Raw genomic sequence first — 60948 nt, forward strand, 5'->3', positions numbered from 1 at the left:
TATTTTTGAATGCATTTGGTTTTTGAATTTGAAATTTTTCATATCTTTATGTTGGCATTATTCTTGCACTGTATTTCTATTGCGTTGCCAGCAAACCTGATGTAGAGCTTTTATATTACATGGAGTGGTTTTGGTTTTAAACCAAATTTATGTTTTGTATTGTAGTAATATCTCAGGTTCAGTGTATTTTATGATAAATTCTCAGGTTCAGTGATTTATCAAAGTTATTGGTTCTTAATTCTGAATTCATATGAAGAAATTTTATTTGGCAGTTTATTATTGTCTTAGTCTATCTTTATGCATTTTTTCTAAATTGAATGGTTCTTCTTGATATTGTGAATCTAATTGAAATTAATTGTGTGTAATACAGTAATGGATGAATTATATTTTGTTTGTTTGTTTGTACCATAGTTTTTATTTAAATTAGTCGGACTCAGTTTTGAAAGTATTTCGTATTTGCAGTACAAATTATGAAAGTATACTCGGTTTATAGTTTGAAAGCTATAGGTAATACATGTAACATGTTTCCTTTAGGGTTTATTAATGAATATGTTACTTATGTCCTTGTGTTCTTGAAGGCCTTGTATGCCACTGTAAACTTATTTTGCTTAGTGATAATAAATAGCTTCTGGAGGCAGGGGCTTTAATCCGTGTAAGGCAGACAGCATGTCAGCTAGGTAATGGAGCCCGTGTTCTCTGGTTAACAGTCTTGTCTAATGTTACTGGAGTGATAGCCGCCAGTATGCTTTTCACAGATGCTGGTGGATGTTGTATGAAGAGTTCCAACATAATTCTTTTGGAACTTTGCAGGATTCTGCACGTCATCGCATGACACAAAGAAGCTCGTTCGTTCGTCAGTCTCTATGTCGCTCCCCCACTGGAAGTTTCTTAATTTCTTGGTGTGATGATTCGCCTCTCCGTTTGATCTTTACTTGAAGATATGGATCCATAGTATCCGTATTAGCAATAATATCCCGAACAATTGTAACTTCAGGTGAAAGATGCGAAACAAAATGTAGTTGAATTTAATCATGCTTTCGGTAATAGCTTTGAGGATACCTAATTCAAAAGTTGATTCACATATTGTAAATCATAATGCAGGGTCAAGAAAATTGTAGGGCTGGAATTTTCATTGCTCCGACTTCAACCATCCTAAAGACACCACGTGCACTTCAAGAAATAGTGTTCGATTATTTTACGGGATTAATCACATATTTATGTAACCTGATTCCGTAATAAGCAACGGGTCAGTATTGTTGGAGCTGATAGTGAATGTAGCATAAAGAGATGTTAAAGGATTCTACAATGAAATGTACAACTCAATTTTATTTACACTGAGAAGACAACAATTATCCCGTGCGCGTCCACATTGTACTCTTAGATATTCTTCTTTCTGTCGCTGCAGCGCTACCTATCAGCATGTAATTTACACTCATGTCCATAAATTAAGGATAATTCGGAGTCACGCGGAAATCGAACTCTAAAATAAATATATCACCTGTAAAATAACTAAACACATCTTCAAGAATCACATGCAAATTTCAGGAACCAGATGACACCGATGGTATGTCACAATGACGAGAGTGTAAGAGAGTGATATATAAGGAATGCAGGCAAAGAAGTAAAATTGTTCGCAGGCGCTTTATAAGCATTTCAGTGCAATAACCGAATAGTTATGACACAAAGGACGCATTTGGATGACTTTTTACTCGGTAGAATTATCGGCCGTCTGGAATGTGGGCGTACCCAAATGGAAGTATCAGACGAACTTGGAATTGCCCAGAGTGTCATCTCCAGGCTTTGGCAACGATTCCAGATAGTAATGTGAGTAGGCGTTACAGCACAGGTCGCCCCAGAGTTACAACGCCAAATGAGGACCAGTATTTGGCAGTTACTGCCAAAAGAAACAGGCGGAGCACAGCCTCAGACCTGTCTCGTCAGCTCTCTTCAGCCACTAGTATGACAATTTCAAGGCAGACCATGTACAGACGCTTAGGGCAGATTGGTGTATATGCTCGTAGACCTATCAGATGCGTTCCACTTACTGCAACTCACTGTCGCCAGCGGTTAGCCTGGTAGAGAACATGCATTGTGAACACCGCAACAGTGGGCTTGTGTGATGTTTTCCGACGAGTCCAGGTTTAGCTTGCAGTCTGATTCTCGCCGTACTTTCATATGGAGAGCTCCAGGTACCTGGTACCACCAAGAAAACATCATTGAACGATACCGTTACGGTGGTGCAGGAGTGCTCGTTTGGAGTGGAATTATTCTGGGTTCCAGAACTGACCTGCATGTTCAAATTGGAACCATGACAAGCCAAATCTATCGGGATGTCATTCTGGAACAACATGTACGTTTGTTTCGGGGCACCATGGGCGCGCAATTTGTGTTTATGGATGATAACGCCCGTTCTCACCGTGCAAACATCGTAAGCGAATGCCTTCAATCGGAGGATATCACCCGTATGGACTGGCCAGCATTCTCACCGGACTTGAATCCAGTAGAGCACGTGTGGGACATGCTTGGCCGACGAGTTGCAGCCCGTTAATCTCCTCCTACATGTCTACCGGAACTTTGGAGAGCATTGCTTTTTGAGTGGTGTAATATGCCCCAAGATTAGATCGATAATTTGACACTCAGCATGCCTAGGCGTTGTACGGACTGTATTGCATCGTCTGGGAGACATACAATGTATCAACAGTCATACCAACCATGTAATATTGTTTTTTTTTTTTTTTTTTTTTTTTTGTAATTTGCTCCAGGGAGAAAAAAACCCTAATTTTTTTAATAATATCAAACACATAGCATTTTTGTTTCCTCTTTACCTTTTGTTTAATAAATAAGCTTTACAAATAAGTCAAATTTGTTTTGCTTCTAACTCTTCCTTTGCCTGATTTTGGATTATCCTTAATTTATGGTGGTGTGGTGTATTTAATTATGGCAAAGCACACGAGGGCTATCTGCCTAAGGGGAGGGATGCCTTCGTGGAGGACTTTCTAAGGGAAACTGGATCGTATACACGTTACACATGGGGAAAACCACGAAAATACCCATGCAGCCAGCCCGTTCGCGGGATTCGAACCTCGGACCGAACTACCAGTGTTCAGCGTCTTTACCGCTCGGCCGCTGGTGGGCCCCTTAATTTATGGACATGAGTGTACTTACTGGATAGTAGTGCCATCTCATGATCAAAATATGACCTACTACAGCCTCTTTATCGAACAATTTTTTCTCAAACCTGCTCATTGATAATTTTCTCAATTTTATCTTAGAAATATATGTGGTTTAAGACAAACTATTAGTGGGACAAAAACGATGGCCTGCAATCTAATTTCACAGAGATTAATATATTAACAATCTTTGCTGCCAAGCGAATAATACACTTGTTATCATTAATTAAATAAAAGTCACAAAAATGACAATTACTCAAAAAGCTACATGTAGACATTAATGAAACTGACTCAGAGTATACAACAGATAGTAAGGTATAAAATAACATGAAAAGAAATTACCAGACAATTATGGCGTTACAGAAATTAGAACATGTATAAAATGAACAAATCGGATGCGTCAGTTTGACATAGGATATATATATGGAGTATGAGCTCCATTAGTAGCAATGCAACACATACAATGTGCGATGCTGTCAGTTATGCAGTCTAACAGTTCCGTACGAAGTGAGAGCCATTGCTCTTCCAAAACATTTGCAAGCGTGGCAAGGGTCTGAAGAGGAAGCATACGTCTTTCTAACAGCATCTCACATATGCTCGATATGACTCAGTTCCGGTGATCGAGCTGGCCACTCTTTTCGCTGATTTGTTTGCTGCTGAAGGTAATCATCCACGTTGCGAGCCTTGTGCTGTTTAGCGTTGCCGTCCTGTAGCAGGAAATCACCACCTATTGCCCCGGCATAAGGGCGCACTTAAGTATCAATGATTTAATCTTTATAGGCCTGAGCATTCACGGTTCCACGTGGAAAGGTATGGAGGTCTGTGTGTCCATCCAAATACATACCACCCCAAATACAGACACCGTTTCCTCGCTATGCATCTCTTTCACGGATGTTTGATGGATGTTAACGGGTTCCAGGTTCTCTCCCAATCAAATAACGCCTACTATCGCTTTGGAGGCTAAACTTAGACTCATCCATAAAGAGAACAGCCTTCCATTGATCAGCTATCCATCGGGCATGTTGACGTGCCCACCTCAAACGTTCCCTTCAGTGACGTGACGTGAGCGGCACGCAAATGACTGGTTGCCTCGTGTAAAGATCTCCTTCCTGAAGCCTATTACGCACGTTTAACGTTGACACCAACCTTCCAGTGGCTACTCTAAAGGAAGATCTGAGTCGAGTCGAATTTGAGGCTCTACTCCTTCATGCGCATAACAACAAATATCGTTCATCAGTACTCCTGGTAGCGAGTGGCCGTCCTCGTCTGAACATCTTGGATGCCGAATCTGTGGTTAGAAATTGCTGCCGGAGTCTATGAACAACCGAAACTCACGCATTTAGCTATCTAAGCTACTTCTGTCTTTGTCCGCCTCTAGTCTCCCAATAGCTCTCCACCGCAGTTCTTCGGGCAAATTGTCTGGAGGTTAATGTTACAAATTGGCTATCTCAGATTTCTTATTTCAGTATCACAGCGAAATTTGCAGGCTTGCTCTGAAACATACAGTTTTATGCTGCTCGTAGATGACTTATTTCAATTGCAGAGCCACTAATTTTCATACTGCAGTTTTACTCAGCAATTCATATTTAACAGCATATTCAAATTTCTTTTGGGACTGGCTTATATTTGAACATGTTATCGCTATTTTTGTGAAACCGCTGTATTTTTCTTTTAAAGACGTACGATCAGTTTTGGCATTTGTGATAAAACAATGATAACATTTAAAAATGTAGTAAGAAAGAGAATTTTAAACTAACTGCTTAATTTAATTTTTATTTCTCAGCAGACAGTAATGGCCGCTCAGTATTACTTCTGTTAGCACATTCAGATTTAGGAATTTAATCCCCGGTAAATATATCACGATCAAATCAAAATTCGATAAATTTTACATTTAGTGAGAAAGCAAATTCATCACAACGATATTTTTCGATGTGTAAATAATTCAACGGACTTTCAGCATTGCGGTCACATTTTATTACTGTACGCAAGAACAACTCACAACACATATTATTCAATCATATTTATTAAAAGCTTAGAGCAAAAATTCGGCTTTCACTTTGCTTGTAAGTCAAACCTTCAGCATTAATTTTCTTGCTGCCATCCCCAACCAACATTATTTAACTATTTTTTTTAAAAGGAAAAGGTAATGTATATTTTTCAATAATTTATCTAAATAATGTTGATTGTTAAGTCAAACAGTTTTCATTCCAACTCTGTGACTTTTATCTGACTACTTCGCTGTGCTTCCTTCCAACTGTAATTAAAAGTAAAGTTTTTGACACATCGCCCAGTCACTGAATGCATATCTAATAGTTAGACACCAAATTTGAATGTATTCTTACCTTATCAATATATCATAAATTAAAGCAACACAGTTAGTGTTGTAATTCCTCTTAAATATGTGGCTAAATATACGAATTTAAAGTTGCACTTAAACTGATTATCATTAAGTAATTTTTAGAGCTTTCTTCTCGAGTTCTTTTTCAGATTATCCCAATTCATTTTTAGAACATCTGCTGCACTGATGGTATGTCGATTAGAAGGCCGACTGCCATAGACTTTCTTCAGGGTTCAAGTCTCGGAGAAAGCATGAATGTTTGTAAGAGTATAGTGTCTTTGCGGGATAGAGGTACCCAAAATACTGTCCAGCCGAAAGTCTGCTTCGAGAAGTTGCTGGCAGAGGAAGAAGGTGAGAAAGCCTCGAATCCATCCAAGACGAAGTATGGAGTGATTCAAAAGGATGGAGTGATTACCTATACACTGGGCTACTCACCGATTATTTGACAGAATGCAATAACTGTACGCAACTTGATGCAGAATATGATCAAATGATATAAATAATTATGGAAGTATCCAGAAAGGCTTATCTAGTGAAAAGATAGAAGGTGCTAAACAGTGTCATGTGGTAGAACAAAGAACGGCGGCATTAATGATCCAAAAGACGCAGATTTAGTCCCTAATAGAAAATTGCATGCGACAGGAACTTTTGACCCATGCAATTCACTGATCTTGCAAACTTTTCAAATATACAGTTAGTACACACGATTCACGACTCTATTTTTCCAGAAGATTATAATCAACAACAAAGAACTTTAAGAATGTTTGGAAATGGTTGTGGAAATCTAATTAAGACAACAGATTCCTTCCTAAACAAAGCTGGCGCCCAACAACGATCAAGTTGTAAGGTCACTGAACACTGTTAGTTCAGTCCGGGGCTCGTACTTCGGTGTATGGGATGGTCCCGCATGGACGTTTTCGTAGTTCTTCCCATGCGTTACGCGTACACAAGCCAGTATTCCCTAGAAATTCCTTCACCTTATGCAGATAGGCCTTGAGTATTTGCTGTAATCAAATAAACCAAACCAGCCAAACCAAACCCAAACAAAGCTAAAGTAAAAGTGAAGACTGGCTGCAGGGGCTTTGTCTTGGTTTTCATGAAGTGTAGCGTAATTACGAGTCAGTTTCCCTTAGAAAGTCCTCAACCAAAAGCATCCCTCCGATTACTTAATCGATAATAATCGAGATAGACCTCGAATGTTTTCTGTAATTTACTGTAAAAAAACCTTCCACTTTTGTATTTTTCTATCAAGTGTGACCGCGTTTTATGCAAATTTAGTTGTTCTGTTATTTTTTCTTCCACCTATGTAAATTTCATTATCTTTCGTTGTAAGTCCTATCCTACACATCCTATCCTATCACGGTCAGTTTGTGCAAGCCTTGTTTAGCTTCTCCATGAATTATAAGTATGTTATTATTTTTAACCGTACATACACTGGTGGGCAAAAATTAAGGACGAAGTCGGAAAATTAGCATATCAGCTGAACGAGGAGGCAAAGCGGACAGAAATACCAATCAGGAGATTAAGTAAGGGGATGTACGGTAGCACATGCGCATATATGCAGGTAGACGTAATGGAGGAGTGTCTGAGTAGTATAAAGCATGTTGTCGGTGTAAGATCAGTATTTCTGGCAAAGAGATTGCACGCCGTATAGCAGTTAAAATCACACCGAGTTGCTGCCTCAGCGAGAAATGGCGAATAATCAATCTGTTAGACGACATCTGAATGCTTTTACCCGAGGTCGAATCATTGGGAAGTTGGAGGAAGGCCGCAGTGTGACAAGTGTGGCTGCAGAGTTCGGAATTGCTCACAGCATCGTTTCACGACTTTGGAGACAATTTCAAACTACAGGGGGTTCAATTCAATTTAATTACCACGCAAAATCGCCTTTTTCTTAAGATGATTAAGTATAAAAACTCGGATACTTTTCATAAACAATTAGTGCTGTTTAATTAATCCGATTTAACTGGAACTGGATCTGATTATTTGTTTATAACAGTATCTCTCAAATGATATATTTTCAGTCTCATAACTTACATGTTTATATTTCTAGGGGGGAGACATTTCTATACGAAAATAATACAATAATAAAATTTTAATAAAAAGATAGATATAATCAATAAAATCGGTAATGTAATTCGCAATTATAAGTAGATATATGTAATTAATAATCTAAAAATGCATACTAATATTATTAAACTGTTTAGTAATACATAAAAGAAAAAGGGCATTTCAAAACTTCTCGCGTCTTATATAATTTGTCTCCATTCTGATACCATGTACATCCATATACATATGTTGGTAACTACTGACTTGAACTAAATAACAGGTGAGAGCTCTCTCTGTAACTCAAATCAACTTTTTTTCCTGATATATTGATACTAAACGAGACCTAAAGACATCTTTGTTTTACAATATATCTTCCCTTATGTCCTCTAAGACACCCGTGTACTTTTCCTTTCGCAATTAACGTCATTCTCCCCTTCTTGACCGCATTTGGGACGACACCATACGAGCCAGTTTCCATTAAAATGTCCTCCAGGAAGACACCTCTTTCCTTAGACAGATAGCCTTCGTCTGCTTCGCCGTAATCCAGATACAATAGCTGCCACTTAATGCTGTCTTGGTTAATATTATTATTCGGATATTGTTATCAAATTGCCGAAGCCGCTCCCATTTGTACACGAAAATATGGAATTATACATCGCTTATTGTGATCAACAGCTCGGTTCATTTTATCAAAATATTATTGAACGAAGTTTTTAAACCGACGTGATGTTACCAAATAAAAGAAAAACCACCAAAAAAGGTCGAAATAAAGATATCGCTAAATGGCAGAGCTATGCAGCCAAGTAACAGATTAAAGTCGTTAAGCATCTTCGTTTTGATTTAAGGCAATATAAAGGAACCAGGTATCAAAACAGACAATAAAAAACTCTTTTAATCATGTCTGTCTTTCAATAAAGGATAAAAATAGAAGGTGGAAGAATTAAAAAGATTTTCCAACTAACATGAATTGTGACGAAGTGAACTCTTGGGTGAATACTGATGAAAAGCTTCAACCTGCAGATTCAATGAGAGAAGATACTTGCCTGCCGCTTTTTGAAACAAATCCAAGCACATCATGTGATAAACATCCTGAAGACGAAGCTGGAGAAATCAGTGAATTTCCTACAAATGCTGAGATGAGGGATGTTCTATGATTATTATGATTAGAATAGGTCAGTTAATTTCCAGAAACATTATGAACATTTCCAAAAACGAACTTTTGTGTAATAATTCACGAGAATCAGTTAGGTATACTTTATATTACATTAGCTGATTTCCGTGGATGTTTTGAAAAATATTTTTCTCAACGCTCAATATATTAAACATCGTTTTAATATTATATCAACATATTCATCAACAAACGTGATCACATCAAATGGCGTCTATTGCAATCCATTCCTGACCCACCAGCGGCCGAGCGGTAAAGTCGCTGAACACTGGTAGTTCGGTCCGAGGTTCGAATCCCGTGAACGGGCTGGCTGCATGGGCGTTTTCGTGGTTTTTCCCATGTGTAACGTGTATACGAGCCAGTTTCCCTTAGAAAGTCCTCCACGAAGGCATCCCTCCTCTTAGGCAGATAGCCCTCGAGGCTTTGCCATAACCACATACACACACACACACAATCCATTCCTATCGTTTTAAGGTGAAGTGGCTTGTGTTCACGTTATACGAGTATATGGGTAAAACTACTTCATACTTTCTGAATATCCCGTCCCCTCACAGAAGTAGCGATTTTGTGAACTGGCGAAATAGGTCTGTAGGCTGTCTTTACGGCTCGTAGGTATTGTTCATAAATAAAAATAAAACAAATTATTTTGAAAGAAACAAGAAAAAAACAAAAACCTATAAGGTAGATGTATACATTTTTACAAGCGATGACTACTGTTCAGCAATAATGTTTAAATATAAAGCTTGTAAAATTAGATTATTTGAATATCACGAAGCACACGAAGGCTATCTGCCCATGGAAAGGGATGCCTTCATGGGGGGGGGGATTTTCTAAAGGAAACTGGCTCATATCTCGTTATGTATTCCTAATACCACAAAAATTGCCCAATAAAGTGTGTAAATCCACGTGTATTCAAACACGTGTTTAGTACGCTCTTGCGCAGGTAGATTATTATCGCCATATGCGCTCGGAAATACACCAAAAACATGCCAGTTATATCCAGTATTGAAACGGGGGGATGCACATAAACAGAAAATGACAACATCTAAAACAGCCATGCAGGTAGACAATCCGCTGGGATATCGAATTATTAGTGTATTTGAGTCCACTAGGCTGCTAACGTGCGACTTGACACGTATTGAATATTTTCTAGTTTTATTTCACTAAACTGTCTATATTAAGCTCAAAATACCCTTTATAAATGTTATGTGATATTACTTTGCTAGACTAGAGACTGTCATTATTTATTTATGTCTCACATTAATTGAGAAAGTAAATTTTTATCAGTCATTTGAGTTGAAATTCCAGAGTCAACAAATATGTATTTGATTTGTGTGTTTGATTCATACGTATGTTCTACTGGTAGAATTGGCTCACTTAACAAGTGATTTCTCGATTTCAGCAGATCCTGAAGAAACGGAGGGTATTTACACATTCTTAGAATGCATTCGGGACTGTCAATCTTTTTTTAAATGTTCGATCTGACAGCCTTTTATCTGGAGTATAAGTCTGCATCGTGATTTCCGTGACAGAAAGGCTTTTCGTAAAATTTCCGGAGGTATTGGTTTCCATTCCTTTTTCATTGCTTTCCAGAGTCCATCATTCGTGGTGCGTCTGGGCTTAGAAAGAGCTCTTTTCAAGAGATCAAAGGCAGTGTAGTCCATAGGTGAAATGTGTTTTTTATCACTTTACAACGCTATAGGATTAGCAACTTCAGAAATAAGATAATTAATAGTTCCTTTTTCCTTTAGAACTATGCTGGCACACAAATTTTAAACTCTTAGCAATCGTTCAAACAGATTTAACGTTTCAGACTTATAGTCACCGAAATGCTACAATTAAATCCGTATTACTTACAAGGAAGGTCTTCCAATTCTGAACTCTCAATTTTTCTAAATAAATATAAAGAACAGATAAAAAATTAGCTGCTAATATTCTGTAGGTAATCAATTAAAATTTTGTTAAAAACGAATTTTTTTTTTCTTCTAGGGCAAACTTTCTGATGAATTATTTGATCATTATCGAAGCTGATGAAAAGTTTAAATCTTGTAATTTTGAAATTAATTTTTTGTAATATTATGTACTTCTAAATAAGTGTTTTATTCCCCTCTCTCTCTGTATCGTTGTATATTCGATAATTTCAATGTTTCATCGTAGACGCTTAATCAGTTTTTAGTGAATTTGATTCAGTTTGCTAACTGCAAGTATCGTAAATAGATTACTATTATAATCATTTGTTTTAATGCAGAGTTTCTTAAACTGTGGGTCGCGACTTGCAGCAGAAGGTCGCAAAAATTTTTAGCAGTTTTTATTTTTCTTTAACTTATTATAAAAATTTTACAGTTACCAAATATTTTTACACAATGTATCTGAAAATAGATAAAGATAATCCAATACAGACAAAGAAAGAACGAAAAAATTTTGACGCATTCTTTTTATAATATAAACGTTCATTTTACTTGCTTTGCACGTGATGCTGTCATTTTGTTTGTTACTTATTTAAAATTTTCATATTCTACTATGTCTCAAAATTAGAAATTAAAGTTAATGACCTAAAACTGCAATGATATATTACAGTACAAGTGAAAAAACTGACAGTTTCACTCACGCGTGTGTCGTATTTGCGCAATGCTTTTGGGGGTCCTACAAAATTTTCGTAAATACTATGGGGGTCCTGGGGTCGCGAAAAAAATCTCAGTGATGAAAGGGATCGCGACTGAATAAAGTTTAAGAAGCCCTGTTTTAATGCACTTCAGCTGTACTATATATTCAATTTGAAATCAGCGTATTTCCGCGTAAAGTGTAACTCTTTGTATTTCACCCAAGTGATTAAAATGTGAGGCAACTTCCTACAATAAAATGATTTCCAGCGGTTCTTTTTCTTTTATAAAAATATATAATTCTGACCTTATTTTTCAAAGATTAAATTTCTTCATCTGTATTTATCACTTCAGTTACCGTTATTGTGTATTTTTAGCCAAAATACGTTTCATCACACTTTGTATCTTCATTTATTATTTTATGTTTTTTTACTTTTTCATATTTCTAGATAAGTAGCTTCATATTTATTTATTTATTTATTTATTTATTTTATTTATTTATTGTTATTTTTTTTTATATAAAGAAAAATTGAAAGTTCAAGGATAGAGAACGTTCCCTGTAAGAGACGCCAAAAGTCTTATCTTTCTTTGTTATTGTTTCTATTCCTCCTATGGCAGCTTGAACCCACTGCAAGATAAGGTCCGCAGATTTTATCGTGTCTAAGAGGCAAAACGTGAGCCTATTGTGTAGACCAACGATAATGCGAATTTGTCCAGCTTTGAAAGAGAAATCCCCAAGTGGACGTATCCGAAGCTTTCACGCCTCCTCTTCTACCATAAACCTTTTGAGAGGCCTTTCGGCTGGGCAGTTTTTTTTAAGTGTTGACATGCCTCAAAGACAACTTACAAATATCCATGCCTTCTCCTGGATACGAACTCAGGCCCAAGGTTATGGCAGCCGGCCTAGCAGCATGCTAATAGGCAGCCCTTTTTCTTTAGCACAAGCAATAGAAGAAACCTCATATAAAATTTCATATGCCCACAGAAGCAAATACGTATATTAATACGCATTTGCTTCTGTGTCGCTCAACAATATACAAAAAGGTATAAGACAACAAATTTTTACTTGAAACATAAGTGCTGAACTTGAACACGGAAAGAAAATTTGCTAATATGAATAAGCATTAAATTACACCTTAACACTCAAATATAAATCTTTATAATTTATTTTTCACCTGGATCATAAGTTCGCTTTGAAAAAGAAATGTGGTACAAAGCATTTACATTGCGGCGGATGTCGTTTTGATTTTGTTACCGCTCATTGATTTTTGACTTCTCCGGTTTGGTGGCGCCATCTGTAATGGGTATTGTGAACTAACCGCTTCCTTGGTCCGGTTTAGTTATTTTAATGGCGATGTTTGCAAATAAAGGGCAGCTATGAAATGCGTGTTCGTCTGGCTGATACCACCTGTGAAGATCGAATCCAGGATCTTCTGGTTTTCATAATGACGCTTTACTGATCACTCCAAACATCTATAAAGCTATATAGCATCTATATAGCAGTAAATACCCATGTCTTTTATAAGCGATGCTTGTAGTATCAAAGTGGAGATCCTTTTAAGTAGTTAACATCCCTTATGAAAGCACTGACTGCTGCATTATGCGCTCATAGTAGTGTGCAGTTTGGAAGAAAGGCATTAGTAGTAACCAGTATCACACCCGCCCACCATATTGAGAGTTCAATCGTTTGATATACCAAGAGTAATCAATCAACGTAAATTTAGACCTCTTTTTTCGGGTTGGAGGGCTACCGTGTTACAACGAATCATCGTAAATTTAGCACTTTCTAAGGGTCGGGAAAAAAACCTAGTGATATCTATTTAGTGTTTAATCTGGTCGAGGTTTAATCGAGCCTAATGGTCTTACTATATACAGGAACCAGTTTAGAGAACTAATACGGCAATTCACACTGACTGATTTAGCTGCCTTAATTTAGTCACATCTCTATGAAGTAATTAAAGTTTAGAGCAAAATCAGTAAGAATTTTTAGGCTCCTCTTTTTTTTTCTTTTAATTTCTTTCATAATTAACAATATCCTGGTTTAAAGTATGTAAATTTATATTTTAATACTAAACTGAAACCATGAAAACAGACGTAAAAAAGTAACCTTTTTGTTTAATTAATTTTGAATAAAAGTACTAATTATATGGTTATTTTATGAAATACTGTATACGAAATACTCTTTACATGAAACATCATTTTCATCACATTGTTCATTTTTATTACTATAGTTTCTACGTGTCACTTTTACGGATGTTACGGCAGATTTTAATGATACGCTATTTTGGTTCATATACATTTTACAGTACTTTTACTATTTTATGGTAAATAAAGATTTCACCTTTCTTTTTATTTCACTTTATTTATTCTTTCGTTATCTCGTAAAAGTTTTTATCTGCTTTCAGTAATGAATGCGTTACCAATTAGAAGAAAGCAAAGTGCCCATTAGAATAGAGCGGACTAACTCATATTTTAAGCTCTGCTGCTTTTTATTCATGTATGAAAGCTCGTACGGAGCAGTCGCTTTTAATACTTTTACTTTTTTCATGTGACATTATGCTGAATAACTGCTTTCGTGAAATTAGAATTATTAAAACAAAGTACTAGAAACCATTTATTGTTTTCAAATGGTTGATGTTCATGTGTCATATGCTTAGTATATTAGCGTTATATAAAAAAAGTAAATGAATATCTTCTTTATATCTAATTATTTGTGCATATTCTGTAAAAATATTTTATGCAATCTTAGTAAAAGTAATTTTTAAGTTCTTATTCATCACTAAACTTAACTGAAATTTTCGATTATAAACCTAAATTTGTGTAGTGTTCTTAGGGAGCAGGATTTATAGCTGTTTTTTCACATTAGGTAGTATAAATTTACCAGTTTTTTCCACTTATCTTTAATTCTGTAAAATTGGCGATTAAAACCGTTTTACCAATAATTTACTGATTAGATTTCATTCCGAAACATTTATTAAAAATATAAGAGTAAATTAAGCAAAAAATAGATGCTTTATTCGAGATTTATTTGGCATTACAAAGTATGTATGAAAAAAAAACTGTATTTTGAACATATAAAATGATATTACATAAACGTAAAAAGCAATCCGAAACAATTTGTAATATGTTAATAAATTATTAGAGATATGCGTAGGTCTTTACCTCGAAAACATTGAAAAAATCTTCACATACGAATATTTATTTATCAACACTACTTAAAAATTTGGCAAGCAAGATACATAGTTTGTCCACACTCTAGTCTCCTTATTGTGATTTGCTCTAGTACAAAATATGCCAGCCACGGAGACAGCTGACTCATATTCTATACGTATGTGTCTGATAGCATTAGGAGATCATTATGCTGTCTGAATATAATTTCCTTTTATTTATTTCTGTTGAAAATCTGCAAGTTTTTTTTCCCCCAACTTTTTTTTGGGAAATAGTACTGGAATCTAAAAAAGGTGCGAAAACCACTATTTTGCAACCGATAAGTAACTTTTTCCTTTTCATCTGTAAAAAACCGCCAAATTACACAAACGTGGTTGTGTTAATATTTAAGTACCATTTTTTATTGGAAATTATTTTTGTCTTTCATAAGCATTGTAATATACGTGCCCATATTGTATTTATAGAAAGAGACAGAGCGGGTAGGCATGTAATGCATCAAATCGATATTTTATAAAATGTATGAGTTGAGTTTGACTACTTTGCTACTTGAAAAAAGATTGTATTTCGTCTTTGGGATTTAAATTGTACTTTCATTATAATGGTTACTTTTTGTAACTTTAGAGTCTTTTTGTTTTCTGGACCTAACACTACTGTTTTAACACCAAACTACATTGTAGTCGTGTAACCAAGGATGCAAATACATGAAATTTTCAAGGTGAAAGTCAAAATTACTTTTATGAAAAAAATCCAGATGGAAATTAGGGCGATTATTTGAGCTCGAATACTCTAGTTCTGTGTTGCTCAAACCAAAGTAAATCAAAACTTTCATTCGAAATATATAAATAAATAACATAAAATAGATTAGAGGAAGAATATCATTTAAGAGTTACGTTAGGTAATAATATCAATGCGTTTAAACAACTATTCCTAACCACGGTGTTGTTTGTCTTTACAAATATGTAAATTTTTGCATTTAACATTGTAAGATTTTTTAACTATTCATGCTGTTTTGTATATGTGCATCTATGATGTCACTTTTTTTTCAGTTTTGATTTGATATATATATATACAGTTTATATATATACGTATATTATTTTACAAATGAAAATTAATAAATGATTTTTTTTTTGTTTCATCCATGCATCAAAATCATCAGCATGCATCAAACTCGCATTATTTGCATGTTCCATATATGATAACGCATAAAAAAAATCCATGCACGTTCTTTGACATATCTCTTAGAACAGTTCAGATGTTCTCCTCTTTTAATTCGTAAGAGATTTGTTTAAAATTTGTAAGAGAAACAGCTGCATTTTAAAATCAGGTAAAATTCGGTGTTAGTTTTAGCGTCGATTTAAAAAGAGTTTTTTACGATCTGGAGATTTAGGCTGATTTTTTTTTATTAGCTACATTACGAATTTTGTATTAATAATGTATAATTGTTATTAAAAGTAATTATATTTTGCCTTAGATTTACATCGTTTCACTTTTTTCATATTATAATATTAATAACAATTATATTGTAATATGAATTTTATATTAATAGTAATTATATTGTATATTACATTTACTCTGTTTTGCCTGCCACTGGCCATTGTCTTTATGTATTATATGCTATCTTAGTACCAAAGACATACCATACAAAAAATATACCAGAATTTTCCATTTGAAAAATTCTAAAATTACTTTTTTACATAATTTCATTTGAAATTTGAAAAATCATCATTTGAAACGCAAGTTTAATAGACTGTTTAAAGCAGTCTATTAATCCTGGTATTAAAATATCAGCATAATTCATAAGAATGTTTAAACTTGTTAAAGAAATGTACATAAAAAAATTTATTTCTGAGGTATTTATTATTTTCATGCAAATATTAAATACTGCGATGAACTATTAAAACTTCTTGTTCCTTTTTAATGTTTGCGTCATAGAATCACCTCTTTTCTGCTATGATCTGAACACGTTTTCAATAAAATACCTGCATAGCTTAATATATTTTTTATATCCGAAATGCATATTTATATAATCCTTTATATACAGAATGCATATCTGTATATAATACTTATGTACTCGAAATGCATACTATGTAATATTTCCAGATCCGATATGCAAAACTATGATAAACTATTTATAGTCGAAATACATATTTATGTAATATTTCAAAATTCAAAATACCTATTTTTATAAAATTTTAATGTAAACTTTTCTTATAAATTAACTAAATGCAACATTTTGTTATATGAACCATTGAACTTTGGCAGTGATTTAAATTAAAACTACTCTTAAATTTGTATATATGTGATAAATAAATTGTCATGTAAGTAATTATGAGCAATAATGTTTTTAATCAAAGTTAGAGCCCACTTCCATTTTAAATATACTTGCCTCGATTTTAAAAGTGTGCTGTTGTCTTTAAACCTTTTCTTTTCTTTATTTAAAAGCTATAGTTTATATGTTGAAAAACGAATCCTGCGTTTGGCGCATATGGCCTCTAGAGCTTTCCGCCATATTTCTACTACCACCACCATTTTAAATATTTTAAATGAATGAATAATTAAAAGACAAATAACCCCGAAAGTGCCATTTATTTATGAATATATTTTATTTAAAACTTCCAGCATTAAAATCGTAAACATTCAACATTTGTGTACAATAAAACTTTGTGCAACATTGAAATTATCGTGATGAAAAAAATGAATTAATTTTTTTAATTTCAAAACTTAAAGAAACGTAAACTCATAATGTCTTTACATGGAAAAGGAAAAAAATATGTTATTCTAAGATTTATCTAATAAGCATCAACTAGTAAGGCATGAGAAGAGCAAAGAAGTTCAATTTTGCTTCACTTTGTATGATTTTCTCCAAGCTTCCAGTAAAGCTACTGCGGAATGAAATCTGTAAAATATAACAAAAGGCAAAAATATTCTTGAAATTACTGGCCAAACGACATTACCGTAGAACTGCAACTGTAGCTGACTTCTTGTTTGCTTTTGAGTTGTAAATGATTCCAGAATCCAAAGTATTATGTTACAAAAAACGAGAAAAATTACTGCTTGACGACCAGGTTTTTCATCAACATTTAAAGGACTTAATCGTTTTTTCGACACTTGGTGAATGAAAAGGGACTGCAGACAAGCATGAATAACCATGAATGTCCCTTCTAAAAAGAGCAAGAAATGTTGCGGACTACTTATCATAGTACCACCAACAATCATGTTGCAAATACCATACACATATACGGCCAGCATTCCAATTCTTTGAAGCAAATCTGACAATCTCCGTTGCTTTGAGGTTTTACTTTTCATTTTTCTGATCTGCAGAAGACCAATTATAGTAGCCAAAGTTGCTAGGCCAAAAATACCGCATTCTAGCACTCCTATCATGAAAAGCACGCTGAAATCCTTATCTTGAGCCAAAACAAAGAATAGGATTATCGCAATTATACCTGCTACAAGAACTAGCAGTCCTAAAAATAAACCTCTAGTGGACCCACCGCAGTTTACTTCATCCTGACTTGTGTCTTTGCCATACACAGAAACTGCAGTCACACGCTGCAGCTTCGTTCGATGAGAGTAGAGGTTAGACCAAGTGATATAAATCACAGCTGCAGCAACTAAGCAATATTGTACAATGAATGGATACAGATAAGGCATAGCTTTCTCCCATATTGCTCCTATTGTTGAATTTTGCATACAGAGATGAAATGCAACAAGTCCTTCGGTATCTTCTTTTATTGGATCAGTATCCCAAGTACACTTACGGGGATAACTTGTAACTAAGAAAAGAGGAAAAAAAATATATTACCTTCAGGACGTTTTAAACAAGTCAAGGGATTAATTAATTAAAACTGGTTATTTTTCAAACTAAAGATAAAAATTATGTAATGTTAGAAAAAACTAAGAGCAGTTTTTAATTTCTTAAAATAGTAATACTGTATATTATATCGAGGTTTGTTACAGCGCGTGCATAACAACAAAAATTTATTGCTTTTAACATAGTAAGGTTTTCATGTCAAATCATGTAAAGTGACCTGCCGTAAGTGAAGCACTGTGAGAGAGAGGCTCGAAAGCAATATCGCATAATCTTTAAAAAAGCGCGTGGAAAATTAGAAACACCTGGCTTTAAAAGAGGTCTATTTTGCTGGTGTGTTAGTTAAATGAATCGCTGTATTTTTTTAAATCCCTCCCATGATTCATCTCTTCTCATAATTTTCTCATAACATTTATAAGAAATATTTGCAAGGATACTGAGATCACAGCCTAAAAATATCGGCAAGAACTGACCCCAGAGATTTCATGAGAGAGAATATTTCTCTCCTGAAATCCCTAATGTCAGTCAAACAGTGGCTGCATGAAAAAGCGTTAACTGAAGCATCAGTGCCATTGCTATTTGATACGCATTCACGTGAGAAAGTTTCAGAGAAATACCAACCAAATACAATAAAGAAAAAAAGAATGTGCTGTAATAAAAGATATATGAAATTTAGTGCAGTATTCAAGTATTCTTAAGACTTTTTTTAGGTATTTTAATCCTAACTTTTTAAAATTCATTTATAAAATTTAGCAGCACTGGGCGCTAATTTAAACTTGTTAGTTCTTTCGTAAATTTTGTAAAATGCACCTTTGTCTAATTTACTAATATCTCTCTCTATATATATATGATACCAGTGATTCAACTGTATGTTTAAATAAAAATAGAAAATGAACAATTCTCTTGAAGTTACTCAATTTCAGCAATGAAATCAAAACAGTTGTACTTACTAGTAAGTGACTAATCAGTATAAATATCAGTTATTTTCACTGATTTTTTAACAAAGAATGCTATACCTAGTTCAATGAGCTGTAGAAGAAGGTGCCAAATATTCCAGTTTGAATAATTAGCTCAAATATCTTGAGATATGCATTCATCTAAATAACATTTTCTTATAATGAAAACTTTTTGTAGCTGTGTGGTGTTGGGATATTTTATGGTGGACCTGAATGATGCATCATTTTCTCTGCACCAAGAGCTACGGTATTTTGGCTTCCTTATTTTCATGATTCGATTTCTAATATGCGCTGGTAATGCTTTTACTACGTGATCTGATCGAATGCGCCTTTCTTAACTGGAGCAGTGATCGTCCAGACGATAGAGGGAACGCTTATTTCTCGAAGACTTCTATTTTTAACTGTGTGCTATTATAATGGCCTGAGCTTCTACGAGTTTCGATTGGTTTGGTTTATTTGATTATAGCAAAGTCTCAAGGGCTATCTGTCTAAGAAGGGATGCCTTCGTGAAGAACTTTCTAAAGAAAACTAACTCGTATACACGTCACACATGCGGAAAACCATGAAAACGCCGGGATTTGAGCCCCGAACTATCAGTGTTCAGCGACTTTACCGCTCGGCTGCTGGTGAGACCTTCTATGAGTTTCGAATCTTTGAAGACCTTCCTTATCTTCGAACAAACGGCTGCGATGACATTAGCTGTCAGTTATGTATGATTTCTACGTAACGACGAGACTAAGTGATTTGACAGAGACTAACCTAGAATTAGACTTGATTGGTTGAAATGAGAAGATGCGCCCTTCGTAAGTGAAGTTATACTGGATAGTCAATATCTCAGCCAAATGCTACAAGTATTCTTTTCCTTTAACACATTCGCTGCCGATCAAGCGATGGCGTATAGGCGTGGTAGTAAATATTGTAAATTAGACTTTTAGTTTTACATTTTCTATGCAATTGCTTTAAAAATTTTCCCGTTATATGAGCGACGTAAATGACAGTTTACTGGGGCCTTATCGTCCTAAACGAGCAAGATGCGTGTACTAAAGGCCGTTAACAGATAGAAAATTTGAAAATATTTAGACGATGTGTGTATGAGTGAATTCAGGTCCTCCGAGGGAAAAAGAATTTATCCCTCTCACAGATGACTGTGAATGTACGAATAGTGATATATATGAAGAAAAGCAAGAATCGGTTACGCTAGGAAATGCAACTTGGGACAACGAGTCAGAATCTATGAATTTGTTTTTCTTTTTTCTTTTTCAGATACAGAGTGGCTACTGATGAAGTCTAGTATACCTACTCTGCCAGCGAACGTATTAAAAGCTGGAAAACTTTCCTCAGCTTGCATTTATAGTAAAAAAAGTAACAAGACTGCGACGAAGTAGTCATCCCACAGCAATCGTGTTGCATCACTTAAGATAGGGAATGCAGCTAAGATGCATAAAAATGTAATTTTGCTTTTGGAGTTAGATTGTTATTATGCATATCTTATGGGTGAAAAAATTATAATGATCCTGAAAAATACTTTCCGAAATCTGATAAGATGACATTCAAAAGTTAAAATAGTGGGATTAATTTGATAGAAGATAAAATTTCAAAATTTTAACTTTGTGGTAATATTGAACTGTAGAAGTAAAAAGGGGAATATCTGTACCCTCGTTCTTAATTTTCGATAAAATGCCCCGTTTTTGGCATATTTTCGAGTATAAACACGACAATAAATTATCTACGCCACGTACGTGTTTGAGTTCACGTGAATTTACATCTTTGTATGTAACGATCATTTCGATAAACAGTATCCACTGTCTGCAAAAATGCAAATATTGACTCTATAGATTTTTTTCTCATAAAATGCTTCCTTTTAGTATTATTTAGTAGCAAACCAATACCTATGAGCCGTAAAGATAGCCCAGCAGATGTTTTTTTCCAGTTCACAAAGTAGCGAATGAGTTGGTGACTTCATAGGGGTGAGCATAATCAGAAAATATCAGTAAACATTTAAATATAGAAATATTTAGATGTTAAATTCCAAAATCAAATATAAATTTAAAGTATTTCTTCCTACAGTTATTCCAGATTTTTCTATCAATGCAAATTCAATTTAAACAACAGTTGGATAACTTATTTTTTATTATCCATTCTGTTTCTTACGAATGAGATTATAATACATTGTTAAAAAAGTTACAACTAATTATAGGTTCGTAAACAAGTGGAAAAATATAACTGATGGCCTTATCAGACCTATGGACGTGAAACTCAGAAACTTCGTCGATAAATGCATTCCTCCTAGAACTAGTTTGATGGCAGATCTCTCTCTTCAGCTTAGGGAGAAATGTACTCACAAATTGTAAAAATTTCGCATATGCACTCACAATATTTTACGAAGCTGAAGAAATAATGCTGGAAGCTCTGTTTCGTATAGGTCGAAATCAGATGTAGGTTCTATTTCTCTACAGTATACGTTGTAGAGACATTAGATATTTTTTGGAAGCAGGCAAGATGAAAAATGAGCAATCGCCTTCGCCGGGAATCGAACCACGGACCTCTGGAATACCGGCCCATCGTGCAGAACTACTGCACTACGAATGCACGCTGGGAAGGCGGAAGAAATACCTTATAACTTATTGGAGGTTTTCCCTGATATATCTGGAAGAAACGTGTTTCTTGAAAAAGTTTCTTATTGCATTTCGCATCCGTGGGTCAAATAAGAGATTTTGAAATTCGTCTGAAGTGCATAATTATAAATTGTTTTATACGCACCATCCACTGCAACTTCAGTTTTATGTAGAAGATGGGATATGCGAGAAACATATATGCAGTATGGTAATATGTAAGTTTAATGGAGAAAACGTTTACTTTTGTAGGTAAAAGAGATCATTCTTCACAGAATGTATCATGGCTGCATTAATAAACAATATGGCGTCTACGGGCTGCAAAGTATGCAGCTAATCATCGTAAGAAAAATACGTACAAAATGTCAATCTGAGGAAAACGAAGCCACTTACGTGTTATGGCTCTCAGTTTGATGAAAGTGATTGCCGCTATTGGTATAAGTTCAGACACTGATTAAGTGGATAAATCGAGTCCTGCTGTCCGACTTACACGCAGTGATGTGTTTTAGAATCATGACAGATTTCGCTCTGATTATATGGTAATGACAAGGATACAACTCCATCGTCATTATTTGCATATTATGTTGTCGTAAAGGCAAAGACGCTATTAGACGCTGTTAGAGGAAGTTATTCCGAAGCTTTTTTTTCCCAAATTTTATGTTTTTTTCCCTTACCGAGCTTCCAAAGGTAACTATGCAATACGTCAACTCATTTAATGCTTCAATTTTTTATTTCAGTTATTTAGATACCTAAGTGAATATGATGCCTCATGATGTTATTCTGCATGATAATTTGCATCCGTATTCATCTCATACCTTTTGGATTGTGGCAATCTGACGTTTGACTGCGTGCGCAGCCAATCCACGTCATGTGGTTTATGTAACAACTGCTAGCGCGGAAGTGAACTCCACTCACTTCGCCCTTAGCTGGAGCATAGGATGTTTTGAATTTTAGTTTAGTGGTTTTGTTATTCTTTCTGTTATTTCAGTTGTGTTTAAAGTTATGGTGTGTGCGAATAAAGGTTATGTTTAAGGAAAAGGAGTCATGTCAATTCAAGGATATACACCAAGCACATAACCAGCACACCACTATACGGTAACATACCTTCCTTGAAGGAGAATTTATTTCTCCTGTTTACCAATCTCCTTTTAAATCCATGCACAAAAATCACTTTTTAATAGAAAATAACATTTTACCGAAACTTCCAGTCATTAATCCAACATCTGACGAGGCCTTCTAGCATGCTGACAATATAATATTTGTTTCTGTTGATCGACAGATCGACTGTTAGAATTTAGCTTGGCTCTCAATATATGTATTATTAAAATAGATCGAACCGCGGTGATTGTCAGTCAGTGCATAGACAATAGAAGCTGCATCTTTTCAGCTGAGGCTTGGGCCCTTTGTAAGCTTCTTGAGAAACTGAATCCTAACGAAAAGGTTGCTATCCTTACATATAGCAAATCTGTAGTCAGCGCGTTGAGCTGTGTTCATAGGAGATCCAACTCTTTCATCCTTTTAAGCTCTTCGAGCGGATTAAGACTTTCCATCACCTCACAGTCATCTGGGTTCCTGGCCATAAGGGTATAGGGTTCAACGAAAGAGCAGATAAAGATGCGAAAAGAAGAAATATGAATAACTCGGGGGATCTTTCAGCAGAGGATGCGTGTAGGTTCATCGAGAATACTATTAAGGAAGAGCAAGTCGACAGCTAGCGGACTTCTTACACCAGCCAGTAGTTCATTGTGAGTGGAGTAAAGGATTAAACATCGATAGGAAAATGGGAGTAGTAATCAGTAAAATAAGATTGCAAATGTTGGACACGAACCAACTGTTGCACAGGTATCACCATTTTGTGACTCATGTTATATGATTGACAGTATAGAACATGCAGTTATTCACTGCAGAAAGTACGATAGTGCCAGAAACATTAGAGAAGATGCTCAAGAAGATGAAAATTAGCAATATTGACCTCTTTGCTGATCTTTTAAATCATTGTAATAAGAAACCTTTCCTTGGAAATATTATTTCCTAGGAAAATTTGTCATCAAATACATCCTAAAGAATTCATAAGTACTATTAGCGTAAGGGTTTGGTTTTCGGACCGACGTTCTTCCCTGAATTGGAGGGAATGCGTCCTTGTGGTTTAAGATGTAAATAACATTACATTTGAGTTGAAGCATAAGGCGCCAAAGGGAAGCCAAGCTTCAAGAAGAAGAAGATTGTATTAGAATTTCAAGAAGAAGAAGTATTAATTTTTGCAAATTCTTTAAAATTTCACGCTGCCTCTAAATATGGTGAAAATGAGAACTAGGCTTTATAAAGATAAAAGTTAATTTATTATTTACATTTTTTTGAATGGATTTGTGTCTTCTTTGACAGCACACCACGGTTCAAATGGTTAATTTATTGGTTAGGTTAGGTTATTCGGTTATAGCAAGCAAGGGCTATCTGCCTAAGGAAAGGGATGCTTCCTTGGAGGAATTTTTAGGGAAACTGGCTTCTGTTCTCATATTCAGCTGCACATGGAGAAAACTACGAAAATCAACCATACAACCAGCAGTTTGTCTAGGATAGAACCCAGGTCAAACATCTAGTAGCAGCGGTATGGGCTTTATTTTGGTTTAATCGATCTGAGATATATTTCGAGAAATACTAAGAATTTATTAATTGTAATTTATCATTTTTTGTATTTACCGGTGATCGCATTTAGTGTGAAGATATTAGTTGAGTTACTTAATCTGGATGTAGAAATTTAATGAGAAATAGCAAAACAATCATGGACTATCATGGAGCAAGGCTATTTTTGAATGAATTGGGAATGATTAATTGAAATTATTTTGAATTTAATTATTACTGTTATCAACGAATTATAAATATTCAAATGTGATTATTATGATAACCATTTGTTTCAAGTGCAAACTACAAACGAAAAGAAAGTATTTTGCACGGGTTACAATAATAAAATGTACGTTTCTGTTAGATGAAAGAAGAAAAGGCCTCAGCTACAAATTCTCATTTTCATTAAATAATGCTAAGCTTATCTAATTAATATTTTATTCTTAGCATCATAATTGGGAGAAAATATTTAATACACAGAAAGCTTACCATAAATCCTGTGGTATGGTTTATGCTTAGCGGTGTCTAAAGAATTGGTGTCCGATTCCAATGTATGCATGCTGATATTAAAGCTGGCTTGGTACCATTCTGTGCTTGAATTGTGCTTGTAGTGGATTGCATCAAGCCAGTCCCTGGCACTCTCCCACAGCATAATTCGTATCCAAATAGCTAAATTGGTTGCCACTAAATGCATTAAAGCTGTATGACGAAACCAACGAAATGAATTGACCATGTCCTTAAATAAGAATACCAAGAATTTTAGAACATAAATGTAAGTTTCTTCTTTTCATCAGAACATACATATATTTTAATAGCTACGCCATTTAACTTTAAATAATTGCTGTTTAAGAGCATAATTACTCACAAAGTTTAATACAAAGAACCTTTTTACGATTCGATTCGAACAGCATCTCAAATACGCATTCAACGTTTAAGATTTCCTGTTTAGAAGAAATGCATACGAAGCTAAGTACGAAGCTGAAGTTTTTTTTAAAATAATTGTTTGATGCACAGACTTCAATCAGGAAGTGAATATTTTATTCATATGCTCATACCTTTAGTAGCCGAAATTATGTAGCATAGTCTTACTTCAGAGCCTCAATGCAAATATTCAGTGCGTGTAAAATGATCGAGAATACATCTTAAATAATTTTTCGATATCCCCCGTAGCTTGCAATATTACATACATGAACAATATTTTAAGGAAAATCATAAGTTGTCGTCTTTTCCCATAAGATATGTAAATTACTCTGCTCTTTTCTCGATATATGGACGAACTGAAAATTATAATTTCATTTAATGTATATTTAATTTAATTACCCATATGGTTTTTACATAGAAGATTTTTTGTTTACGTTTCGATGCGACTTATTTTTTTAAAGTTTATTTATGTTTTTAAGGTTGAGTATGAAAAGCGAATTATAGTTTCAGCCGCTTAATCTCTAAACTATGGCTTATTTTGGTATTGATACTCTAAAATTATTGAGCAACTTCGAAAATTTAGATATTTGACGTCTTTTATTACTGTATGAATACGTTTCGTGACGCTTCCATATACGCTTCTTTACAACTGCTAAAGAACAGCAATAGTAACAGGCCACGTACTATCTTTATTAACACGAAAAACAAAACTAAGACAATAAAATGAAGAAATCTCTTTGATAGTTATCAGGTGATTCGTTATCGTTTCTCCGTAACTTAGCAGAAGATCTTTATAATATCATTTTACGATGAAAGACTCCACTGCAAAGTTTTTACCATACAGCAGCCTCTTAATATGACACATGATGCGTGCGTAGCTTGTGATTTCCTGGCCAATCAGGCTAATGATATATAGGCATTTCATCCCTGACAACATATTCCCACTCATTTGACATAGTCTAATATCGTTCCTGCGAGTGTGTCGGGATTTGTCCAAAAACATCAGCCCTTACATCGGATGGTTCAACTGACGAGAACCGCAATACCATTATAGTTTAGCTTGACATAGTGTAATCATAACCCAAATACATCTTACACACTTTTTTACGTATGTATCACGTAACAGTACTGAATCGATAGCAAAAGATTTCAACAGATACATGGATAGAATATGCAGTATTTGCAAGATCTGCAGCCAATTATGCCAGTGCAGCGTTTCTGCTTTTTTTTTTTTACTTAAAAGGAAAACAGTATTGATCATGTTGGTTTATTATACTATTTCTGTTCATGCTTAGAGATGTTCCAATGAAATAAGTAGCCTTTTCTTTAATCGAAAAATTAGTTTCGGAGTCCACCATTGCTGTCCTAAGTTTAGCGATAATTTGTTCCATTGTTAGTCATCCAGCTGCTCACCTCGATCACATACACTCGAATGATGCCGTCGAGGTATCCTATAAATGATATTTGCTTAAGCCGCAAATACACGATGGAGACATACCAGAGAAGCCAAAATTTACTTATTATTTCGAGATGATTTCTCTACCCGCCCGTAAAAGACCTATAAATTTTATCTGAAATCCGACTTTTTTTGGGGGGGGAGTAGGCAGCGAGGATTAAAAATAGTTCAACTATTGGCCTTGTCTGTCTACTTCCCAGCACAGACTGTGAATTTTGTCATTAATTATCATTAATGCGTTAATCTACAAGTAAATTAACCACTAAAATGTAAATGCATGAACTGTATGAACATGTATATTTATAGATACAGGTTGATGTAATGATATTAACATTTAAAAAATATTTCTTTGGTAAGCGAATATAAATATTTATTAACTAATTAACATAGTAATATATTTCATTATCCATTGTTGGTAGTCAATACAGGCTATTCTTGTTATAAATTCATGTCCATGTTTAGATATATGTTTATGTACATTCTTACGTTTGCATCAAAGAATGTTATTTTTAGAAGCAAATGTAAACATTTATTAAAAATTAGTATATTAATGTATTTATTTACCTATTTTAGTGATTCATTAAAGACTATTATAAGTAAAAATTATCATTATGATTGTAAAATTTAAATTTATAAAACTTTCTATAATTTGCTACTGTACTATTTCTTCTGCTTAGCTTTAATTTTTTTTTCTTATTTTGTCCTGTCTGCTCTTTAAACAAAGTTACTTAATCATTTTTATGTAATATTATTATAGAAAGAGCCCATTTCTGGTATTTTTCTTTATACCGGTTTTTATTCGTCTCCCTTTTAGTTCTAAAGCATGGAATTTTGTTTTAAAACCAAAACTTTGAAAGAAAAAAGATCAACTATTTCTCCAAATAATTGGCGAATGAGAAAGTAAGGTTCCATCCAAAAAGCAGACGTCATCGAAGAGTGCGCCAAAGCGAAAATATGACGCGAATTATTTAAATTGGGCCTTGCGTGTACTGATAATTAAAAATGCCCTTAATGCCTTTTTTTGTCCTGTTTTGGACACAACAGCAAAAAGATCAACTATGTAAAATCTCGATCACTCCAGTTCATATTATTTTAAATTTTACGTTGGCGGTGAAATTGGTAACCAACATACTGCACTTTTATGGGCACTGAGTAAGATGGGTATCCAGAGGGAAAACATTGTCAAGAGTGTGTGAACGACGTAGTGAGTTATTATTTAATTTCGATTAAACAATTTAGAGCAAACTTCAAGGCATTTTTTAACAAATCCTACGTAATTAATGAGTGCTGCTTATTTAGGAGGTGTATTTTCTAAGTGTGACGAAATAAATGTATCATTGCAAGGAAGAAACTTTTCAGTTTTAAATATAAAGGATAAAATTGCTCCTTTCAAACAAAAGATGATATTCTGGGTTTCTTTGCTAGAAGAGAATAAATTTGACTGCTTTCCTACCTTACTTTTGGTACTTTCCTACCTTTAAATACCTTTTAAATGAAGAAAGTTTGAAAATAGGTAATAAAGTTCATAATGAAATGTTACAACTTTCGCATGATTTGCAATTAACCTTTAGTCAACATTTCCCACAGGAAGCCAATTCATGGATTTGAAATTAATAAGGAGGGAGAAAATACATTATACAGTTTTTTACTCTTTGTTAGAATCCCAAATGTAAAAATTCATAATGTGTTATGAATATAGTGAAAAACTAGAAGAAACTCAAAAACACTCACCCACAGATAGTAATGTAGTTTTCGTTTGTTTTATATTTTTACAGTTCTATGCTTTTGCTTATAATTTTACTGCAACTATTATTGATTACGTTTTGTAAAAATATTCGAATTTACGATCAAATGGCTATATTTAAGGCTATAAAAATTTTATATGCCCGATAAAGATTATACTGTTTAAGCTAAGTTGAAACACAGTAAATAAATAAATAAATAAAAGATTTTCAGATTCCTGGTTCAGAACCTTTGGACGCCAATCCTCGTATAAAATTATATTTATCTTTTCCCCATTTTAATAATTTACTTTCATCGGTTTTAAATGCATTATTATTATTAATCAAATTTTATTCAAAAGCAACCAAAATCTTTATACATCCTACATTTTAAAAAAAATTCGAAATGTACATAATATGTAAATTATAATAAGTAGCGTAATAAATTAAGTATCCTTCTTTGATAAAAATATTAAAATCAAGCTCTTAATTTATCCTTAATTTCCGGATCAATCTTAATTTCCGCGCTCTTAATATTAACACGGAAGTATCAGAAAATCAGCCTGGTTTGAAAACTCACTATTTCATATTTTGATATTACCTATTTTACAAAAACAATATACAATATGTCTAAAAGTCCTTATCTCGCCTTTATTTTCGCAACCGTTAGTCGTAAATATATACTTACTAACACGCAAATATTCATGTTTTGGAGTTCGCAATTTTTAAAAAAAAATCAGTTTTGTAAAAATTGTGAAATCTTGCTCCATGTATATTCCTTCGCTCCCCCATTTATTCAGGACAATTTTATGCTCAATGTGAAAAATAAAAACAAAATTATCTATAATAAGTGTGATTATTTAGCGTCTTTTTTAGCTTCTTTGTAAGTATTGAAGAAGATATAGTATAAATACAAGAAAAACGCTACATCTTTTAGAAACACTTAATTGATTAAGTTCCAATGGAAACATACCGACGAAGGAATGAAGTTACAATTTTTTTTAATTACCTAATAGGCTTGTTGTTTGGAAGACACTTATCCTAGAGCCATAAGGTTTAACATTTGAAGACATGCCAGTTAATATGTTATGACCAAGTTGATGATGAAAGAACGAACATCTGCGAGGGAATTCGTTACATCGTTAAGGGTGAGTGCTCTTCTCCGAGTAACGTAAACATAACTCTTATTTAATGAGGTAATTTAGTGTAGGAACACAACTTTCATTTTCAAACATAAAGGCTATTGAAAACATGAAACAGTAATTGAATTGCGCTGCGTACGAACAGTATTGCGTTGAAGGAAGAAACTTCAGCTATTTCCGCAGAAAGATAATAAACTCAAAATCTATTGATTATTGGAGGTTTCCCTAAGATTGCTCTATATGCTTGTAATAGTCATATATTTTCAACGAGAAAAACTCACAGCGCCAGTATCCTGAAAGCAGTAAATGAATTAAGAAACAATCCATCTGAAATTTGTGAGACACTATACACTGCGTAAGTATTCTTAAATTTACACGTATATCAGACTTTTCCTTGTTCATTTTTTTTTTTTTTTTTTTTTTTGTGTGTGTGTGTGTACTTCTGCATGATGAGTTGTAGTACATGCATTATTATAATTTATGCTGATGCGGTCTCCACATAGATACGTTAAACATTGAAAGAGCATTTAGTTCCCATAAGTAGTTTTCAATACAACAATAAACTGTTTCAAATAAATGAGATATTCAAAAATAAGATATATTCAATTCATGCAGACTCAGAGGTACTAATATTAAAAACAATTAGAAATAGATTACTCATGATTCTGCTTTTGTATTTTGACTTCAAATTAACTTTATTGTTAATGTATCCTTTATTTGTTTTCATTACAAATTTGGTCTGGATAGAAGTCTGATGTTTATTTTATTATCAGATGCTCAACACATTGTGTAGCCTATTGCTAAATACATTTTCGTACCCTTTTACATTTTCTAAATTTTAGTCGACGTAAAGCTAAGCATTATGTTTATTTCGACCTTAAAGAATCAGGGACATCATTAGAAAATTAATTTATTAACTCTGTCGTTCCTTAAAGAAATTCAAAGTTTCAGAAATCTCCAATAATGCGTAGAAGTGTCATGTTATTTAATCTTCGATATCTATACATAATACTGATTTTATCACAAAAATTACATAAATCTTGAGTTGAGTGAAGTAAAGCATATAAAAGTTCACGAGATATCTGACATTCATTCATATTAAAGCCGTATACTTACTTTGGTATTCATGAAAAGAAAATGCATCTGAAGAAAACTGAATAGCCCTCGCAATACCGGCTGCAGCAAATTTAATTCGTCCATGCATTCACTAGGTACAGTAAACACAGATGCAACTTCTAATCCACTAGATATGAGAGTTCCCAAGCCGAAAACTTGAAAGAATTAATCAACACCGCCATTAAAAATCAATTTTGAATATACATTGAAACATATAAAACAGGAAAAAAAATGTAATTATTATTAGTACATGAAATGTTGATAAGCAAGTTGTTAAATGATTTGTTTTAAATATTTTTAACAATTAAGATTCATACCAACGGATCCGATTCTGAGATATATACTAATGTCAGCAAAAAATAAATTTTTCATGAAATGCGTTGAAAACAAAGACTTTTCATTCCTTCCGTCATAGTTCTTGTTAGCCCAACGTGGCAATTTGCTCGTTAACATATTCACATATGCCCCAATGAAACACAGAATCGCTCCACCAACAAGGTACGTAAAAAGATATCCCTGCAGGAAGAAAAAGACATTAAATCGGAACTTGGGTTTCAGATATTGAGAATAAATAAGAGCAAGTAGAAAAAACATAGGAAACAATCTAAACTCGAGATTCTCATCCGAAAAATATGCACCTTTACGATACGCTTGTAAATTGTCTGTAGTTTGAGATGCTATGTAATATATGTTTATTTATAAGCTGTAATTCTGCCAGAAACATATGCAGTATTGCTACGAATGTTGTAAAACATGGGTAGTAAGTAAACAAAGTAATACATGCGGTATTACTTTAACGCTAAAATTCTTTAAAATAATGTTACAAAGCGTCGGTAGTAACACTATATGTTTCCGGTATTGTTACAGCTTAAAATAAAGATAGGAGCTATAGGTACTGAATGAATTGCTTTTGCGGAACATAATCCAAAAAATTTAAAGAAGAGATAATAAGTTTGCAGAATTTACTTAATAAACATTTGGGGAGCTTGAAGATGTCATAAATCTGAAGCATTTGCCAAGGACTGCAGATTTTAGTCATGTATAGTTTTTAAGCAATTAGAGAAAGATATTTATTTAAAGCATCTGAAGAATCTTAACGCTATTTTTTTAATTAGGAATTTTTTAAAGGTGCTGAAATATTTCGTATTTTATAATATTCATTAGATGGCAGTCTTCTCAAAAGTTTAATGTATTTAAACAGTTATAAGTAAGCTAGAAGAACAAACTTGAATTTAAAGAAAAAATGGGAAAATATGGAAACAGTGATTTAAATTAATTTCATAATAAAGTAACTAGAATTGGTCTTGGTTGAAAGTAACTCTGAAGAATTTTCTATGGAATCTCTCCTCTTCCCGAATAACGGTTTAGTTCATTTTTATTTGTTCATCTTGCTTCCCTTAAAAGCTGCTATTTATTTATGTGAAGAAAATAGCAACTTTAGCACTCGACTGAGAAGTATTAGCTTGAAAACCAGTGCTCGAATGGAGCTCTCTTATTGCCACTTATTTTATCTTAATTTTCACAACAGAATTACTTTAACATGCTAATGAAACTTCAGCGAAGAATAATTCAATAAAAAAAAGAAGTAACGTTACTAATAAACAATTTAAATTCCATTTTATCAGAAGTTAAGGGTAATACAAATAAAGATACTTACATGAAAAAAGAATAAAGGAACCGGTCCATGTAACAGCTCTGTAAAAACTAAAATCGCTGCCACGACTACTATAATTTGAGCATATAGTGCACTTAGTGCATGTAACGTCCCATCTGTTTTGGTCCTAAGAAAAGAAAGAAATTGATTAAAAAAGGGTATAGAAAATAGTTTGTTAATGCATCAAGACTGAAGTTGGTTGTTTTAATTCTACAAAGAACACAACAGTTACCTGCTTAAGCGAACTTCTGAAAAGATTTTAGCAGCTTACTTACTCACGTGTACACACAACTTTTGGGGAACAGAACTCGAACTATCAGCGTTATATGGCTTCAGACACTCCCCAATTTTTCAATCCCATGAGTGAAAAACGGAACGATTTCAGAATATGTTGTGAAAACTGATCTTAGAATTTTCACTGGCATCCGGAAAGATCAATTTGAAACCATGAAATAGACGGAATCAAAAATTTGCATCTTATTTCGATGTATTTTTTAATAAATCTTAAAATATGAAAGAATGATCCATTTGTTCAGCAAGCAATGTATCTGAACACACAGTTTTAATCATCGCATTTATTTGGATTTCTCCCTCCCCCCTTCAATTTAGAATGCATTTGCAAACTTTCCCAAAAATTTCATTTGATACTCCTCTCATGACAAAGGTATTTAATTAAAAATTTGCGGAAAAACATTCACAATAAATTTTTTAAATGTAATGAGCAGATGTGTTTTCAATATCTGTGACTGTATATATTTATGTGAGAATTGTCAATACGCATGCATTCAACAACTCGCAAGCGTGGTTTAGACGTTTCATTTTTTCAGCAATAATGATAATCTGTATCAATTATAAAGATGCTGTTACTGGCTGGATCAGAATCATTGAAAGGAAAGGATGTATATAAGCTATTGAAAAGAATGAAAAAGAAATTAATTGGATTGTTTAGGTAAGGAAAAGCACTCGAGAGCTATATGCCGAAACCCCTTCTCAGTTCGATTGAGTGCATTTTGAGGAACAGAATTCAAAGATTTTTATACCCCTTTTTTCTTGTCATCAACTTTGTCAGAGGTTTTCGAATCAACGCATTTTAGTGCCTACTATACCATTTCATAAAGAAGGAACCGTTAGACTTCATGTAGTAAGTTCACATAAAAGAGTTCCGCACTCAACCCCCAATTAGACCCGCAGATTGGACTGACAAAATTTTGCGAAGGCTAACTTACACAAAGGGCATATTTAGCTTAAATTACATTTATATTAATATTATTACTTATATTTATATTATTATTTATATTATTATTTACATATAAGCTTTATATTTAGCTATTTATTAACTAACTTGTTATTATACTTCAAATCTATGAAATAATTGCGTTTAAAGGTTTCGGCCTTCTATTTTCGTAGAAGAGAGACAGGCTATGATTTTGAAACTCTGATGTGCGGATGTATTGCCAAAACTAGCATTTCTAGGCCGATATTCTTCTCAATAGGCATGATAAAGATAATCCTTCCTCCGATTGTGACATTTTTTTAAAATTAAGAAGGGAATACTCCTGAAAATGCCTTAAAGATGTAGCAGTGAGTTATTTGGGAAAATCAACCATGCTGAACCAAAGACTATAATACAGACCACTACTTAGTAAAGGAGCCTAAACTTACGTTAGGATAGCTATGCTTCAGGAAAAGTGCAATCTTCCTTTACGAATATCCTTTATATGTTCTTCGGCTAATATATGACTATAAATTCTACCAAAAAATGCTTGGAAAGAATAATCTGACCTATCATATTAAAAAAACAATAAAGACAGATTTTTTTAGCTTTTAGAAATCAGCCAAATTCTCTGTTAATAAAGCCTCCGTTAAAATTCAAATCTCGGATAATTTCCAAATTCTAATTAATAGCAACAGCACATTCATTAACCTATAACCGAAAAGATTCTCCAACTGGCGCAAATCGATCTAAAATATTTAATCACGTACCACCTCACTAAAAAGCAGAGAAACCTTCGCTGAATTTATTCAAAAGCTCTCTAAAGCTATTTCCACCGCTTCTCCTCAATAAGCCAAAAGATCACACAATTAAATCAAAGCTACTTCCTGACTCTAGAATCTAGATTAGAATACTTTATTTTTCAATCAAAAATCTTAGGTGGTGTGGTGTATTTAATTATGGCAAAGCACACTAGGGCTATCTGCCTAAAGGGAGGGATGCCTTTCGTGGAGGACTTTCTAAGGAAAACTGGCTCGTATACATGTTACACATGGGGAAAACCACGAAAACACCCATGCAGCCAGCCCGTTCGCGGGATTCGAACCTCGGACCGAACTACCAGTGTTCAGCGACTTTACCGCTCGGCCGCTGGTGGGCGCTCAAAATTCTTAGATATACCTATATATCTAAGCTGTGGATATTGCATATGTCGTCATAAAAAACTAAACGCTCACGAAAGGAATGTTAGTATGAAAAATAAAAAATCTGATGTGTGCACCACATGGCTTCCTTGTACGGAATATTAAATTATACCCATTTTTCTTGCATTTCATTTAAATTTATTGGATTGAATTAAATCTACTTCGTCCATAGCGAATAAATCACAATAAAATAAATACACTCTTTAAAATTCTCTATATTTGTTTACCATAGCGACACTCTGGCCCTAGGTTCACTTTACAGCGTTACATTTCATTCATTTTGTGACTCAAAGTGCACAAAATTTATATCATCTTAAGAATTATCTAATCGTTGCCACTTCTATTCAAATACTATAATAAATCTAAAAGATGTATAAAAGAAATTAAGCAAACAAACACAAAAACAAAAACAAACAAAAAAAAGGTTTTTCACAGACGATTCAGTATTTCTCATTCAATTAATTCAGTTCTTACTTCGCGACAAGGCAAAAATACATTAAGATGTCTGTATCGAAAATTATGAAGTAAATCTTAAGCACTTATTTCCTCGAATAAATTCCAGAATGGATTAAGCATGATTTAATTCGCAATAATAAAAGAAGCCGTTATCTTTGTTATTCCGAAGCTTACTTTCTCTAGATTGGCAACAAATCTACTATTCTGCTGTTTCAAATGTAAACAAGCAATTGCCGCCATGGAAAAAAATATTAGGCTTAGCGCCACTTAAGCAACTTTTAAATTGTTGATAATTCTAAAAATATCGCATACAGATTTACTAAAGGCATAAAAACCTTAACCGGAAGATAAGAACAACATAATTCAATCATTTTTAAGGCAAAAAATGCACAATTTACAAGCATATAAGAGTAAAGAAACTGAGATCACTGAGCCGAGCAACAGAGTGGTTTACATACTTTTTGGTGCGGCCGATTGCAACCAAAATACGAGGTGTACATCTACATGTTACAGCAGTCCTATATACAAAATTTCAACGTTCTGAGGTTACAGACATACATAGTATACAATAGAGTTCTGATTATTCGAACTACAATCATTTGAAATTTTCGGTAAGTTAATACAGATGTTTCCCTCAGATCACAATTTATTAAAAATTACTGTTACGTCTTTCCTATAAGTCGAATTTCTTCAACTCATAATACTGGACACATCGAAATTTTTTCGAATCACGCTGAAATTATTTTTTTTCACATTTCTGTCTTAGTTAACTAAAGTCAAGTTTTCTGAGTCATTTACTCATCTCCATAAGAATACTGCATTTTGGCTCTAGTCATTAATTAAAAATATGTTTTAAAGAATATTGAAATTAGCTTTAGTTACGTAATTTGCATTTTTATTAAATAAAACTGAATAACGTGGAACTGTTTGACGTTCTATACTTTGATACTATGCTACAAAAATAGTTTCTTGTAAGTATTTTATCTGACAAATCAAAAGCTAATTGTTTTAAAATATTGTTTTGTTAATCTACTTAAATTAAATTTTTCAAGTATATTTCTGCAGCTAAAAGAACGGAAAATACTTTCCCTTTTCAAAGAAAATACTTTATAATGTTTTACAAGTTTAAAGGGTGCGTATTTCTAATATTTCATCAGAATCATCTGATTTCGTGCTACAGTTATTTTAGGTAGTAACTTTCTAATGCAAAGTATAAAAACTAAAAAGTTAAACTTCTTGATTTTAATTTCATTTCATTCATCGAAAAAAAGTTTCCATTGTTAATATGAGCGGTAATTTATATCTCGTTTTGTTAAACATATTTATGTTACATAGAACTCTAAATGTTTTAGGCAAGATTTTCTAAAAATATTTTTAACTAGGATTTTTGTTTCTAGTTTCAACTGATTGAAATTTGAATAGAACATATAGAGAAAGGAAGAGAAAGAAAAAAAAGAAAAAGGTGTTTAAATTTAAAAAACAACTGCACCATATGCTCAGCATTGTATAAACAAACAGGTACACAGTGTGGAACGCAGGCTTATATTACATATGAACACGTGCATGGTCACCACTTTGAAATTAGTTTTCCATGTATTGAAAACTCAATATCGCATTTCTAAAGTTAATGTTTTCAGATTAATCTTTACGTTAGTCATTAAACATATTTTCTTTATCATTAATGTTCTGCTCGAAGTAGAAAAATAAAATTATTTTTTAATCTTTTAACACATATGTAATAGTGACTGATTAAAATAGCCCTCAAATATTTCTAATATGGTTTCTGATCATTGCTTTAATAACCGTTAAATTATCAGCCAGCCAGTTCGAAAAATATTTTTCTATAAGCCCCTTTCTGCCTTTTTTTCTTTCGTAGTGCTAAGACAGTTAGATCTTGGAATTCTCAGCACTCTTTATTTTCTTCTTACTTTTTTAGGTGCTACACCACTCATTAATTAACATACCTTAATTAACAGATTCATTTTAACACAGCAGTGCAACTATGAAAAATAAGCACATGCCGGGACTCATAAAAATTTATATATCGAGTTTCTCTTCCTCATAGAATATTTCTTCATTTATTTAAAGAAGGTTATAAGGTACTTCTCCCGCTTCTTAACATGCCTTAGTGGTGTAATGGTCAGCACGCTCGGCGCGTATTCGAGAGGTCCGTGGTTCGAGTCCCGGCCAGGGCACTGCACATTTTTCATGTCTCCTGCTTCGAAATAACCTGATGTCTCTACATTGGCGCCCGAGCTAAAACAAAGTGGTGGATGATGATTCTCCACCAGAATGTGGCGATTGGCTGCCCTAATCCCCAGTCGCCTTTTAAAAGGGGGAATATATAAGGTATTTCTCTCGCCTTCGTGGTGTAAGGATCAGCACGCTCGGCCCGTATTTGAGAGGTTCGAGTCCCGGCGAGACACTGCACATATTTCATGTCTCATGCTTCCAAATAACCTAATGTCTCTACAAGGTTGCACATCGATACATAGTAATAAAAGTTACATTTTTTTTCTTCTTCCTCAAGAGCTCATAAAACATGATATGTGACAACTAGCTCAAGAGGTTCATGTTTCCTTCAGCGGCTTCTTGGAAGTAAGGAACTCTCAAGCGAGAAAACAAAAGGTTTTGTCACGAGTTTTCTATGACCTGCCCATTGAAAGGTGCTTAAGAAATGTCACGGATCAGTAAACCTGTCTTATGTGTAACAGGAAAAGAAATAGTGTAGAACTGTCAGTAAGAAAAACTAAGTACGAAGGCATCCCTTCTTCAATGCAGAGAGCTGTCAGGTGCTTTGCTGCATTTGATTAAACAAAAAATTAATCAATGAATAGATAGACCATAGCAATGAAAGGAAGTAGATAATAATATTATTTCAACTGATTTTGTTTCCTTTCCAAGTTTGCTTTAAAAAATTCGATATAACTTTGGTTATCTGTTAAGTCCTGGGACACAGATAAAAGAATTTGCGTGTAAAGAATATCTATAAATGTTACACAGAAGAGAATTACAATATCCGAATGGTAACATTATGTGCGATCTCATTAAGCGGTGTCTACTGCGGTTTCAAAACATCATAGAATTAAAAAAAGAAATATGTTGTCTAATGTTTTACTACTCTTTACTATTTTGGGAAGCAATTCACATTTTGCAGTAGCAAATGAAATACCATACCCCTCTGAATTCGTCGCATGTTTGTCTTCGATGTCATTTGCATCGGTTCCATTGTACACTAAACCAGCTCGATGAGGTTCCCCTGTAAATAGGTTTTTCTGTTCATCACCTATGGTCAGTTCTATGTCTTGGGAAGCCATACTTTTACTGGAATGGAAAATGAAGCCAAAATCAGAGATCCTAGAAACAAATAATCAAATTAAGAATGATAATTAACACAGAAACTTGAAAAAAAAATAACAACTTAAAGTGCAAGCCATTATATAATGGAATTTTTATCTTCTCATCAGAAGTGCCTATGTAGCTACGTATTAATTGAAGAAAACGTAAGTTAATTTAATAACTGCTAGTTAACAAGTAAAAATCTAATTTACTCATAACCAAAAATTATAATTAAGCACAAATGCAGTATTAATTAGAGAGTAGACACTGGGTAGCAATAACAGAGTAGTTATTCTTGAAATAACTTTCAACAGCAAAGGCACGATGCTGTGCACTCCAACGATCCATATCACTGTCACACTCGAAATGGCAGCTCATTAGTACACGGATGCGGCACAAGCTGGCGCCTATTCATGCAGTACGTTATTGTGCTACGCAAGTCAAATTACGCTATAAACGTTGCCGCCCCCTGTATAATTAATGTAATGTGCTGTATGGGCAATGTGTTGCACTGTTAGACAAAATCTAGATAAGGTCATCAACTGGACCATTCGGGTTGATATGCACAGTGGATCATCTGCCCAAGTCGATGGTTAAAGTAAAGCAAAGCAACCTCATTGTTTCCATCCGTGACGTCATAGATAAAATGCATATCGATGAATTCTGCGTTCGAGTAGTGATGCATACCTCTAGAAATTCACACCAAGAGTGACGATTTACATCCGCAGAACGCCTTTATATACCGCTCAACAGCACTCTGTACCCCTTAAAAACTCCATTTTCGCACACCTAGTCCATTACAAAATCTTATTTCCGTCTCTTCTACCTCGCGATACATTTCTGCCAGATATTTTTTAATCATCTTTTATATAATACCAAATGAAAAATCTGGATGAAATAAATGTTGACTCTCTGCAAGAAGCTAAGGAGGAAGAGAGAATATTACATTATGGAAGAAAAGAGCTGTTTAGTCTTACATTCGCTCTTATTTTCACGTTTATTGTATTTATCATTTGCACATATTTTTACTCTCAGGATTCTCCATATACCTAACAGACCTCATTGTACCTCAAAATCCTCAATGTATTATATTATTAACACTGGCATTAGCAGATTTGAAAGTATATCTAGTTTTACTACATCGGTCAGTTTAAATGGTATCTGATAAACAGTTTACTTTTTATTATTTTCAATTTGTTAAATTTTAAAATCGTAAATAAGCAAAACCTGTCATAACCTGCACATTATTTAAGTACGAGTGTCTCTCACCTCTCTTCCTCCGTCATCAGCCTCTCGAGAGGACTTTCGGATCGATCATATTTGAGTGCCGGATGCCGCAAAGACATTGTACACTTGCTAACATTCACGCCTTCTCCAGGTTTCGAACCCGAACCCAAGGCTATAGCAGCTCTACCACCATGCCAAGAAAGCGACATATTGATCAATTATATTACTGCACTTAGTTATTTTACGGCTACAACTACTGTTTCCTTTGTTATTCCAAAACAGGGCTACTTAACAGCAGCAGACATAAAGGACTATTAACGTGATAAACGTTATTAGACATTAATGTGATCTTCTTAGAAAAACGGAAATTATTCGTCCTAAATTTCAAATAAATATTTTGTATCCAAAGAACGTGTTGTTAATAGCTGTTCTATTCATTGGACATTCTATTGGAAAATGTAACATTCTATTGGAAAATACGCCAACAGCCGCTCTTCATAAGAAAACCGAATGAAAAGGAAAATTTGTCCTTTCTAGAAACAGGCGTTATAACCTTTTCTACATCTGAAATATGAGTATAAAACTCGGAGTTGATTATTTGTTTTGAAATGTCACTCACTAGAGAGACGCCTGTCGGTGTTTTGTTAATGAAATGTTGTCACGATGGACGGTTACAAAGTATAATGCAATGCAAGAAAAGCAAAAAATATTGTATCATAAATGTATATCCTCTGAATCTAATTGAATAATACTAATTGTTTCGAAAGCAATTTTGTTATAAACCTTGTAACATAATCGTCTATCTCTGGTCTCTACTACTTTATCTCCGTTAGAGCCTCAGTTGCTCTATCACATAAATTTTAATAATTCGATGCATTAAATCAATGTCATTCCTCGTATAGTATCTTTATTACTTTTTGCTAAGGAGAGTTTGAGTGCTTTTAACTGTCCCAATAACTGTGAGGATAACTAAGAATTACAGTCATGTTCCAAATTAAAATAATAAGCAGGCATATAATATGCATCATTAAAGCCTATCACTGAGATATTTAGCACTATTAAATAATGCTTTATTGTATGAAATATTATACTCGAGATCTATGTAGAAAATTCACTACCTGAAATATACAAGAAGTATAGTGATATAAAATTTTAAACAGCACTTTCTCAAGTTTGTTTAAACCAGCAGTCTTTTTTCATTATGCTACTTAAGACAACAGTTAACAATATAAACAACTCTCAGCTCAGTTCTATCCGACAACGCAGACGATTTTGAAGTCCTCTATCGGTCATTACAATCGCTAGTTGAGGAGACAGGTACGTAGTACGGCAGAGTGTTAAACTACGAAATGAATACCGATTAGTTTTGAACGGCACAAAAGTATATCGAATGGTTTCAAATTAAGACCAAATTAAAACCAAAAAGAAATTGCCATAATTCTACTATGGATTTTTATATCCGCTAATTATAAAATGAACTTAAGCACACAACATGAACCATCCCTTTCCCCGAAAATTATGGATTTATAGAATATTGTTTATGGCTAAATCGAAGCGTATGTAAAGATGATCATTCATCCTTAAATCGTCTTGTAAAGAATTAAAGGCATTCCTTCTATTTGTTCCTGAAGAGTGGCAGCTGACATATAATACTTATAAAGGCTTGCTTGTGGTTATCAAACTTGTTAAAATAAAATTAAGAAAAATTATTATTCTTTTTAAAAAATAGGACGCAGTGAATATTAAAATTTCACTTTGAAGGCTAGGGAATCGGCATCTCACTTTTCTTCCCGAAAAATGCTTTTGCTAGGCCACCTGAATCAGGCAAATGGTTTTGCGAACAATTTTGTGTATGTTTCAGTGTGATAGACCAAGATAGGTAGGGAAAAAGCAAGGGGGGAATTTTTAGCCTTCCCCCCCAAAAAAAAATCATTGAATAGAGAAGCAATGTATAGAAAACAAGAGACATACTTTGTAAATCCTTCAAACACTAATTTATTCTGCATTTTAAATGAAAGATTATATTATTAAAACATCTTTTTATTTATCTCATAGTTCTTTGTATCATATTACAGCATATTTTAACATAAAGGTTAAATTTGGCATCTTTTATCTTGGGCCTAAAATGCAAAATCGATGTTTTCTAGACTAATAACAGTGAATTTTTAAATATCTTCTCCATTAGCATGAATGAAAGGATATTTTATTTCGAAATATGAGTAAAGGCGAATGTATAAAAAGGGAATCCCACCTCATTTGGAAGGCACGAGACTCCGGAAATGATGTCTATTTTTTTCAAAATTAATTAATGATTTGGGGCTGTTTAGAATATGAGGCCACTTGTGATTGCAACATGCACAACCGCATAAATCCGAACCTGGATATTAGAGTCATTTATTTATTTACTACCTTTGGTACCCAGAGGCGACTTACGAAACAGAAGACAATTTAATTCCACCTTTGAATTTTATAAATCCGTAAACTACTTTAAAGCACGAGAAGTACGAAATGATTGCTACTTGTCATACATCCCGTGTCCTGTAATGCAATGGAAGATGATTTCAGCGGCAGAGAAGCTGACCTAAATTAGATGAGAAAAAAATATAATTTCCAAAATAAAAATGGCACATCTGAAATAACGAGCAGTGATCAAAATTTTGTGGTTACTTAAAATTGTTTACGAGAAGTCTTTATTTGAAGCTTTATATAATTTTATCTATTATAATATTAAAAGGATGAAATAATAATACAGTTTAAATTTGCTGTATGAACTAATATTCAACGAATTAAAACTTTTACTAAAACCTTATCTTTGCGGTGCAACATAAAACACAAGATAAATCTGGAACCTATTAAAGACTAGTAATAGTTGAAGCTATAACAGCAATTGAGCAAGATCAGAATACATCATTTGAACGAAGAACCACCTAATAAACAGATTCTGTTACTGGTTCTCATTTTTAAACTAAGTATATGTACAATGAACTTATTTCTCCCTTTCTTTAATCGAAGACTGTAAACATTCATTCAAAAAGTTAACTTCGAACAAGTTCGGTACTTCTCGCAAAAGCCGCATTCCAATATTAGCTAAGTTTTCAGGTTTCTGTTACTACTGTCTACTAGTCTGAAATTTAAATATTATGAATGAAGACGAATTCTCTTTCTCCGATAATATTTAAATTACAGTTTGCTTACATACATTAGTTTTCATTCATTACAATTTAAAAGTTTTCCCCAAAGCGGTGAAAGTTATTTGAACCCATAACTTGGTCGAAAGGAAAAATTAGCCTAGACTAGAATTAATAATTTAAATGATAAGTTCGTTTGTTATTTGAATGTGGCAAAGCACACATGGGATATTTCCCTAAGGGAAAGGATGCCTTCATGGAAGACTTTCTAAGACAAACTGGCTCATATTCACATTACGCATGGGGAAAAGGACGAAACCCAACCATGCGTCCAGCTGTTTGCCTGGGTTATGAAAACATTGTGCAATGCATACTACGTGTTCGAAAAAGATGCGTAATGATTTTAATATTAAACGTTTTTTTAAATTCTTGAACATTTCTTAAAATACGGCACGTAAATTTACGAAAATCAGTTCAATACTTTGGCAGTTCTGCTAGAGGACAGGAACTCCTTTAAGTCGATTTTTAGTTTAGTTTCTTTTAATTCTAAAGCTAGCCCGCATTTTTATCTTCTGGATCTCTGATACATTACTTTTAATTACTGCAGTTTCTTGTTTTGAAGTACCTCTTGACATTCACCAGATGCCTTTCCAGATACTCCTCAAAATGTACCTGTTTTTTTTTTTTTTTTTTTTTTTTTTTTTTTTTTACGTAATGGTGTATATGTTTAAATCGTTATCTATTAGCTAAGTAATTACTTCGCTTCTCAGCTAGCAAAGCAGAATGATTCCAGAAAATGCTATGAAATTACGTAAATAGATAAGTTCATTTATAACTAAGTTGATTTTATTTAGTTTTCTGATTCAAAGTCACAAATATGTGTTTCTTACATCACATTCTTCCTGATTTTAATTTTAGATCATACGGATTCTGTTCTGTTTTTCTGCTGATGTTCTCAAGAGTTAGAAAAAAATATAAAATAAATTGATATCACAACTTAGTTCAGTGCAAGTATCCTAATTAATCTCTTAAAATGAAAAATTAACTATATTACATATTACAGGGTGTTTGAGAAAAAGATAGCTAGACTTCCTTAAACATTAACTCTAGACACGTACTCCTAATTACAGAAAAATAAACAAATATAGCACAAAATTTTATCTAAAAAGCTCCAACACTGTAGGTGGAAGAACTATGTAACTACAAATTCTGATTTCTATATGGTTACCAGGCCTACCAGCGGCCGAGCGGTAAAGTCGCTGAACACTGGTAGTTCCGAGCTGAGTTCAATTCAAAGCAAACCGTCTGGCTGCAAGGGCGTTTTTGTGTTTTTCCCCATGTATAACGTGCATACGAGCCATTTTCCCTTAGGAAATCCTCCACGAAGGCAATCTTTAGGTAGATAGCCCTCGCGTACTTTGCCATAATTCAATAAACAAAACAAAACAAATCTTCTGTGGTTTCCAAAGAGCAAAATGTCCAGTTAATAAAATATTAATGGTGTTTTAAAAGAGTTTAATACAAGTACCCCTACTTTTACCACAAAAATTTTCGAAAATGCTCCAGAACGAATTTACTGACTTAAGTAATTTTTTTCATAGTTACTGATGTTTTTTAAGACTTCTGAAAATAAATTTAGGGAGCAAAACAACTTTTTTCGATTATTGATTTCACCGTGTAAAGCAAAAATCTTTGTTAAATATGCAGCTAGTATCTTAAAAATATTTATTAGGCTTGCCTCAGCGAATGGCGTATGAAAAGTAATAGAAAATTTTATTTTTCAATAATTAAAACAAGATGATTACAACACTAATCTGAAATTTAAGGGCATGAGAAGTGTATAAAACGTCCGATCTTATTTTTACGGAAACCTCCCACGCAAATATTGAAAATGTATTTATTAAATTCCTAATATTGAAAATGTATTTATTCTACTTTCTTAAAAAAAATTTTGGAGCTGGAAGTTGCTAATATTTTTGCATAATGGTGTAGTGTGGTGTATTTAATTACGGCAAAGCACACTAGGGCTATCTGCCTAAGGGGAGGAATGCCTTCGTGGAGGACTTTCTAAGGGGAACTGGCTCGTATACACGTTACACATGAGGAAAACCACGAAAACACCCATGCAGCCAGCCCTTTTGCATAATGAAACTTGAAAACTCGAGACAAATCTGCCAAAATGTATAAAATGGTGAGGTAAGACTACCTGTGAGCCACTCAGCCCTTCTGCCATTCTACCATTTCTTCAAACCATTTTTTCCCCAAAATGTTCCCGTAGCAAGCACGCTGCCGAAAAGGTAGAATTGGTGCTATATTTGAAAGTACTGACTTATTTTATGTAAGTGTCTTTTGAACATTAAGCTTAATTTATTTTTAAATGTTTCTGAAGTTTTTAACCTATTTTGTTGTACTCAAGCTGAGTAATGTTACTTTCTTTGTTAAATAAAGAATTCATGCTTATTATGACTTGAGATTTTTAGGCTACTGTGTTAGAGGATTACTTACTCAACGCCGTAGTAGCGTGTTTAAGGTGTTGGTGTATTTAATTATGGCAAAGCACACTAGGGCTATCTGCCTAAGAGGAGGGATGCCTTCGTGGAGGACTTTCTAAGGGAAACTGGCTCGTATACACGTTACACATGGGGAAAACCACGAAAACGTCCATGCAGCCAGCCCGTTCGCGGGATTCGAACCTCGAACAGAACTACCAGTGTTCAGCGACTTTACCGCTCGGCCGCTGGTGGGCCAGTAGCGTGTTTAAAGTTTAAATACTCGCACATCAGAAGTATATGTCGAAAGCCAATACTTAAGAAAATAAAGCTTAAATTCGCCTTTTCGAATATTCTGTGTATATATGTATCTGAAATAATATATTTAAGAATTTCATTTTTATTAAACTCGTATTCCTTATGACTGGAAATTTTTTTTAAATATTTCGTTTAGTTATTACCATTGTTTTACAACAGAAGTTTCTTTATTAGAGGAGATAGGAAAGAACAGGATTTTTTTTCTTTCATTGCAATCTGACCTTTATTCGAATGCAAATTTATTTTTTCCTTAACTTTTGTTTAAATATAAAATTTAATAAATCATGCATCTACACATTTTTTGACATCTTAAAATTAAAAGTAGGCAACTTAAAATTATTTTAGAAAATTTTAACCTTTTGAAAGATATCAAGCATCACATTTTTTTTTAGAACTTTTTTCGTAACTGAAGATTATATAAGGCATCGGTATAAGTGTTATAAATAACAAATAATTAAAAAGGCAGTTAAAGATGGTATGTCAACATATGTATGAATCCGTATTCCTTCTATTCAAAACAACTACTTACTAATCCCAGTTCGAATCAATGTTATTCCCCTTTCTGTTTTACCTCTAAACCATGCCCGTTCTATAAACGCAACCTGGCATTTAAAAAATAAACAGTTCATCTCTTGAATTATGAGGTTACGGATACCAAAATACCGCTCAGTTGAAAATCCGCCTATATTTTTTTCCTTCTAAAAAACTTAACAGCCTCCTCTCGGCCAAACGTCTTACACGCAATATAACAGATATTTTTCAAACTATACCTATTATGCGCTGTATTCTTACAATAAAATAAGCTGAACTCAGATGGACATGATCAGCATTGCATGGCGTTCCGAGTACACAAACCCTCAGCTCTCGCAGTACTAACGGCAACAGAAGACGAAGAAATCATTACACTAGCATTATGTACATTAGATTTCACTTAATAAAGATGTGATTTATATTTACGTTGGTGTTTTTTATATTTCACTTAATCACCAGTGGTGCCACGTAAAGTCTGTCTATACTCCTACATTCTCATAAATTGTAATTCTTTTATAACAACTTTATATTTATTTTAAGCTAGTAAATGTTAAAATAAACAAGTATTTTTATACATTATGAGAATGTAGGAGTATAGACAGACTTTACGTGGCACCATTGGTAATTAAACAGGTATTTAATTATCAGTGGTGCCACGTAAAGTCTGTCTATACTCCTACATTCTCATAAATTGTAATTTTTTAATAGGTTTATATTTATTTTATGGTAATAAATGGTAAAATAAACAAGTATTTACATACATTTTATGCACTCACAACACGCCCAGCTTTTAAAAGTGTTTAAAATTTATAGGCTACCTGTTTTATTGGCTGTAAAATTCCAAATTACTCTAAATCTCTTTCCTTCCCTTCCCCGAAAGAAAAAGCGAAACTAAATCCAATACATTTACTGAAAACAAAAAATCCACGAATAAACAGATACGCACATTTCAAAAGCCAACAGTATAGGGCTGGTTATCATCAATTCCTCTTAAGTTAAAAGTAAACTTACTTACTTAATTGTACATTAAGGTATGGCATTTACAGCACTTAATTATATTTGCTTTAGAACACTTTCATCGTAAGAAGCATATGTGTAGAGACTATCTTATATGCAAACCCTTTTATTTATTTTTATTTTGCGAAGCATCCACAAAAACGCAGAGTCGCCTTATGTGTGAGGTCTTTTTATATACGGATCAATATGGCATGTTAACGGAAGCACAAGGTGCTGTTTTTCTTAATAAATTCTCTTATCATCACATAACTTCGCATATTGTGTTCATATTACATACGTTTAATTCTGATTATACGAGTCCTATTTCAAATTGAAATACACGTTTCTCCATTTTCATACTGACCAATAAGACAGCGAATTTGACAGCAGACATTGAAGGATAACCAAATAAACATAAAAAATTCATCTTCCTTCGCCTTGAGTATCAGTTAATAAGGAAGTTTTTCGCAGTACTTGTAGATGCGGCTGGCATCAAAAGAAAGAAAAACTATCTGAAATTGAATCAGCCTTCAAAAACCTCACCCACACAATTATAATGACTAGCAAAGAGTGTTCTAGTTTTAGAGCAAGTTGACTCCGTTAACACCAATAGAATCCATGATCGCCTTGCAGACTTCTTTTCGTTCGAGACTGAAATATACAGCTCATTTCTGTTCCGGAAGCTTTTTTGTTTTTAAAATGTGTACCCAAATTTTAAGCAGCATTCATTGTTTGTAAGTCAAAGTCATCTCTGAGAAAAAGATTACGCGTTATAAAATTAAGATGATTTGAATCTGTTTGTCATTGTGGTAACCCAAGTAGAAAATATGATGCATTTATATAAATGATAAGAAGAAAAAGGAAATATTATAGAATTCGCTTTTTATATTTATATAAGAAAAAGGAAAGAAGAAACGATGACTAAAGATAATTTTAAGTGTTCTAACAAATTTTCTGACTATACATTACTGTAAATTCAAATATTAGCAATCTCTGATAATATTTCAAAAGCTTTTTCTTCACATCGCCTAATCTTTGAAATTCCTGAAAAATATTATCGTATGAGTTTGTTTACAGTTAAACTGGACACTAAAATTCTGTATATTAAATCTGTAATAACAAGCAAAAGAACGATGGATCTTACGCGCATTAAATCATCGGTAGTATGAGTTAGGAAAAAAGGAGAATACAATTTAGTTGGGCTAAATAGCTAATAATATATCTAAAGAACTTCGATTCTATATCCTTGAGCAATAATGTATTATTTTCACTAAGCGCAATGACAAGTATTTGGCTATGGAATGAAGGGTCTCAGCCCAACAACTACATGCGATTGAATGCTTAAGTTGGCAAAAGATATAGTGGAAATTAATATATTACATTTTATTAACTCTTCTTGAGAGTAATAAGTTTTCTAAAAGTGTATTTTAATATTTCTCGTCCTGATATAGCACTTTTAATTCCGCTCAGCCCAATTATTTGGAGCAAGAAACAATCAAAATTCAAACTTTAAAATATCCTTTAGTAATGTCTGAATCAGAATGGAAGAAAATTTTGCTTTTTGTACGAAATATCAGTATTCCTTTGAAGTTAAGTCGAATTCTTCTTTAACTTTTGTTCATTAAAAATATAAATTATTATATAGTGATTAAGACATTGGTGTGAAAGCAAGAGATGCTTACTTTGAACTGTTTAAACCAATCTTTGTAGTTCAAGCTGCAAATTGTACACTTATACCTTTGATGATGAAGTAGGACAAACCTTGCCTCAACTTTAAAAGAGAAGAATAATAGTGACATGCACAAAACTAAGGAAAAACATGTCAATTATTCCGTGAGTTAATCCTACTAATCAAAAATTATTTGTAACCATTATGAGAAATCACTGGAGTTGATCTGGAAAAAAGAGCATGTGTGTGTGTGTGTGTGTGTGATTATGGCAAAGCCTCGAGGGCTATCTACCTAAGGGGAGGAATGCCTTCGTGGAGCACTTTATAAGGGAAACTGGCTCGTATACACGTTACACATGGGGAAAATCACGAAAACGCCCATGCAGCCAGCCTAGAAAAAAAGAAGGTCCTCCATAAAGGACTTTTTGTCCGAATCTTATACTACATATATAATATGTAATGATATAATTCAAGAAACCAGGACAATTTTCAGAATCCTGCTCTTTGGCTGCATAGATTTAATTTATAACCAATATAATGAAATAAAAAATACATATAGCGCCTATTAAACTACGCATATTTATTCAAAAAGTTAAAAATTTGAATGTGAAGTCAAACATGAAGTCAGTAAATATCAGGTTTAATATCATGTCAGTTATATTTGCTTTTAATTTCATTATTTGTAACCATTATGAGAAATCACTATAATTGGTTATATGGAATTTTTGATAGGACTATTCCCATTTCATTCCTTTGATTATATATATATCTATATATATATATAAATGTTGTATGATCTTAAATTCACTTAGTTCGAAAACAAGTTTTCCTAATATTTGCGCAATAGTTGCAAAGTAGGATAATAATAATTTATTTACTATAGAAATATTGATTATATTATCTTCGAATATAAATTTAGTAGAAGTATCAAAAAAGAGTGAACCCATATGTAGGAAGTTTAATTCCAAAAGTTTTGTTTTAAAGTAACTTGAATGTAAATTATTAAAAATGTTTTACGGGTACTTGAATTAAATCATGAATAACAAAATTTCAAACTTTAAAAAGAAATTAAATTAAAAGCAAGTAATTATCGCTATTGATCGGAAATTAGTTGACTTTCCAAGGGAAACAAACCAACTTCCGTTCAATGAACAATAATTAATAAATACGAAGGTGTTTCGTCTTTTACTCAAGTAAGAAAGGTAATGGTTATGCCAAACTGGAAAATTAAGTTTAACAAATATTTAAATGTAAGGAAGGACTTTTAAGAATCCTGCGCCTAGGTAGTAATGATTTAATTAAACATAATATAATTAAAGGGGAATACACCTATTAAAATTATTATATTTCAAATTAAACTAAGAGAACTAAGAAAGTAAAAGAATTACAATTTGAAGTTTAAATAAATTCCAATTTACAAATTTGTTATTTTTAAGTAATATTAAAAACATTTAATTTCAAAAGGTTTAGAAAGTTTTTAGGTATTAAATAATAAAAGTCAAATCGGTATGAAAAAATTGCTTTACTAGCAATGGCCAATAGTAGTAGATATGCATAAAATTGTGATAAATATTTGTTAATGATAATTAAAGCCATATAAAGAAAATTACTCAAATAGGAACAGTTGAAAAATAGAAAAACAATACCCACTCTTCAGGGTGGGAATTAGCTATTTCACACGCACTCCAACCATTTAGACATCGTGTTTCGTCCTTGCTATGCATGCAAATCGAAAGTAGAAATGAAATTAAATGTAAATATTTAATTCCCCAAATTTAGCATACTTAAAATGCATATCAAGAATTGCCCTACACCAGCGATTCTCAACCGGTGGTACGCGTACCAATGCTGGCACACAAGAGCAAAATTGGTGGTACGCAAAGAAACAACTATTAAATTCAAAAATCTCGTGGAAAAAAAAAAAAAAAAAAAAAAAAAAAAGAACACTTGATAGAAATTTCCTGTGATCGAACTATAACTATATACTGAACTGAGTATTTACTTGTTACTTTTTGGCGGAACCGAGAAAAGGAATTTAAAGGCATTTCAAATAAAGCTATTAAATTTTTATTCGAATCCCTTTTTGCAGATCCTAATTGTGTGAACAAGGATTTTCTTCCGTGGAATATTTGAAAAATAAATACAGAAGAAAATTAAAAGTGGATCCTAATTTACGGTTAAAACGAAGTGAAATAAGACCAGTTATAAAGAAATTGATCTCCCTTAAACAGGCCCAAATTTTACACTAAATTTTAGAATTAAAGTATTATAACTTAAATTTTGATAATTAAAATAGTAAACAATTTCCAATCTAATATTTTTATGTGTCCATGTTTAATACGAATAGCCAATAGATTGTGCAAATGGCAAAAAAATTTTTAAAAATATTTTTATTGAGAAATTGAAAACTAATCACTGTAAAATGTAATGGGGGTACAAAGGTTTTTCAATTTTTGTTTAGATGGTACGCGTTAGTCAAAAGGTTGAGAACCGCTGCTATGCAATGTAAATTAATTTAAATTATTTGGAATGAAAAACCTTATTTAAATGCAAAAATACTTCGAGAACAAAGCGTAAGTATTTTATCAATGTGATGAGCAAAACATGTAAAAATGTGAAAACATTGTAATGCAAATGTAAATAAAAGGAGTATACGTAATATATTAAAAATATTCAGTTAAATGAAAATGTTAAATTTAAAAATGAATTAGACCAGAATAATTTTAAAAACCATGACTTTGACGTTCTGCTAGAAATTCCAAAATTATTTCCACAAATTCACTCAATAGCTAGTATTAAAAGCAGGAAAACCTTCCTTTAATATACGTGATTCAATAACTTGATTAAATTACATAATATATTTTTCTACAAGCCAGAGGAATTCCCATGAGCTCTAACAGTTCAACACAAATTTGCAATTTATTTCTGTTTACACAAGAGTATAAGTTTCAGTTAAAATTAAAAGCACCAGCATTAAAACTATTTGCAAATACCTACACACCTACAGGTATATAGAAGATATTATTACTTTCAAAAATAATAAAGCAATAGAAAGGCTCAAAATCTATCCAAGCATTCTCAAACTTAATCCTACTAATAGTAATCAACAAGTCTCAACCTATCTTGATTTGTAAATTATTGATCATCACACCATGAAAATTTTTGACAAAAGAAGACATTTTGAGTTCACTACTATTAAATTAATCAATTGGAACTCCAATATTCCCAAAAAAGTAATTGAAAATGCCTTTATAAATCCAATTAAAAGAATAAGGAATATTTGTACAGACATTCAAGATATTAAAAATGAAACCTACTTACTAATTAGCACACTAAAGGATAACCAAGTACTTACTCAATTTATTAATCATTTATCTCAAAAAGGCAGGCATTAATTTTAATTTCATTCTTTTAATATAAGATATATGAAGGATAAATCTGAAACTTTTAATAAGGAGGATAATGTTGGATGGCTTAGCTTGAAAGATTTGCACATATGTAAACAGTACAATGTATAATTTTTTTTTTTTTTTTAATATTCTTTTTACTGGCTTCTAAACTTTTACTAACTCAAAGCAATTTTTCTTAAGTCGCAATTACAGCTCGTTTTGCGTGAAGATTCTTAATTTTTACTCTATCTTTTTTCCGTTTCATGACTTTTAGCCAGAAATATGTATATATATATATATATATATATATATATATATATATATATGTGTGTGTGTGTGTGATTTTTCATATACATGTTATATATATTATATGTGCGTGCATCTAAAGCATAATATCGTGATCATAATAAACATGCAGCACCTGTGTCATAAATGAAACCTTGAAATATGAAACACATTAAAAAATAATAGAAATAATAGAAAATAACAGAAATAAACTTCCACGAAATTTCTTTTAAAAACGTTAAACTAGAAAAGAATCTAAAAATTTTGCAATTATTAAAAACAATCTGTTTGATTATGTTGTACTGATAAGATTTTAATCGATCAGATTATTTCGAGCATCTGAATATTAATACGTTATATTAATAAAATTATTCATTAGTAACAAACTTTAAAGCGAATAATATCAGGCAGAAAAATTTAGGGAACAAATTTTTTACCTAATGCTTATTTTCTTAAGTACTGTACATGGATAATATTTAAAAATACGACAAACAGATTTTATATATAAATCAAAAATATTTTTAGTAAAATCAAATTTAAGCAAATTTAATAAATCAGGAAAACTATTCAGTTATTTATTAAAATATGCATCCATTAAAGTCTGCGTACATGGTTTTCTCTTTTGTTTAGTCACTCATTCTTTAAATCAGTCAGCACTTCTTAAAGTAAATCAATCACTTTGTTATTGTCAACGTCTTATAGTGCTCTTTTGGCAACTTTCTTTACAATGGACCGACCACCAGCAGCATCTTCTATAACTTTTAATTGTGTTCCTAAATATAATGATTTTGCCTTACGGGCACTTTAATCAAACCTTACGAAATATCTTAATCAAAGAAACACGTGAAATTTTAAATATTTTTTGTAAATAAAAGAAAAGGAAAGAAACATGCATGCTCTTAATTATGAACTCTGAAATACACGTGATTGGCAGCATTAACATAAAAACATAATTGATTGCCATGGCGCCACTGAACACTGATTTAGTGGCTGCATAGACAGGAAATAAAAATTTAGTATAAACTGTCTAGGAATATGATGAATCATTTAAAGACGGCTGTATCATAATTGCGTATTCAGATATGATAAATTACACGAAGCTGAGAAAGGTTGATGATTCAAAAATGATTTACTGTTTTCCATAAAAGTAGATTTTCTGTTATAATAATAAATGAAAATGTACCTCTTTTTAGTACATAAAATAATTTAGTTTAATGACAAAATGAGGCATTTTGTGGTCGCATTAGACCTAATGGTGCCGGTAAAGAACTGGCCTTCCTAAAATCGAATTGTGTTATTATCAGTACCGATACCAATAACCCAGTGGTAACGTCGTTGAACACTGGTAGTTAATAACACTGATAATCGGTGGACTGCTAGTCTACCTGAGTTCGACTGCCAGGCAAACGGGTTGGCTTCATGGGCGTTATCGTGTTTTTCCCCATGGGTAACACAGTTACGAGCCAGTTTCCCTTAGAAAGCCCTCGCGTTCTTTGCCATAACCACATAAACCAAGCTAAAGATATTGGTGTCTTCCAGAAATGGTATTCTTAGGCAAGTGGTGGCTATGAGTTCACTGTGTTTAAAAATACAAAAAGATTTCTTTAATTACCATATGAATACATTATTAATAATGCTCCTGTATTAAAAATTGTTAATAACCTTTTCTATTACATTGGCTCATGAAGCAATGATATCTTACCCAGTTAATTTACTTCCAGCTTGCAAAATGGTCACGTTTTACTACAAACATGTCACAGTAGTTGATGCATTTAGTGATTTACGAATATGTTTTAAGACCATATAATTTATTACCAAAGATTTGAGTTTCGATTTCAAATACCTGTAATTTTCCCCATTAAAAGAGTTAATAGATGCTGCTGAAAAACAGCAATTAGCCAGATGATAGTCTATTTGAGAACTTACCAAGCTCAAACTTGAAAAAAAAAATTATTGCTGAAAAAAATTATTTTAATCCATTTAAAGTCAGTTTATTGGTGATATATCAACAGAACTGATGATATACCAATGGAAATTTCAAGTCACGAAATAGCATATTCTAATCAAGTCGCCTGCATTCATAAATAATACAGTGATACCACCTAGGATTTGAAGTCTTCTTTGGTATTTTTATCAGCGATCAAGAACAAGAAATAATTATTAGCCATATAATCAGGCAGTATAAGAAAAACTAATAACCAAGACTTATTTCCTTAAGTCATTCCAGAAAAACTTGCATATTTCTGTACCATGCAAATCATCCCCGGGAAATGACACCACTTGCCCAAATATCATCCCCGGGAAATGACACCACTTGCCAAAAATATTTTCTAGCTAGGGTCCTGCTAGAAATAATGCTATAATATTTCCTCGTTTAAAACATGAAATATCATTTTAGAGAATCTCAAGCTCAAAATTTCAAGAACCTGCATAAGTATCACAATAAATTGTATAAAATTTTAGAATAATCAACTAATTACTTCCAGAGATAAGGTAACGATATTCAGGCAGAATAGCATTTCACTTATTAGCTTATTTGTGCACTTTCTTAGATGGTAAATTTTTTTCGTGATAGTCTGAAAGGAGTCCCATATGTATCCTAATTCTGTTTATAACATGCATCTTAATGAATCAATTAACTGCCCAAAGAAATATTTTACTATCGATTCGATCTTGCATATTATGCAGAAGTTCTGTTTAACGTTATTTGCACGTCATCCTGAACATAATTTAACCATGTTCCTAAAATTATTGCACTGAACTCCCTTTAAGATTCCTTCCAGACGGCAACAAACGGCTGTCTGAAATTTGCATATTTTATGTAATGATAACATAAACAACATTCTTGTTTTTTTTTTTTTTCATGATCCTTTCCCGTACAGATTTTCGATCTGAAGTACATAGAAAATAATTTTTTTAAATTCTATTCAAAAATTCCTTTTCTGTAAAATATTTGTTCTGCGAAATCATATAAATTTTTACCGCATATCTTTTTCCATTTTAATTCTCAAGTTTAGTAAGACATGAACGGCTAATTCTGAAGCACACTCCAAAGTGTTTAGGATTTTATTCAAGTATTTTTAGTATCGACAGTATTGTAAATCTCTTCTTGAATTGAGTACATATAGAAGCTCCAGAGATGCAAAATAAAAATACACCCCATAGTAAAAAAGTGAATTTACCAATACAGGGAACCCTCTCGCAGCGACCATCTCTTTATAACGAACATATCTCACAGTTACTAGTATTTCTAAGGAGAAAAATAAACATCGGCGTTAAACATCCTCTCTAAGGTGATCACTCCCATACAAGGCCAAACTCGTCTGAAAAAAAGATGACGGGCGGTTAAAGAGGGTTCACTGTTTACTTGTTCGAATTGAATACACCACTACTAATGTTCACTATCACAGATTTTCTTTTTTCAGTACTTTCACAATTTATTTTAACATGGAAATCATAAAGCTTAATTTTGATGTTTCCAATATTTCATGAAACATGCAAGTTACGCGTTAAGATTTTATTTAATGACGAATTAAGTATAAAAAGCGAAAACTTTAAATAAAAAAAAATTATTCATTTTGTTACTGATGGGACAGTAATGAACAGTATGAAATGGAATTATTTATATCGAAATAACTCTGTTTTATATAATGCATAGAATTAGTAAATAAATAAAACAAATGCTTGCTTAAGTTATACATGTGACAAAGAGAACATTAAGACAGAGAGTGAGAAAAATATTTAATTATATTATTGCGTAAAATTAGCAAAGCAACAACGTTGTGTTTGGTGTAGATTTAGCTAAGAACTTAATCGATTTTGAAAACAAATAGATACAGGCCCCTGCAAGACCGCAGATTTCTTTGCTCCTGATGAAGAGGAATCTGTACCTGTTTGCCCTCGAAATCGATTGAGTTCTTGACAAAATACATGCCAAACAACAAGGCTGTTACTTTGCTAATTTTATGTTTCACTTAGACGTGTTTTTATTTTTTTTATTTTTATTTTATTGCGATTATGAAATAATGTAACTTGTTTTCACTTCTCAGAATGCAAAATAAATAAAATATGTTCTTATAAATTTTGATAAAAGGAATACTGCTACAGGGAAACTAGACTTTCAAAGATTACTGATCATAATAAGCACTACAGAGCACAGAACTTGTAAGAAAAGAAATTTTCCAGTCACTCAGTGTTACGATTTGCATGCTGATTCAGGAAACTATAACGTCGCCATTGTGGCAATTTTCATGAAACATTCCTTTAACGGGATTCGAATAAAAGTTACTTATTATTTTTAAAAAATTATAAAGGATATTGTGTGGATCAGTTTTGAAGTCGGATATTAAAGTATATAATTATCAAGCAGCACACTAATATGAATTGCATTAAAAGAAAAAAGTTACCTTTGAAATTACTTGATTGCAAGAAATAATCCCTCAGTGTTTTCACTGAGCTTAAGATACGATGTTCGGTCCAACATTATGCCCGAAATTGTAGATCCAATTTCCAGCTACTTATATTAAATTATTTTATTGTCACGTGCTCCTTTTTCTTTTTCTCCTCTCGCTTTCAACCACTTGATTTCATTGAGCTCATTTAGGAACTCGTCTCTTCTATCTGGATCCAGGCGCGTTTCCTGATCAGCAAGAGGCCCAGGGATTCCGATTCGATTTAAAGCTCTCAAAGAAGAAAGAAATATGCATGTCTTGAGACTAATGTCTATACTTATGGAATCGCAGTGAACTAGAAATTATTTCATTTTAATGGCTACGATTGAAAACATGTTGGCCACTTTGTTGAATTTAACATTACTAGCAGCTTGAATCCGATAGTAACATCACACCCTACAGTGAGGTGAGGAATCAGAATCTTGTTTAAGAGAATATTAGAGGGCCGTATGCTGAGAAATAAGATTAAAATCCTCTCAGTTACCAGACGGCCTATGTTCAAAATTTTAGATTATGAAGTACTTTTTCTAAAACCCATAGATAATGTTATAATACTACAGACTCATATAGCAAGAGGAATGACCAAAATATTATCTTCTGAAAGATTAATTAGCTTTATTTACAAGTTTTCTGATATATTAAATACGTCTATCAGGGGCTTCTGAAAAGATATTTTCTTTGGGAAATTACGATTCTCAAAATAAGCAAGGTTTTTGTTGTAGTTTTTAAAAATGATCTAAATCAACCGTGCATTGCTTCAAGTTGCATTTGCTAAATGATTTCTTATTATTATGTTAATTGGTTCTTCTTGACATTTCAGAAAAGTCATTAAGCTGAAAGTTTTCATCAGAAACAAGGTTTTGAAAGTCTAAAACGTTTTTAATTAAGCTAAGTATTATAATATAGATTTGATTACTGCAATGAACTTTAAACTAAATTATATGAGGAGTATAGTGATGTATATATTGGGAATAGGTAATTTTTTTAAAAAAAATTAAATCTTTTGTTACAACTTGAAATAAAATTGTTTTTTTTTTTTTTATTTACGAACAGTTAGGAGCAATATTAAAAGCAAATGTTTCCTTTAATGGTTATCTCTACTGTATATGATATATTTCAGATACCAATTCAGATTATAATACTCAGCTTATAAATCAGCTTATGTATAACTCAGTCATATTATAACACAGATCCTGCGTCTTAAAATAGCCCGGCTTTAAAAACTTTCACGCATTATTTTTGAATGCTACTCAGACCTATTAACACTTAACGTTTGCCTTTCGTTTTTGCGAGCAATAATTGCAGCACCTTAAACAGCAATATGTAATTCATTTAAATCCTATGCTGAAACATTGGACAGGAAAATATAATGCATTATATTATTGTACCTGGCGCATCAAGAACAAAACTATCTGTCGCTTCACGAGAACTTTTATAGAAATAAAATACACATTTTTTTAAAAAGTCCTATGGAGATCAAACTATAACTGGATCATGTCTTCTCAATTAGATTATTCTTAAAAGACCCACATTTTTTTATATTTTTATTCTAGCAACATTTATGCAACCTATGACAACTGAAAACCGCATTTGCATCGCATTATAAGCGGATTCGCACTGCAACGCATTGCGTTATAATGATTTTAACTTTGCTGTGACTTATCTCACTCATCTGATAGTAATTTTATCGAAGAGGGAGTGCAGGATTACGTCTATCTTTGGCATCGCCCTTGGGCACCTTATAGGTGAGAGAGCGAGATTGTCCAGTTCCGTCTCAGTTTTAAGGAAACATCCCCCGGGAGACAAATTTAAGGGTTTTACACCCGTTCACCCTAGTACCAAACCATTCGAGAAAACATTCGATCCTTCGTGTATTTTAAGTGCCCTCTACAGCAAAAACACTATATATTTACAAACACCCGAGCCTTCTGGAGGATTCGAACTTGAGACCAATGATACAACAGCCAGCATCGCTAAATTCTATAAAGATACAGGCGGCATAATGTTAACATAGATCTATTCAATTAAAATAACTGTACCATTCTCGTATCATTAGTCAAGCAGAAGGTACTAACGAAAATATTCTACGTACTGTGTTACACAGTATCTGTAAGATGCAATTATGAAAGCGAGTAAAATACATCTATAGGTTATTAGATATTAATAATTAATTCTGAATTTAGAGTAATTAAAAGTATGTGATGACATTTAAACTGTATTTGTATATTATGTCGAAATATTCAATACATGTTTAACGCGATTAGGAAACAGAAACTTGAATTCATCATTGCAAAGAGAGCGCAGTAAATTTTAGAGAAAAATTAGGACCCTCAATTTCCTAAAATTTTAAGAAAATGTGCAATAATACGAAATGCGTAATAACGTTATAAGATACTATTCAGAGTTCGTCACTCGACAGAAAGAATAAAAATGTCTTCACCTTCTAAATCATCTGATAGAATTACTGCGGTAATTTTTATTAGCCTCCAAAATTTCTGTATAGTTTACGCAGTTTTCGACAAAATTAATAAATTTATTAAATTTAATTATTTTTAAAAGGAATATATGAGAGTCGATGAATTGAAAGGACTGGAAAATGGTGTAAAGGACCCTTTTATTTAACTAAAATAAAAGTTAATAGAAGGCACCACTTGTGCTTACAAAAATTAAATTAGCAACCTTACATGCAGCAGACGGAACACACTCTAATTCTACCCTCTAAAACCTTGCTTTAAATACTATCTCCTTCCTACCTCATTTAAACGGAAGCGAGCTAGAAATTTATATTCTGGCAGGAGAATGGGAAGCGAGAAGGACAGAAAAGCGCATTAGCATAAAATAACTGGTTAATAATCTAAACGAAACCTTACATGTTCTTAGTTAAAAAATCTGAAATTGGAAGTGAGAGAAAACAATGTTTAAATCCTATATTCGATCTTGTGGAGGAAGAGGAAGTACATTCTTTTCTTAAATCGACGCTGCTTAGGGTCATAGAAAATATAATCACCTTCAGAATTCTAAAGGATCCCAGAACTTTCTCTTTCCTCCTCTTTGTCTTGACAATTTAGCATTTGGAAATTTAATTTAATAATTCGTCAATTAAAAGAATATTTTAGAAGTGAGGAAAGAATCATATAATTATCAGCGGTTCTGACATTACCTTTTGTTATATTAAATCTTCTTTCGGTTTCAGTTATACCAATGCGCATAACAAACGTATAAAAACTGTTTTTCGATTAAACAAACAAGATAAGTTTCAATTACTTTAGCACCCTGAATTTTATTTTTCTAATCAAATTTTTGAAACATTTATATTTCTTTTCTTTACCTTCTTTTGAAAAAAATTTTCTGAATTCTTTTCAAGTAATTTCTTGAAACTTTAGAAATTTATTCTAGCATTTTTCTCCATGTTACAGATTTTAGATTAGACAAACTTTGGATTAGTTAAGAGATTCCCACAAGGAACACATAATTTCTTAATTAATTTAACAATGTTTTTATTAACTCTTTCCGCGATGTTTGCCTGTGGTCTGTACGGGAAAATTTTCATATGCCGTATGTCAAGCCCTTTACACAAATTTTCAAAAATTTGACTAACAAACTGTTTACCATTATCACTTATTTCTTTTAACGGTGCACAGTAAGATATATCTGTGTAAATACGCATCTGCGACTATTTTAGCCAACGCTCGCTTTAACGGAATTATTTCTATCCATTTAGAAAAATGATCAGCAGTCACCAAAAGATATCGGT

The 60948-nt window shown here is 32.9% G+C and overlaps 1 protein-coding gene across 2 annotated transcripts; it reads right to left on the reverse strand.

The window, feature by feature from the left end:
* Positions 1–17077: 17077 nt before the first annotated feature.
* Positions 17078–57304, reverse strand: LOC118185175 (proton channel OtopLc-like). Of its 2 annotated transcripts, none has more exons than XM_035354996.2 (7): positions 57150–57304; positions 38550–38729; positions 32505–32628; positions 31165–31363; positions 30848–31002; positions 24981–25227; positions 17078–18269 (listed from the first exon to the last, which is right to left on the reverse strand). In XM_035354996.2, exons 2-7 carry the CDS (start codon positions 38687–38689, stop codon positions 17326–17328), a joined length of 1809 nt encoding a protein of 602 aa, XP_035210887.1. In that variant the 5' UTR covers positions 38690–38729; positions 57150–57304; the 3' UTR covers positions 17078–17325. The 2 variants fall into 2 exon arrangements, with proteins under 2 accessions (XP_035210887.1, XP_035210888.1); XM_035354997.2 differs by having other exon boundaries at positions 38550–38696; positions 57150–57288.
* Positions 57305–60948: the final 3644 nt, after the last annotated feature.

Source organism: Stegodyphus dumicola, chromosome X1 (assembly GCF_044657685.1).
Source record: "Stegodyphus dumicola isolate Sdum_Otavi_A_Nest chromosome X1, ASM4465768v1".
In the NCBI taxonomy this organism is placed as follows: domain Eukaryota; kingdom Metazoa; phylum Arthropoda; class Arachnida; order Araneae; family Eresidae; genus Stegodyphus; species Stegodyphus dumicola.

Bases quoted from the DNA above. Each gene is read 5' to 3' on its own strand.
- LOC118185175 (XM_035354996.2), bottom strand. From the start codon at position 38,689: ATGGCTTCCCAAGACATAGAACTGACCATAGGTGATGAACAGAAAAAC. The intron at 31,003-31,164 runs GTATGAATCTTA...AATTCTTTCAAG, and splicing joins TCTCAGAATCGGATCCGTTG to TTTTCGGCTTGGGAACTCTC. The intron at 18,270-24,980 runs GTAAGCTTTCTG...CTCTTTTCTTAG, and splicing joins ACCATACCACAGGATTTATG to TTACAAGTTATCCCCGTAAG.